Genomic DNA, 72,089 nt, shown 5'->3' with positions numbered 1-72,089 from the left:
GCAAACTTAAACTGTTTATAGTATTATGCATCAATAAAGTATCACAAAGGAAGCATAACTGTTGTGATGTAAAACAACTATTGCAAAACAACAGTTCAATGTAAGCAAAATTGCAGACAATCGAGAGCGCTGTCATGTTATCAGTTTTAACCAACCAGATGCAAGTGACTTCTATAACCCGAGGTTGCTGATGTTTCCATTTATGTCACCCAAACCCTGTTTTACCTTTAAACCAAATGACTGAGGGACATAAATTGTACGCTTATATGATAGCAGTTATTTATTTATTTATTTATTTGATAAGTAAATATCTCAAAAATATTTCACTTATATGATGGCGGCCAGCATTATGGTGGAAGGAAACCGGGCAGAGCCCGGTTAAAACCCACGACCAAATGCAGGTTGCTGGCAGGCCTTAACACGTATGGTGGGAGAATATGATGTCAGTTAGTTTTCTGGATGAAGGAAACTGGAGTGTCCTTGGTAAAACCACAAAACTTTGGCAAGTTATCAAATCTACAATCTATAAATTCCATGTCCAATGCTGGGTTTGAACCCACACTTCGAATATCCCAGCATTCTTACAGGCTGCACATTTAACCACTAGCTCACTGCCTGCTGCCTGAGTTTCGAAAAGTCAGGTAAATCTTACTGTTATGGGTACCTGAACAGTGCATGCATTACCTTGACAATTGCTGGGTCAGTCAAGACCTCGTTAAGAATGTACATGTCAGCTCTGAGCTCCAGGGCATCCACCAAATAGTCTCGAGTACGTGAGGACAGCTGGAGTAGACATGTGAACCCTTGGAATGTCCGATATGAATGATGCTGATTAAAGGGAAAAGAAGTAAAATAACTGATCCATTGAAATTCTTTGATTTATTCCGGTTCAATACCATACACTTGAATATTTGTCTTGTGCAATGAGGAGAACATTTTACTTTGGAAAATGTATATGTAGAATATAAAGAAGTACGCATATACAAAAAAGCTATGCTAATAAGTCAATAAATTACAATGATGTATAACAACCAAAAAATGTATAATATTACAGTATAATAAATAATCTGTATTTTTGTTTTCCTTTTATTGTTCCATCTGGTTCTTCATGCTCTTGTAAATTCATAATAATTAAACTTGAAGGAAATTGAAAAAGAAAAAAAAAAAAAAAAAACAGGGGAGATACTGTAAATCCATTTCTCAGCCGTAAAACATTGATATAAGGGAAAAAAAGAACTAAAGTCCATAATTATTTAGCTTAACTTTAGTGGTGCAGAAACATTAAAAAAAAATCACCTCCAGGTCAACAGCTATTTCTTTCTCTGTTTTTAAATAATCCACCATTTCTGCCAGCTCAGAGGCTGTTTGGACAAAAACAGGGGCTGTAAGTGACACTGGGTCTGGCATCTGTAAAACAACATGAGGAAAGCAATATTTATTTATTTAGCATTATTACCAGCATTATGGTGGGAGGAAACCAGGCAGACCGTAGGGGAAACCCACGACCACCCGCCAGTTGCTGGCAGACTTTCTCACGTATGGCTGGAGAGGAAGCCAGCATGAGCTGGATTTGAACTCACAGCAACCGCATCGGTGGGAGTCTCCTGGGTTATTGCGCAGTGTTGACGTCTTAACTCCCTTGGCCATGGCGGCCCCAGGAAAGCAACAACCATTAATCACAAGTCAGAGAAAATTCCAAATTTTTCTCATAGTGTGAGACCGGCCCGGATAGCACAGTTGGTAGAGCGTCCGCTTCGGGACCGGTAGATCCAGGATCAATCCTTGATCGAGTCACACCTAAGACTTTAAAAGAGGAAGTTGTAACTTCCTCGCTTGGCGTTCAGCATGAAAAGGATAGTGCAACGACTGGTTGACCCGTATCAGTATAATGGCTCAGGCGGGGCGGCTTGCTTGCCTTCGGTAAGTCGTCTCAGTGAGGCAGCACTAAATAAAAGAGCGGTGGAAATCCGTCCTGCAACAAGGAGGCACATTACACGTGCATGCACCCTAATGATTCCTTCGTCTTCATATGACTGAAAAATTGCTGAGAACGACGTTAAACCCCAAGCACTCACTCACTCATTGTGTGAGCCATGACAAATCTCCATCTCTGCCGCACAGCAGCTAAGCTACATGTAATAACATCACAATATTAGTATCCAGGTGTTCCCACTTCCGAAATAAAATCCTTTTCAAGGGCTTATATTAAAGAGCCTAATACACTATCTTTTCCATCACCTTCAAAGACATTTCATTTTAAGTCAATGGGGACGAAAAATACTATTTTAGTACTTTATGTATTGGTCAATTTAAAGGAGAAGGAAACTTAAAACAATGACACTATATAGGCTGAAAAGAGCACATTTCTTTCTATGTGGTGGTGCCTGTTGCATAATTTTGTGGTTTTTCCTCGCCATACACGTAAAACCTGAAAACGGCAAAGCTGGCATAAATCGTAATTTATGCTGAGGGTGTGTTGCCTCTCGGCCAACGAGAGTCTTTAAAACTGCGGGCTTGTTCGTGTAAACTCGGAACCTACGTCCAACATTCCGGTTTCCCCGATCGTCAAGTGGAAAACAAACTGTACTGTTCGCTACCTTCTGAGAAGAAGAGTTGTACCGGAAATGTATAAAATGCAATTCTCCTAACACAGAAGGCTTAAGGACTAGTTCTTAGGCAAAGTGGAGTCGCCCATAGCAGATTTTGGCGCTGACTTCATTTATAATTTATCAACTTGAGGTACATATTAGAATTGTTTTTATGGCATGCACCTGCGAGGAAATGCATACTCTTTTCAATGGCATTTGTTTGATATTTAAATTTTCATCTCCTTTCAAGGAGCCATTTTCAAGATCTTCCAAGGTTTTCACCAATTTCCAACAGATTTCAAGTACACTCAACAGCATTCGAGCACAGAGATTTAAAGTACTTTCAACTAAAATTCTAGCACTTTCAACGTAATTCAAGTACTTTCAGGGATTTAAAAAGCTAGTGAGAACCCTGGTATTACCTGATATCGTATGCTTGTTGTGACAAATCATTAGGCTTTGTCAAGTTCCACATGATAAGGCCAAGTAGGCATGTAGTTTTACTTATAAACATTTATTTACTTCACTCTTCTTGGCCTCATGCTCAAGAAATTTTGAATAAAATATTGACAGTCAGTTTTACAGGTGGAGGAAAATGGAGTCTGGGGTATACCAGCGACCCTGAGACATTTAATGAACAGATATGAACACCAATCTGGTGGGAGACATGAAAGTTTTCAACAAACACTGGACTACCACATTACCATCATCAACTACTTACTGTTGGCATGGCTCCACAAGAAGTGAGAGCGGTGGAATCCAAACATTTTGAGAATTCTAATCTCATGTGTCCCTTGCAACTGAAAAACAAGCTTCTTAACCCCTTTACCACAATATTTGTGAGGTTAGATGGACATCCTCATGTTAGCTTACCTGTGGCTCCACCTTTTCAAACTGTTCCGGCAAGGGAGAGAACTGGTCTAACTCATACTGGTATGGATGTGGATATCTAAAACAAGACAATTATACATATACTGATTCAACGGTTATTAGAAATAAATGTTTATCTTAATCAACTTTTTTTTTGAAAAGTTTCAATGAAACTTTTTGTTAAACATTTTCAATGAAGTACGTCAGAGAGAGCAAAAGACTATTATCATTATTATTTTTTTTTTTTTTACAAATTTAATACAGCTTTAAAGAATTAACATTTTAGAATTTCTTTTGAAAGATGTTCTAAAGTTCTAAATATTTGGGAATCATATTCTGTTGTGATATATATCTTGTCACTCTTAATCAACTGTCTTGAAATGTATACTATAGTTGCCAGTCAGTAGTTTAAAGTTTTTCTGTCTTTAAAATTTACAAGTACTTACAGAAATGAGGGGTGATTGGCATCTTGGGAGACGGGTATCATCAAACTGTCTGTAAGAAAATGTAACAAAATTACAACATACCTGGACAGGTACAGTACTTTACTAACCTTTATTCATTAGAGAAAAAAATCGGGTGAGAATGGTGCGCAAAATCATTCATTCATTAAAATTTTTTTCTATTTTTGACCACTGTTTTATGGATTACTCTTTAGGCAGCCATGTTGGATTAATGCTCCCGTTTAAGCTTACATTAATACTAGCCAAACATAGCTGACAAAACACCACCTCATCCAGACTGATGACACCTCACAAACAATAGCCAGCAGGTTTATGAATGAAGAAAATCAAGGGATTCAGCAGAAATAGCTGAAGATGCTGGAACTCAATGAATGAATGAATGATTATGCCTTAACGCCATATTGGCAATGTTTCACCCACATTGTGGAAAGCTGGATTTGAAGAGCGCTTTGTTATTTTTTCTAATAAACTACACTCTTACCTGCTAGTGACTGGAGAGCATTAGGCTTTGTCCTTATGATAGGAACAAACGGCTTGTTGGCGTTGTCTACCTTATCCCTGAATTTCAGCTGTGGCCTTTTGATGTTATGCGCTGCGAGCAGTCTGTAACTTTTCCCGGATGTACTGGGTGACTAGAGAAAACAAGGTTTGGAACTTCAAGATTTCCCCCAATGACAGCAGAGCGAATAATAGAAAATACCATTAGACATAGTGGTGACATTTAAAAACTGCAAATCACAAAAAGCGTCATAATTCTACAAATGTTAATGCAAGGTAACTGGTTTTTACAGGTTTTGCTGCCTTTATGGTGCACAAACAAAGTGAACAAATGTTATATTACTAAGATTATCAGTGATACTTACTGGCAGTATAGTGGTAATCCTAAAAGTTTATGGATGTACAGATGTATAAACAATGTCACACCCTAATATCACCCATCATGAAGAAAGGCATAGCAGAGTTAAGTGTTCTGTGTCCAATTGTCCCTAGGTTTTGTGTTTTCAAGATATACTTCCCAACACAAAAGGACTTGATTGAAATAAAACTTTGGCTTCCCATTATGTAAAATGTCACTATATTGCTGTGATTCAAGAGAAATGATCAAATTGTAAGTTATCATTTAAACTCCACCTTCTTGTTCCAGCTGGCCTGTGGAGTTGTCTGCCCCTTGATACTGGCCACCACCAGGGTCTGAGTTGCCGTCTTTACTCCAGATGCTTCATCCAAACTGCTACCCTGTTAAAATGAATGCATAGGCAATGAAAATATAAAGCAGCTCTATTTGCTTGATTGGTGCTTTATGCCATACTCAAGAATATTTCACTCATACAACGGTGGCCAGCATTATGGTGGGAAGAAACCAGGCAGAGCCCAGGGGAAACCCATAACCATCCACAGGTTCCTCATACAAGGGTTTAAACCAAATAGCTATTTACTGTGGGGGAATCAGCGCTCATCTGCAGAACAGGTCAAATGGGGGAGAAACAAAAGCACATGGTCATTTATGCCCACAGTACAGCATTAATGGAGACTTTGGGGACAGTCTAGAATTCAGATCTGGCCCTAGAATCACGAAGCTGTCTTCACACTAAATCAGAGTTAGTCTTAACTTCAAAACAGTTTACTGCACTAAAATTGTGACTTACCTTAGGAATTTCTATCTTAATACTTAGATCTGTCTCAGCCTTTCGTGACAATCTCTTGACAAAATCAATGATTAACTTCAAATATAAATTTGGGAATAATGTAAACAGGTTAAGACTAAGTCTGACTTAAGTGTAAGATAGATTTGTGATCTTGCGGCCAATTCCAGCTTTTTCTGTGTATTTTTTTGTTTTTGACTTTAAGCTATGCTCAAGCCCATATGAAACTTCGGGTGTCACAATCACTCCCATAAAATAAAAAAATTTGCTAAAATGCATGCCACACTGAGGTTCAGGGTTACAGTGCTTCAACACAGCGATCTGGGCTTGTTTGTCTTGCAGGAAAATAAAATCTGGTCTCGCACAATCAAAACTGATTAATTTATTTATGTGTTTGGTGTTTTATGCTGTACTCAAGAATATATTTACATGACGGCATCCATCATTATGGACGGAGGAAACTGGGTGGAGCCTGGAGGAAACCAACAACCATCTGCAGGTTACTGACAGACCTTCCTATGTACGCCCAGATATGAAGCCAGTCTGGCCTGGACTTGAACTCACAACGACTGTTGGTCAGAGGCTGCTGAGTCATTGCGCCATGCTGGCACGCTAGAAATCATATCGCCACTGAGGTCCCCCCCCCACCCCCCAGCGGAAACTGGTTTGTAAACGTCAACAAAAGAGAGACTAGCCAACAGAGAAGGGTAAGAGCAAGGAAGACAGTCTATAATAATAACAAAGCTTTACCACTCTCTCTAGTATATGGTCATTAGCATCTGCCAAAACATCAAATGTGTCTTCCGGGTCCAAGTGGTCTGTATGTTCTAGCGTTCCCTTCACTCCTTGATGACGCAAGATTCTTTTCATCCTGATAACACGAAACAAGAAAACAAAGGTACTGGACATGTACTGTTCTCACTAGAATTGTAACTACAAATGCCTTTCTCAGCTTTGAACCTCTGAATATTGGCAAGAAACTTCCACACTTATGACTTACAGATACGCACCCCAAATTTGTGGAAGATTTATTTATTTTATTTATTTGATTGATGTTTATCAACACACTCAAGAATACTTCACTTATACAACGACCGCCAGCGTTATGGTGGGAGAAAAATGGGCAAATCCCAAGGGGAAACCCATAACCATGTGCAGGTTGTTGTCAGACCTTCCCACGTACTGCTGGAGAGGAAGCCAGCAGGAGCTGGACTTGAACTCACAGCGACTGCATTGGTGAGAGGCTCATTTTGTCAATGCGTGCTAACCACCTCGGCCCCCTGTTTATGGAGGACAAGTGCTTCTCAACAAATGTCACCAGGCACATGCGTCCACACCTGTGTCATTGACAGCTTATTTTCACTCCAGCCACTACAATCTACAAAATTCTCTGCCCTACATCGGTTCTGAACCCACACCTTTCATGTCATAGCAACTGAAAGGTTGGCACCTTAAAACAATAAAGATCGTGTTCCAGTTCCACTACTTTTCATGTTATTTCCATCCAATTAAAATAAAAATCAGACTGTATTGGTGAAACACGGCAATAACAAAACCAAGGCTTCTGTTTTGTCAAGTGTAGACTCCAAAAGTACCAGTAATGATATTTAGGGGCCCAGCACTCTGTACTGAAACACTTATTGAAATCGATCAGATTTTTATTATTTTTCTTCCGTTTTCTTAAAAGCTTTTTGAGCTGTAAGAGGAAAAGTTTTCATTGGAAGTAGTTGAAATTTTGTGATTTCAGAAACAAGATTCTGAGGTAAAGTTTGGCTGTTTGTGGTTGACTTTGGTCATGTGACATGGTGGCCATGTTGGATTTTGAGCGAAACCTTTAAAAATCTTCTTCCCAAGAACCAACGAATGGATTCTTTTGACATATGATACACTTGTAGAGTGATCCTGGTTAGAACAAGTTTGAACAAGTGTTGGACATGCATTGAAAACTTTGGAAGCCCACAATTGGTCGAACCATTGACGTCAGAAAAGAAAAAATCAGCAAATCTTCCTCCTCTCCACACTTATCAACGGACAATTTTCAATGTTTGTGCGTAAAGCCAGCCCTGTTCGCAATGCATCATGGGTAATTCTCAACAATCCGAATGGTCTTCCCCTTTACCCCCCAGCTATCAGGAATATAAATCAAAAAAAACAAAAATATGTCTATCCAGGTACCTTGAGTAATGATGAGCCCAAAACATGTTACTCTTATTAGGCCAAATTCAAAGATTGAAGAAATACTGCGGTTTCCAGTTTCTATTCAGGTCTAGACCTTACAAGCCTGTAAGGTAGAGACAGATTTTAGGATACCGCACACCATGGCTTTGGACTGAGGATGTTTTCAAAAAAAAAGAACACACAACACCGCTTATTCCTTCCAACTATTTAGGCCAAAATTTCACATCTTTATAGTCTCCTAACATTTCCTGTCACCTGCATGCACCCTGCTTGTTAACAGCTTTAATATTAAATATTTTGCTGTGTCCATGGATATCCAGCTGTGTGAAATCTGCAATCCCTTGGCAAGTATTAAACTTACAAATTTCCCACCTCCTGATGTGTGGACAAACATTTTCATTCACAGTGTAAACACTACAAACAGCACAAATGTGTTTGCCATCTTGATGGAATGCCATTTTGGTGGACGCAATGAACATCATGCAACACGACATAAACAACCTTATAGTTGCTGCCAATCACTGTAATACTGTCAGCAAGACCCCCAAAACACACGAGAAATATGATAGTTTTAAATAAGACTGCAAAGGATGGACATGGAGAATGTTATCTTTAGTTAAGATTTATTTATTTATTTATTTGATTGGTGTTTTGCGCCATACTCAAGAATATTTTCACTTATACGATGGCAGCCAGCATTATGGTGGGTGGAAACCAGCAGAGCACAGGGGAAACCCACGACAATCCCACGTACGGCCTGAGAGGAAACCATCATGAGCAGGACTTGAACTCACAGCCACTGCATCTTTAGTTAAGAAAGTTTTCCCACAGCTTACAGATGAATGAGTCGCCGTCCCTCCACTTCCATGACGTTCCTGAACGAATCAAAACTGCTGTAGTAATCAAAATCATCTCCAGGAGCAGGCAAGTCATTGGATGATTTAGTGGCTCCAAGAACTGAGCGTAACCCTTGCTGTAATTAAAAACCAAAGTTTAAAGTAAGGTAAAAGTTGAACAGTTTTATCGAACGTTAGATAAATTAACCTTTTTATGTACTGTTTATTAATTCATTCAATTTCTTGCCTCTTAGTTTATTTTTATTTAACTCCTCTCACTTATATGAGCCTTGTTTACTAAAACAACATATCCAAAGCAATGGCGTATTCCACAGAAGTCATCTTGGTTATTCGTCCGCTTTGGGAGCGCGAGATCCAGGGTCAATCCTGGGTCGAGTCACACCTTTACAGATTCAAAGTGCTTTACAGATTTTCTGGATTCCTTGCTAGCAACTTTAACCATGTGAAGCTCCGATGTCCACTTGTCTAAAGGAAGAGCGACAGATAGGAAATGTAATTTGAAAAGATATGGTCATTTTGAAAATTATTTTTGAGACTTAATGGGAATCTGCTTGGATTCCCATAGTATATGTTTGCAAGAATCTTGACAAGAATTTGATTCCTGGTGAAATCCTGTGCAAAATCTGAATACAGATATTAAGATGAGTTATTCAGTGGCTGGGGTCATCACTATGGTCTGAAAACGCTCCTATGTAAGAACTGTATGCTGCTATCACTTCACCATGTGGCATTGGGTCATCATCTATGAAGGATGAAAATCCACATGTAAACACAGTTAACAAAATAAATCACCAATGACCACAGTCAACGGGTTACACATACATCCATCAATTTCCAATCACAACAGTGCCCTTTCTGAAGTCAGATGTTCACTTGATCAAAACTTACTGTCATGTGTATTTCACTTGAGACTTGAGCAGCTGGATGCATGGTACATCATTCAAATATTTTTATTTGTGCAGTCACAGAGGAGAAACTATTGTCCAAACAGCATGGAAATTAACCAAAACTTTGAGCTGTAGTTTTGATATTTCCTTCTAACAAGGTAGGCCAACAACCGAAAAATAAGTGGGTTTTCCAAAAACTACACGTGGGCATGCTGACCACATAGTTTTCAAGGAGCGCTACAAGTGCTTTCAGTGCGATTACACCTTACCATTCTGCCAGGTTAAAATCTTGCAACGTGGTAGGGCTAAACTGTCAAGGTTAGCCGTAGAATTGTGCCAACCAAAACTCTGCTTAACCGCAACATAAATCCAACACTATGCTTGAAAGTTCTTCACGACTTACAAATGCTGTGCAAATTATTCTGCTTTCTACCATACTTTAATTTTCAATTATTATCAAACATCATCCTCAGAATATGTTACAATGTTGTTCACTTCTCTGTACCTTCCCATGTTATCTTTCACCAAGTGAAGTGACCCCAAGTGTGCAGTTTTGAATGATCAGTACTGACCAAGTATGTGTTGGCTGTGTTCATATGTCTGCACCGATAAACAAAAGCTAGAATTTTATCTCTTTAGTCAGCTATCATTCTGCATTACAAAATTTCGTACTTGTACAAGTCTTGCCCAAGGTAATTACAGCTGATTTACAAGTCATGATGGGTGGAAGAACCGCCTGTTGTAGACTATGGCAGAATTTTGTCCACCCAAGGATGGCCCTCGCCCAATGTCAGAGAGCTTTCCAGGTTTTAAAAACCTGATGCAGTTGCCTTGGCAGTGTGTCTTGGCATTTGAAACAAAATTACCATTCAACACGTCTCCACGGCCTGAAATTTAGAGACACTTGTGTTCCTTATGTTTTCATCTGTCAATGTAAACACAATGTCCATCGGTCACTCCTAGGACGCATGGGCCAGAGATTCCTCGGTGATGTTCAAAGAGAGCGCTTGTACTGACAGCCTTGACATATAGAACCAGGGCAGGTAACTGCATCAGGTTTTTAAATGGGTTGCGCTTTGATGTTGGTTTGGGGCCATATTTGGCCAAAGAAAATTTTGCTCAACCTAACGTCTGATGTATCTTGGACTATCCCGTTTCATGTGAAAGAATTCCAATCATATAAATAAATTTTCATTAAGGTACACTATTGGCTTTTCTTGGTCTGACAAACCACGCGCCTCGCAAATTCCCGTTTACAACAATGCTCCAATATCACAAATCTCGCTTGATAATGCGTGAAAAACAGATAGTGCACCTCGCTCTAAATTTCACAAGTGACATCTGACAAGTGGGTCAGCGACCAACAAAAGCATCAGCCCAGTCCTTAAAACTCCCGAACAAGCAGTTCCACCAACACTTTAACCTTATTTAATGTGAACACATTACGTAAGCACATCTTCCCTGTAACTTGTAAGTTTACTAAACTAGCGGAAACTGAGCATCGCATAATGACATTCATTCCCTGAAAACACACCATTTGCAGACATTGTATAATTTTCATAAAATTGTTAGCTATTTTAGTTATGGTAGAGACCTGTACCTGAGTAAACTGATCAATGCTCTCGAAGCCTTGGATAGGTTGGTCTGATGTGGAGTCAGCACGTTCGACATTACTTGGCCCTGCTCCGGCAGACGAAGACACATGTTTGTCAGCCATATTGAATCGGTTACATCTAAGTTCATAACTTGAGGAGAAGGTAGACGTAAATGGAGGCTAAGAAACAAAAAAAAAAACAAAAAAAAAATTACATACTCGTCGAATAGAACTCAAATGGTAATCAAAGCACATCAGCTGAAACCTTACAAATACGGTTGATGTATTCAGTGTAAACTGTAGGCCTAGACCTAGGAATGACGTTGTGTGAAAAACTACCCCCGATCAGGCTAAGTAATAGAATGGTAAACATCAAAAACTACCGGTGCATCCAAAACTACCTCATTAAGGTTACGGGTACTCAATTCTGGCTGCTGTGCTTCTCTGACGGGACACATATTAGAATTGTTACATATTGGATAATTATTCTTTGCTCCTTTAAAGTTCCTCCACGTAGGCCTATCTCCCAAACTATAGGCCTACCGGGTACTAAAGATAGGGTAACCAAACTTGGCAAAACAGTGCTGATCGTATAAGAAAACTTTTGCTGTTTTAATTGTACTTCTTGACTGGTCACGTGGTTTGATCGTCACGTTGGATTTTATAGAAAACCTAAATATATTCTTCTCAAAAATCCAATGAAAAGATCATTCTGCAATGTGATATGCAATTACCAGGATTGTACGTGAGTTGGTGTCTTTTCAACTCGCCTGCTTTGCTTTTCGCATGTAGGCTACCGTACCTATTTCAAGGCAAGCGAAATGAGAATTAGAGGTCGGCATCGATTAAGACTATAACTTAACATGAGTCAAAGATACAATTAAGACCCAGGGATGATTTTTTTAAAAAAGGTTTCTTTTCGACTTCGATCAAGTTTCAAGAATACTTGGTGGCCCAACACCAAAAGTCAGTTATCTTGGTATTTTACACCCGCTATAGATGACTTTTTTATGAACATTTCAGCACTGTGTATAAAATATTAATTTTGTTTGTTACTTGCTGGTACTGCGATTAATTGATTGTATCATTTAACACATACAACTGAGTATTATACAGTTGCTTACACTGTTAAAATTGTCCCGTAATCGTTTACTGAAAAAGGTGAAGCTAGGCGGCATCCCATTCAGTGAAGTTCCACTTCATAAAAGTCTACCGGTACGTTTACGTTTGTAATGTAAAGGTTAACGCTTATATTGGTAAGTTTTTACCTGTCATGAGCAAATCTTTCCTGAAATATTCACTCAAATAAACTGACGGCCAAAAGAAACTTTACGACTTCATTAGTTAACTTTAACCAGTCTTTTCAGCAAATTAATACCAAATTATTGTAGGAAAACATTGTACGAAGCATATTTCCATGTGCGACAAGTGTCATATACGCCCACACGAATTTGTTTTGAGACAACGAAGGGAGTTGAAAAATTACGTGACCCATGGATGGTCGCAACTGCACATGTAATACGTGTATAAAACGTTACACACAGCGTGCTGGACTTGCACAATGACTAAAAACCACTACAGACTGACCCCAGAACAACGCGAGAGGGCACTGGGTATGGTGTCCTTGGGAGCCACCCATGCCCACATTGCAAGAACCTTCGGCGGCTCTCGTGTAACTGTGTCAAACTTGATTCAACGTTACAGACTGACAGGACAGGCATCGGACAGGCCAAGAACAGGCAGGCCTGGGGTAAATACGCCCACAGAAGACGGGTACCTGCGCACCTTACACCTGAGGAACCGCTTTCTGACAGTGACGTCATCGTCAATCAATGCCCTAGGTCACCGGGTCAGTCGGCAGACCGTGTCCAGCAGACTCACGCAATTAGGGCCTATCGACCATTCAGAGGGCAGTTGTTGACAGCCGAACATCGTCGCCAGAGGTTGCGATGGGCTCCAATTGTACGCCGTTTGTAGCGACGTGATTAGCAACGTGTTGTTTTCACGGATGAAAGCCGCTTTTGCCTGCTCCGAGCCGATGGCAAACAGCGATCTTACCGTCGAAGAGGCGAACGAACGGCTGTATCATGTGTCCATCAGGTTTTACCGTATGCTGGCGACAGCGTGATGGTGTGGGGTGAGATTTGTGGAGAGGAACGGATACCACTGGTCATCATCTACGGGAACCTAACAGCTCAACGTTACGTGGATGAAATTCTACGTCCAGCCATTCCCTCAACAGCAACCTGTACTAGCATGAAAACGCCAGACCCCGTACAGATCGAGTTGTGCAGAAGTTCTTGGACGCCAACGACGTCAGCGTCTTGCCGTGGCCTGCACTTTCCCCAGATATGTCCCCGATAGAACATCTTTGGGATATCATGGGTCGTCGAGTAAGACAACGGCCACACCTTGCAGCCAACCGACAAGAACTGGCGTTCGCTCTCCAAGATGAATGGCAACGAATCCCACGTCATCTCATCAGACGACTGACTTTTTCTATGCGTCGGAGAGTTTTTGTATGCATTGAAGCAAGGGGTGGCCACATGCGTCGGAGAGTTTTTGTATGCATTGAAGCACGGGGTGGCCACACGCGATATTGACTTATGTTAAAAATAATCAACTTTTTGTATACTCTGCCCATTGTTAACCAAGATGGAATGGCTATTTTTCTACCCTTGGTCTGTTTGTTCACTTGTAAAATGATTTGAGGGGGGCTTTGGCCGTTCTTACTCAAGACTTTCAGTATCTAAAGTCAGTGGTCTTTTCAATATATTAAACTTCAGTCGTCCTGTTTTTTGCTTTGGCAAAATAAATTGATTGAAACTCTTTGTAAAGTTTCTTTTCGCCGTCAGTTTAGATGCAGCCTAGATTTGTAGTCCTCGTTCATGCAAGCTACATTAGGTCCAGAGGCACATTTGCTTCCGGAAAGTAGTGATTTAATATAAATAGTTTAAAGAACATAAGCGTCATACATGGGTAAAATGCCCGCAGTAAGTACTAATACCATATAATGAATGCAATACATGGCATGCCTGCTTGTTTGAGGAAACTTCAAATTCCCTGACGAATCAGAAACTACGAAACTTATACTACGTATAGTAAGTCTGGTTGTCATATTTATTTGGAAATGTTTGATTACCGCGTTCTGCCTATAGAATTCTTACCGTAACGGTACTTCTATACAGAAGACGCCATGATGCAGGAATTATGCACACCGGTGTTTGGAGAAGGTACTGAACTCCTTCTGAGGCGTAACCAGATGTACACGTCATTTTACGAATTTTATGAGAGAAAATCTCCATGCTGTATCGATTTACATGTACTATCAGAAAAAAATATAATAATCTGCTAAGTTTTACAGAAAGTCTGTTTGTCTGAGTTATGCCAGAATGTATTCTGTTATTGCAGCAGATCGTTCTGTTAAATAAAACACATATTCTGTGAATTCAACATAACGGTTCTATTAGACTAACAGCATATTATGTTGAAATATGACAGAATATTGTATTATAATAACAGAATACATTCTCAGACAACACACTTTCTGTTAAACTAAACAGATTATTTTTGTTTTAATGTATATAAAATACATCGTACAAGCTCCATGTTATCGGACATTTTTCTGAGACATCTTGTAGGCGAAATGGAATTTCTGCTGAGCACGACTCTGGGGTACAGAAAGGTCGACATACTTGTACATTCCAGTGTATTTGAAAACTAAACTAAAAAGTGCCAAATATTGCAAAATTACATGTGGCTTTGAGCAGCGCTGTGCAAGAACAATAGTGGTCACGGTGAAGAATGCTGTAACATACATCATCATTTGAACTTTTGACCACTTTATGGGTACACAGGGATCTCACCGTGTTTTTAAGGTATACAGATCTACATGTATGGAGGCTATATATGTGCCAGAATGCCACAGTTTCTTCTTTAAGCCGGGAGTTGGAGGTCACGTGACCACCCTTTCGCGTCTAAAACAAACCGGCCGCCAAAGGTTAAGGCATTGAGAAAAAGGTCACTTTTTACCATTTTACTGGCGACCAGTAAGGCCTAGTTGTACAGTATACCGTCACGAAAGCTCTGCAGAAATACTCAGACATTCTGGAAAGCTGACAATTATACAAATCCAACGGCTACCAGATCGCTGACAGCAATTCAAAAATAGACATTTTCGTATGCGGTAACGGTGAGAGGACAGTTTTCTTCACAAACGCCGTTTGTTACCAAGGAGATCATGTGGTCTCTAGCTTCCGATCCATCTTACCGAATAATCAAGTGACAACTTGAGCACCCATGCACCCATCCCTCACTATACTGATGATGCTTCGGAAACCAGCACAGTTCTGTAACTATACAGGGCCTATCTGTGCCTTGGTGGTAATATACTTCTTTATGTCTATGTGTCTTACATGAAGTTCGTGGAAGATCCATTGCTGGCCTCCCATAATGCAATTTGAAATACAGTACGTATTGAGACCATCCAGCGAATGAAGCTCTGAGAGCAAATGTGGGAAAGTTGCTTATGGCATCTAAATAGGCCTATACTTATTGCCAAATCCAAGGTTTCCACAGGCACTGTCGTTTCCTACGCCCGTAAAACTGCCCACCATCGCTTACCCTAAATATTATACAATTATTGGACAATGAATAATTAGACGACATCTCGACAGCTGACTTGACACTGACATCACGTGCCTCGAGCCGACAAATCACGGTGCTTCACTCTGAAACATGCAATAATTGTTTCATTATACTGGATAACCCATCACTCGCGAGTTTATTTACGTTTCCATATGTGAATGGGTTAGAGAAGGGAAGTAGGAACTGTCAAAACAGCGGCTCTCAACAGACGGCAGATGGGACGTAATACAACCCAAGGGGAGATTACCTAAGACCTGATCAAAAATAAATGTGATGTAGCACACATTGCATTTGTTTCTTTAATGACGTCACAGCGTGCAACGTCACGAAATGTGACGTGATGTTATCCAATGGGGGAAAGATACATTTACGTAAGGTATAATAATCTAGAGCATGGCATTTTATACCCAAATCAAAGAAATAAACAACTGAAAGGTGAGCATATGATATAGTAGCCTACATAGTAATATGCACTCTTGTATCTGTATGACAGTGCGTAAAGCTGGCCGCCGTTTTATAAGTGAAATATTTTTCACTACCCGTAAAACACCTGTCAAATAAATATTCAATCAATCAATCATTTAATCAATCCTGAAGGAGAAAATTAATTTTTTGCAAAACAAATCTGAACGGTTTTGGTGCGGGATATTGATGCTCTCTGCAAACCAAATGATGCCAGAGTGAGTAAGTTCCATTTCACAACATGGAAAACAAGAAACAGATATATGTACATGTATAGTGTCCAAAATCATGTGGGGTTGGGTGAGGTATAGGGGGTCGACGCTCTGGTTTTACTCTTCATCCTGTGAATCTTTTATATTGAATTCTGCTGGTACATTAAGCAGACCTGGTTCCTTTACATTGTTTTCACGTTATTGTCTATTAAATGTGTTGACATCACAAACCTTTGGGTGATTCTAAACCGGGGACGTCTAATGAATTAGACCGGCCCGGATATCACAGTTGGTAGAGCGTCCGCTTCGGGACCGGTAGATCCAGGATCAATCCTGGGTAGAGTCACACCTAAGACTTTAAAAGAGGAAGTTGAAACTTCCTCGCTTGGCGTTCAGCATGAAGGGGATAGTGCAACGACTGGTTGACCCATATCAGTATAATGGCTCGGGCGGGGCGGCTTACTTGCCTTCGATAAGTCGTCTCAGTGAAGCAGCACTAAATAAAAGAGCGGTGGAAATCCGTCCTGGAACAAGGAGGCACATTACACGTACATGCACCCTAAGGATTCCTTCGTCGTCATATGACTGAAAAATTGTTGAGTACGACGTTAAACCCCAAGCACTCACTCACTCACTCTAATGAATTAGCCCTATAAGGAACACTACTGCATTTTCTTTACCCAGTTCTGCTTCAACCATGGTGGTAGGGTGCGTTTAACGATTTACATGAAGAGTTACAATAAGACCGTAGCTAAGGTAAATTGACATTAGGCCGTACTTCACCGAGGTGCAATTCTGTAGAATCCTTCGCCAGAAGGTATATGCCTCATTGGCTTCGATTTGAATAAGAGCCCATGGTTGTACAAATTGCCTTTAACAGTGTCATTCTCTGGCAGAAAGTGGTATTGTTAAAGAGATAAAAAAGACTATTACAAGCATGAAATGTATATGAACGACATTAGTTTAATTGGCCTACTCCATCAAGAGCTTTACGCTGATAAACTTTACGCACCTAAAAAGGATTTTTTCCTTCATCCATGAAACTGATCGCCCTCGTATACAAAATTAAATATTCTTAACTGGATTATACGGCATTAAATATCTATATTCAATCATTTTCTCTCTTCGAAAATAATGGTGCGATAATGGTTGACTCCGTTGCAAAGAAATTGTCACCACGGTAACCAGTTTTGATTTCATAACTTGCAAACAGAAAACAGCTCTGAGGCAATATTACGTGTAGGCCTATATGGGGGTGCCTGGGATATTTGAGGTTATATAATTTTGCATTACTTCCAATGGTGTTACAACCGTTGGATTCTACCTGTTATATATCAAAACACATTTGCACGTCATACGTCGAGATATACAACGTTATCATTTCTTTACACAGATGTATATTACAGTTATTTTCATGACCGACGTGGCAGGTGAAATACACATTATAAAATAAGGGTACCCCACGAGCATGCATTGATGGCTTCGGTACACACTGTTTAGCTATACATGTACAGAGAAATAAGCTTAGAGGCAAAGCGTTATATTCCATCTTGCCTGCTGGGAATGAAACTGTATATTCAATTTGCTCTTTGGTTAACTTATTTTTGGACCATGTTATCTTAACTTCTTGTTTTTTTTTTCGCCAAAAACCCAGAGCCGCCTCCTTAGATTCAGACCGTGACATTTCGAAGCGTAAAGCTAATTTTCGGGATGTACACAGGGGCACAGACAGTGAGTTTGGCCATCTGCTTGTACGCGAATCTAGGCCAGTGACTGTTGTGAGAGTTATCTTGGAAAAGCTCGGGAAAAGTCGTTTAGCAGGCAGACTGGTAATTCTGTGGTATGTGTAAAGGTCTTCTTGGACAGTACTCCAGCACTTGCGTGTTATTCAGTGAAAACAATTTCTTTGGGAAGTCAGGTCGTTCGCGAAATATCACTTCCTGATACCGCCGTGGAAATAATTCGAGATCGGTCAGTGGAGCATAGTTGACGGATGTACACTCTGGCTTATATTGTTACCAGTCTCTTTAATTAGCTGAGTTAAGATGGAATCGGCAAGGAGAAGTAATGACGGATGCTTTGTGAGTGCCACGACGGGCTTCATTCTGACGTTTTTAGCCATTTTGTTGGCGGTTGCAGCAGGAGTTTCGGTATATCTGATACGGCAACCAAGTCACGTGACCTGTCATTGTAACTGTTCAAACGATCACCACCGAAAGGTGGTCAAAGCTGGAGAAAATGTGCCCCACACCGCTGAAACCCAAGAGAATGCCACGCTGACATATAAAGTCGAATGTGAGTATACCGTTATGATGATTGTTATATTCGATTTGGGGTCAACAGATCAACAGATCCCGTAGAGAAGCACACGCATAAAAGCAATCAAATATTTATTTATTTATTTATTTGGATGATGTTTTACGCCGTACTCAAAAGTATTTCATTTATACGACGGCGGCCAGTATTATTTATTTCATTGGTATTTTACGTTGCACTCAATAATATTTCACTTATACCACATTTGCCATGCAGCATTATGTTGGGAGAAAAAACGGTCAGACCCTGGGTGAAAACTCGCTACAATCCGCAGGTTACTGGAAAATCTTTTCACGTACGACCGGGGAGGCAGCCATTCAGCAAGAGCTGGACTGGAACTCACAGCGACCACATTGCATAATGAGAAGTATGCCGCGGAGGCTCATAAAGTGTTTAAATGGAGAAACATGTATAAAGTGATCAGCATAATTAAGCGGTGTGACATAATATATGTAGACTATATGCTTTGCTTCATTTTCAGATCCTCATTAGAAATTTTTTCTTCGAAGTACATTGTAGATGTATATTTGTTTGATTGGTGTTTTTCGCCGTCCTCAAGTACATTTCACTTATACGACGGCGGCCAGTATTATGGTGGTAGGAAACCGGCCAGAGCCCGAGGGAAACCCACGACCATCCGCAGGTCGTTACCAGACCTTCGTATGGCCTGAAAGGTTCGCAACGACCGCTTTGGTGGGAGGTTCCTGGGTCATTGCGCATTACTGGCTTGCTAACCCCTTTTTCACCACGGAGGTACCCTTCGTAGATATATGTATATAGATCATACCAATATATGCAAACGTTTCGGCATATAGGCCCTGCCATTTTCATGCCGGCTTTTATTTGTATTGCCAAACATCAATCAGTTTTGTTGGTGTCTGGATTTGAATCCGGATTCCGGAAATTTTAATGTGATTCCTCACTATTCTAAAATGTCTGTCAACAACAATATAAGGAAACATGAGGCAAAGTTTTTGATAGAATTTGTGCGCCTTTTGTGTGCGGCAAGCATAGACTATACCAAGAGTGATGGAACTATTTTTTAAACGATAGTTCACTGTTGCGAGGTACTACACAAATACATATAATATTGTCCCTTCGTCTGTGTATACATTTAGCTGTGGCGGAAGTTTGGAAAATCGGTGAGCCTTCTGTTTTATTTAAATACTACAGTACACGTTAGAAACTAGACATTAGACATTACAGACCAGGCATTAGATACTAGATATTGTACACCAGACACTGGACACCAGGCATTGGATTAGAATGTAGACATCAGCCAAAAAAAAAAAAAACAAAAAAAAAAAAAGAACAAAAAACAAATTGCCGTTAAATCCGCTCCATGAATGCTCACGCCGTGATTACATTTTCTTCCATCTAATGCATTAATCCGTTCCCGATTTAGGATGAATTGTTTATATGAATAGGAACGAAAATAATCCATTACATCGACGAAAACGCAATCCGTCATCACTCAGGGGAAAGATTTAACTGAAGATTTTAAACACTAGACATTAGACACTAGACATTGCCAATACAGACATTACCACTACTGACATGGCCACACTCAGCAAACACAAACCACAGAGACATATCAACATAACGTTAAATTTCCGGCATTGAAATAATACTGCATGGCCGCTATCATATACGTAAAGAATTCATGTGTGCATGAGTCACAAAGCAAAATCTAATTTATAATATTTATTATAATTATTATCATTAAAATATAATAATCATATTAATATTGTTTGATATCACTTATCGGAAAAGGAGTTTTACCTTTTGGATAAGTTTCTAGAAGTAGAAGAAATCTTAAAAATAAGTATATTTTTTGTTTCGGGTGAATGATTATAAATTCTCTTCCTATGCTGGTGGTGACTTCAATTTTTATCCAGTGCTTTCGCACAGAGAAAGGGGTATGAATTTCGCTGTGTCCATCTGTTTCCGCTATATATCTTTTGTATTATTTGTACTTTAGCTGTGCAATGTTTGCTAAACTCGCAGGTGCTACACAAAACTGCTCCACACGAAACAACTCACAATCTGCGACTACAACAACGGGGCGGGAAATGAACAACTCTTATCGTCTGCCGAAATCTTTGTCTCCGGTTTTTTATAACTTGGAGATTAAGCCGAACATTTACGAGGAAGACCCAAAGAATTTCACCTTCGAAGGACAAGTGAAGATTATGATGAACTGTTCCAAGGAAACGACCAATGTGACTTTGCATATTAATCAGCTAAAACTACTCAATGATTCCATCGACATAAAGGGAGGTTCTGATTGCCTGCACCCGCGGATTGGCGTGATGAATTACGAGCGAGATCTCGAGAGACAATTCGTGATTTTTCACCTGAGCGAAGCTCTGAAGCCCGGATGTCAGTACAATCTTACATTGAACTTCACGGCTCCACTGACGGACAGCTTGTCTGGCCTCTTCTACAGTTCTTATCAACATTCAGGATCAAACAGGTGAGTGTGGGCACAAGTGTAAAATACGACGTCCATTAAAGTGAACAAAGTCTACCAATATATACATTGAAAAAAAATGATATAAGACCCACTTATCACAGAAAAATATATAAAAATGTCTATAGAGTTTTGAAAGCGGAGAAAATGAAGTTCAGCATTGGGGACACGGCGCTGACGGACACTCAGTTCACTCAGTTGCCATGTTGTAGAAGCCCCTATGAACTTGGCCAATAACTAATACTGAAAACGTCACGTGACGTCACGTCAAAAAACTTACAAGCTCTCCATGACAGTGTGGTTTATTGTAGTGGATAGACAGATTTTGCGATTAGCTTAAGTGTTAAACTGGTGCACTAGTGTCACAATGCGTACGTACTGGGATACAGCAGTAACTTGTCAGGGTGACAAACCGCCTCGGTGGAGTCAACGCTTGAAGAAAAAAATTGTGACTTTGTATTATTTTTCCTTAGCAAAGTCAGATTTATTGCGAAAATATCTTCCGAAAGTCTGAATGAAAGGATCTGTTATCAATCAGGAGGTTCTGCTATGTTCGGTAAATTCCCTGTAATCGGTACAGAAAGCTAGGCCAAATATTTACACCCATGCAGGACGAGGACGAGCAGGGCCGCGAATACACGACGCTTGTGTCCACGGACATCGCACAAACCGAGGAGCAAACCAAAAGAAAGATCAGCCCTTTGAACATGGAACAGAGCTGATACTCTTTGGTCGGGTATCAGGCGTTTTTGTTTGTATTTTCTCATTGTCACATTGTTTATTACCGATGGTACGGCAGAGCTCCTATGTTTTGTGACGTCGCTCTAGATAGCTTATCTATTTATTTATTTATTTGATTGGTGTTTTACGCCGTTCTCAATAATATTTCACTTATACGACGGCGGCCAGCATTATGGTGGGTGGAAACCGGGCACAGCCCGGGGGAAACCCACGTCCATCCGCAGGTTGCTGGCAGGCCTTCCCACTTACGACCGGAGAGGAAGCCAGCATGAGCTGGACTTGAACTCACAGCGATCGCATTGGTGAGAGGCTCCTGGGTCATTACGCTGCGCTAGCGCGCTAACCGACTGAGCCACGGAGGCCCCCTCTAGATAGCTATAACATGGCAAAATGGCGTCACCAAATGAGTGACTACATATTAAAGATTGTTTGATATTTACCTTGTTGATAAACAATGTAGAATTTTTAAAAATATTTTTAGAACATTTCTGAAATACTACTTCATAAATTAATTAAGCTTTAGTGACAGACTTCATGTTCACTTTAAGTGTTACGGTACAAAAAATAATAAACTGCCATCGGTTATCTCCAGTTGTATAGCCTTTAATCCGTTTCATCAAATACGGATTGATAGTTCGTTGTTTTGCAGGCATTATTCATTACAATTTATCATTACAATTATACACAATTCGTATTTATTCATGGTAATTAGTAACTATATATTTGTATACATGAACTGTACACATACGGATTAGTAACACTTACCGTTGAAGGTTCCCCGGGCTCTCCCAGGTTTCCTCCCGCCATAATTCTGGCCACCGAATACAAGTGAAATATTCTTGAGTACGATGTAAAACACCAATCAAATAAATAAATAAATAAATCATTATGATAGATTATATAATTTGTTAGATACAGATTATGTTAATCGCGATTTCTGCACGTGGACAAGCCTTAACCGCATACATGACAAGTACTTTTCTCTTATGGGTCCTTGGAGTCCACCAAAATGGCGTCCCACGTTGATAAGCTTGTCATTAGTTTGCCACAGGTCAGTGGTTTATCCCGCGCATTCCGGTGTTCTTCACCCATGAAACTGACTGTCATCGTGTATAGTTGAAAAATTTTTCAAATAAACAATCAGTCAATTACCATACCATCTCCGGTCACTCTTGGCTCGTTATATGTCTAAGAAGTTAACCACAGTACATGTCATATTTTAGCTTTTGTAATTAGCTTTCTTTGTTTACTTCAGATATTTAGCCGCCACATTATTTTCTCCGGTATATGCGCGAACTGCTTTTCCGTGTTTCGATGAACCGCAGCTGAAAGCCCGGTTTGCAGTCACCATAGTAAGAAAGCCCAACTTTACCAGCCTCTCCAACATGGACATAATAGGCACCACTGACAGGTAGGTGCTATATTCAGAATTCTAACACGCCTGTCTTTAACCTATAGAAAAGCATAGGACAGAAAGACACCATCTAACATGTCATTTTATGCCAGTTGGCATCTTGCCATGACCTACATTTGCAACACCTGGCCAGGTTTGATTCAGTCAAAAAAAGGCGTAAATAACGATGCATGATAACTGTCTGCTTCAATCACAATTAACCTCGTAATATAAGTGGAAAAGGTTTCAAGTTTCATGGACAACTACATTTCTAATATTTAAGTAAAACATTCTCAGTAGATGAATGCTTGCCTTTCTTGTCTAAACATTAGAACCGCTCACTTTCAAACTCTCGACTGGAATTTTTGTGGAATGTCGATGTGTTAGAATAGAGGTAAAGGTATGGGAGTAAAATGAAATAAGATATATGTCAAAAGAGAAAAAAAGAAGAAAAAAAGAAAAGAAAAGAAAAGAAACAAGCAGCTGATGTGCACACTGAGGACTTGGCTGTGGCATCGTCATTAAAGTGTAGGCACACCCGTTTTTGCGGCATATATTTGTCACATTATACCGCCAAAATAAAACCTTTACCTCCTAAAGTAGTGACAATGTACTTGTAGTGATACCTCACCTGAACAACATTCCAACAACTCCAGATGACACCTTAGCTAATCACAGCATGTGGACACAATGGAGGCAGTCAAGTGCTTGACTTTCTTATAGTATCATAGGCCCATAGCTGCCCTATGTCTTTTGTCATTCGATTCTGAAACATTTTCTCTTCGCACGATTTTTTATCGGGGCAGAGTAGAAATGCAAATTATGATGGCACGTCAGACACGAAACCAGTTATCACCCACACGACCCCTTTGTACCTTCAGTATATATACTCTTACATGTTTCTATGTTCAGACCAGATGGATATGTGGCCGATGAATACAACGTGTCTCCGCTGATGTCGACCTACCTGGTAGCATTGGTGGTTTCCGATTACCATCAAATGACTAAATACACCAAAGATGGCACCAAGGTACGGATTTCTCTCCCACTTCCCCCACGGTGGCTTTACGTTAGGACATTTGTCACTTAGTAACCTTACCAGGGCGGAGCTTTCATCAGAACCTGGTTTTCTATCGCATATATATGTAAACCTGATTTCCAAGGGTTCTTAAATCAAGCAATAAATACACCTGCAACTACATCGAATGACTATAAATGATATTCTCACGCAAGGTATATTTGTTGATGGTTTCACTTGTATTTAAAGGACAGATGACACCCTTGTCCCCCCCCCCCCCCCCCGCCCGTTATACGGAGAATGGGATGTCGCCTAACAATGCTTTAAACTACAGTTTTCTTAATGCCCCAGGTTCCAGTCCCGAAATTAAGTAGGCTTGTACAGTGACGTCAACTATGATAGCGGCGAAAGCAACTTTATTGGAAGGAAGGGCACTGTTTGTGGGCGCTAAGTGAGGCCAGCGTTCTCAATATCTTCATCCATGACGTAATTTCCGTTTTCAACCACTATCGGAAAGTAAAATATGCCCCAAGAATGACTTTTTTTTGTCTCATTTTTGGGGTGTATTTTTCTTCATTTCCCTTAAACCTATACTCTTCGTTTTACAGTATTCCTTTTCATGTGTCCTTAAAGGTTCGCCTGTGGGCTCCACGAGGATCTTTACCCCACGGAGAACTAGCCCTGGACGTCGCTGTCAAACTTATGGAGTTCTATGCGGATCACTTTGAGATTCCCTACCCATTGCCTAAACTTGGTACGTATGTGTGTGGATTGAAGAGTCTCATGAATGAACTGAATTCGACTGAACTGCTTTTATTAACTGAAGGACAAAATTTTCAAGAGAGTGGACCATGGTCTGCTGTGTGTGGCTGGAACACACGTACACAGAGAGATGTTTGAGTCGACTGACTCATGTATCCTTAAAGGCTAATTCAACTCAGAAATATGACCTGACTCGAACAGGAGTCGTATGACTAGAACAGGAGTCATGAAAGACCCCTGTCAGCTATCATTAATATAACCGCATGAGTTTTTAATTGCTTGGCTGATCTGGTCACATGACTCAGTTTTCTGACTTGAATTAGCTAAGTTGTATAATTCAAATTTTTCAGTCAGTTACCAAAACTTTTCTATCATCATAATTCTCGTCATGGAGAGTTCTTGAAACTGGGGACGCGTTGTATTCAGTGGCATTAAGAAAATTGCTGGCGTAAAGAAATGCAAATATAATGTCATATATACAGTAATATCCAATGAAATACCAAGTTTGAGGTATACAAAAACACGTTTTTAAACTCGAGAAATTATATTTACCTCCTTTCGTACCAATGGCCTGCTGTGGATTATTTTTGGATTTTACACAAAATTAATAACTTTGAGACATAATGAGAAACGATTTTCTCATATCATTATTTATTTATTTATTATTTATTTGATTATTGTTCTACGCCGTACTCAAGAATATTTCACTTATACGATGGTGGCCAGCATTATGGTGGGAGGAAACCGGGCGGAGCCCGAGGGAAACCCACGACCATCCGCAGATTGCTGGCAGACCTTCCCACGTACGGCTGGAGAGGGAGCCAGCATGAGCTGGACTTGAACTCACAGTGACCGCATTGGTGAGAGACTCCTGGGTCATTACGTTGCGCTAGCGCTCTAACCGTCTCATATCAGTTTAGACAGATTGCCATGCTGTGTCTATCAGCTTATCCACTAATGATCAATATGATCACCTGCAGTTTATTTCCATAACTGCCTTACTTCTATTAATTTCTTCCCTCGATCTCACTTGTTATTGGACCTTGGTGGCAGCGCTCGTGTGGCAGTTATCGCAGTCTGACATTTATTGCCTCCCGCCAACATAGGGTGCATGTCCCGCGGTATGCCACATTTTCCTTAGTGACTTGCCAAAGGTCAGTCGCTTTTCGCGGGCACTCCGGTTTCCTCCATCGATAAACCCGGCGTCAATTGTATACGTGAAGTATGGCGTTCAAAACAATCAGAATCAAAATCAAATCAAATCTATTAATTTATCTAAAGATCGATAGTACTACACAAATCAGATAAACAAATAGATCACTCTCAGTTTCTGTATAGTAAACGTGTATTAAGTTTGTTCCAGCAAACGCACGTAGATCTGTTTGTGAGTTTTTCTCATTCCAGATTTCGTCTCGATCCCGGACTACATCGTGCTGGGTATGGAGAACTGGGGACTAATCACATTCAAGGAGACCTACCTTCTGTATGACCCACTGTACAACTCAGCCAGGAACAAGAAGCAAATCGTTACTGTTATAGCCCACGAGATAGCACATTTGGTAAGAATTGCCCTCAGGCGGCCCGCTTGTTTCTGTAAAGGTGGAAAATACATAAAAATTACATAAAGTTCAGAGTTTGAAATGTTTGTTGTAAATACAGTTTTCTGCGCCTCCGTTGCCGAAGGAGTTAGCATGGCAGCGCAGTGCTATGACCCAGGAGCCTCTCACCAATGCGGTCGCTATGAGTTTAAGTCCTCTTCCGGTTTCCTCCGCACCATAGTGCTGATCACCGTCGTAAAAAATGAAATATTCTTGAGTACGGCGTAAAACACCAATGAAATAAATAAATACGTTTTTTTCATAAGAAACAGAAGTTTAAAAATAATTTTGGGGTATTTTGGATCACCTCATGGTGACGCATGTTCAAGGATCATATTTGTTAATATGTAAACAAATAGAAGTTAATCTTAATAGAAGTTGAGCCTGTATTGTAATCATATTTTTAATATATTCATAAATACTATCATAATTAAGATTAAATATATGTGTTTGGACACACACAATAAAGTTATATTAAAGTATATTTATTAGACATGCATCACGTTGTTTTTAAGATCATTATTATGCAAAGACGAAAATATACCAAGCGGTCCCAAGTACTTACAATACAAAATCTTTTCAAATACACTTTTCTCGTCAATGAAAAAAAATGAAGACATATTACAACCCATTTAATGTTTTGATCACTTTTTTATGTTTTCTTCCTCTTTAATTGTTTTCATAATTAACATAATAAACTGCGTGTTTGAGTAATTTTCGTTTTGTCCAGATTCGTTTTTCTTTCAGTGTTATGTAATTATGTTTCAGCGTTTTTATCAGCGTATTGGGGGCAGTATTTTTGGACTACATCACTGATTATAAACGCCTGGAAAATTCACATATATCGACTGTCTACTAATGTGATATTTTTGTTTTGGTTGTCAGTGGTTCGGCGACTTAGTAACGATGTGCTGGTGGTCAGAACTGTGGCTCAAGGAAGGGTTCGCTTCATACCTCGAATATATTGGTGTACATCACTTGTTCAAAGAATGGAGGGTTGTAAGTAATTAGCTTTAATAACATGCGCCATATTTCTACAAGAGTTTCGTGTATGCATAGATGCTCGTTCAACCTGATGGCGAATCAAACTAGTGGCCAATATTTATTACTGTCTTAAAAATTTAGGTGTCTGTCTAATTTGTTAATGGATTATAAATATAAGTATTTTTTTCTTTGTCTCAAATTTAATACAGGTGTTTTGCAATGGCTAGTTCTGTTTGGTCATCTACTCACACAAAGAGAGATAATGATCAATGTATTGCCAGCATGCGTCACAGTGATTTGTATCAAGCTAGATGCACTAAAAACTTCTGGGGACAACTAATCAGATATATTCACTTTATGATTTACCCAGTCTATCGAATTAATGAGAAAAGACAACAGATCAATAAATCTAAGGCTTGCCCTAAATCAGCAGTTCAGTTTCATCATGCAGATTAAACATTCACCGAATTCTCAATCGATCAGTAAGTCAATAAATCACATTGTCCTTCATTCACCAATTCATATTCATCTCTCGGATTATATTCACTTAATTCATTACTGATTGCTCATTCACTCAATAAATCATATGCTTGTCCTCAGTAAAAGCAGCAATTCAAATTCATCATACAGATCAATTTGTTAGTTAATCCATCCATTTATTGATTGTTCAGTTGGTGTTGTTTTAGTGGGATTATTTCGTGCTCTTCGACCTTCATCTGGTGCTGTTACCCGACAGTTTGGGGAACACCTCACCCATCGTCACACAAGCCGAGTCTCCAACGGAGATTCAGATGGCTTTCAGCGCAATACCTTACTCAAAGGCCAGTATGAACATCTCACTTATTCTCTAGGGTCAAGTCACAAGCTCCCCTATTGCTGTTGGTAGGTCTGATGACAATTTGAAAGCTAAATCACATATCTTGCCTACTTTTTAAATCGGAATCATATATTCATTTATTTATTTGATTGGTTTTACGCTGTACTCAAGAAAATTTCATATGACAGCGACCAACATTGCGGTGGAAGGAAACCGAGTAGAGCTCACGAGAAATTCTCAGGTTGCTGGCAGGCCATCCAACGTGCGGAGAGAAGCCCAAATTAAGCTGGACTTAAACTCACAGCAACAGTATTAGTGAGAGTCCCCTGGTTCCTTGCGCCGTATGCTCAACAAGCGTTATGTCGTGGTTCCGAAGATGGATCTTGTACAGGCAACTACTTTAATCAGTGCCCTCCCTAACTCGCTGTCATAGTCAGGCCCTCGACCACTCTGTCAGGTGGGCCTACGGTATTGGACAAAGAGCGGTGGTTTTACTCCTGTCCTTTACCCTTAAACCGTACTGCTACCATATAAGTGCAAAAATTCTTGAGAACAGCATCGAGCATTAATCAAGTAAATAAATAAGTTTAAGAAAATGACTTAACAACTTTGTTTTTAATGTTCACTTATAACAAGGATCAATTTGAAACTTCTTTCCATGTTTTATCTAACAGGGGAGCTCTGTGATGCGAATGATGGTGTTTATCTTCGGCGAGACAGCCTTCAGATCTGCTCTTCGTGTAGGTTCTTCTCGAATTATGAATAACCTTAGCTGTTTGTGAAAAATGTTAACACATTCTGAAAACGGCAAATAATGAAGCATCTACCACACCTTTTGAAAAGCGTTTTAACGGGAAAGCATTGAGTTGTGTCTGTATGGAAGTCTTGGGAATTCATCAACTGGGGCCCTGCACATGGGGAGTTTTATTCCTTTGGTTCCAGTGAAGCAACTCTGATGGAAAGGGTCTTTTGAAAGAATAAGCTGCCGCCGAGGAAAAAAAAAATGTGCTGTTATTTTAGACGTCATCTACATAAAGTTGAGACTTCCAGATAATTACTGACGCGTATTTGAGTTTGAGTGAACAGTCGAGTGTTCACTTTTATCCGGGGTTTCTCTCCGACCATCAACTCACTCAAGTCGCTGTACTGAGAAAGTCTGGTTTTTGAGTCAGTTACCTCCCCTTGTTGTCCAGACGACGGGAGATATTCAGCGAACTTTGAACAAAATTTGAAATTGAGTTCAAATCTCAAGTGAAGAAGTTAGCCAGCATTCCACTGTGTTTATCCCCAAAAACATTCGCATTTTCGCAGGAAAGCGATGTATAGACAGACATATTTATAATCTACAGTAAGCAAACATTGCCGTTTTAAAGCATATTGGTGAGTATTTCACATAGGCCTATAGTTGTGAATCTACTTGTTACAGACAAGGCAGTGTCTTTATATTTAGATTGTTCTAGTAACAGAAACGAGATATAGTATAGTAGTAATAAAATGAGATGAGTGTAATAAATTATCATGACCGATGTGTACTGTAATATACTGAGGAGAAAAGGAAACTATACACATGTTATATTCGATTATTTACATACTGTTTCATCTTTCCAAACATTTGCGCATGTATAATGAGACTGATACCGTTTTCGTGCATTTGCGCATGCGGATGAAAATTGAAAGTGTCTCATTAAAATATGATTAGTCATACAGAATCCATGTATAGCCTAAAACGGCCTTTGTGTTTAATGAAACATTATTATGTCATTCGGCATAGATATGATCGTATTTAACATTAGTTTCTTTGCTGTGTGTGCTTGTATACCACAAGGATAATCTAATAACTATATATATGTTCTTCACTGTAGATTTACCTCAAGTCAAAGGCGTTTGGGTGTTCTACACGTTTTGATTTCTGGTCAGCCGTTCAGCAGGTAAAGCTCTGTCAGTGAATTCCGCATTAATCATATGCCCTACTAATTGTGGAGAGGATCAAAATATTCAAATCATGTTCCCAGGTTGAGACGTTGGTATTTATTATTTATAATTATATTTATTTGAATGGTGTTTAATCGGTCAGGTTCATGAGTAAAGGAAAAGGGGGTACCACGTGTAAACTATGCAAGTACCCGACAAACATCAGACAAAAACAATAGTGATAGCTGGATTCGAACACACCACCTCATAGGTCAAGGGGTTAATGGTACTAGTGCTCCGGCTGTACGTGGGAAGATCTGGCAACAACCTGCGGATTTTCGTGGGTTTCCTCCGGTCCCTGCCCGGTTTCCTCCCATCATTATGCTGGCCGCCGTCCTATAAGGGAAATATTATTGAGTACGCCTTAAAACACCAATCAGATAAATAAATAAATAAATAAATAAATAAATAAATAAATAAATAAATAATGGTCCTAGTGAGCGAGTAATTTTGTCATCTGTTTTGTAAGGACTCATATTGTGGTTGTAGAGTCTATCGGCCAACCACAACCTGAATGTGACTGACATAATGGAGACATGGGTACTACAGAAGTACTATCCCGTGGTCACCATGAAAAGAAATGGAACGGCCATTATCGTTACTCAGGATAAGTTTCGATTGGATGCTCAGCTGAAACCAGAGACGTCCATTTTCGGGTGAGGGGTTCAATTTGATGTCAACGGAGTTTTTAATGTCTACGCGGTGAGAACAAAATACGTCGGCTTTATAATGTTTAGCTGCAACAAGCAGCTCTATCAGACTTTGAAAAGTCTAGCCCTAGAATTGTGGTAATGCATATAAAAGCCTTAATGTACGGCATCGTTCATGCAAAAATGCTTCTGACGGCGATGGCATGGTGGCACGAAGCGATGACACGATGCTACGAAATGGTGGACATTGTATCATCGTGCCATTATTCTGTCTCTTTGGCTTTGTGCCAGCATCGTTCCATCACTACGTTCCATCATGCCATTGGGTCTTATCATCGTCGAGCGTTACTACAATGGAATGATGGTACCGTGATGACCTCGTCCGAGTTTCTTGCTCACTACTTCATCTGCATTTAAAATATAATGTCAGTAGATTTGTTAGAATATAGAATCCATCCATTTCACCCACGGTAATTTGTCTGGAAGCTTGTAGTGATGCAACGTGTTTGTTACGATGTCAGGAAGTTTGTGAGGCGGGATTCCTGTTCATGCATGACATCGCACAGTGGCTAATTACACTGTGACCTCAGCGACTCAGCGGAGGTAGCAGCTTGGTTAAAACCGGAACCTTCATGCCCGGAGGGCGCTGAGGGTCCACGGGATCCACTGAGTACGAAGGTTGCGGATGGCGCGGTTCAAACAAATTCGCGCTTTCCGCGCCTACCGCGGCATACATGTCTTCCACGAGGGGGACGAATGTGGTTTTTTTTTTTTTATAAATACCTCACCCTCCGCTGAGCCGCGAAGGTTCCGGTCAAAAATGGAATCTATTAGCCACCATTACAGCACGTCTGTTACTATACTACGCGTAACGTTAATCTGGAAATGTGCCTAATTTCTTACGAGATGTATCATTGAAGTCATTTAATGAAGTTATATAAACCTAACAGTGAGCTGACGGTATTTCTGTCCTTTCTCGACACCGGTACAGGTACAGATGGGAGATTCCACTGACGTACACGACCAGCGACGAGCGAGACTTTCAGAACAGGCGTATAATATACATCAACAGAAACGAAACTGAAAGTATGTTTATACAACTTTTGAACTACAAAATTAATGCGTTTTCTTGTATGTGCACATATAGCCCATTTTAATCGGCATTTGTATATTATTAAACAGGATAAAATCCAATCCAAAACATCAACATTTGAAAAATTTACTTTCCTGTAGAAAACTTTTTATTCATGTATTTTATGTAATACATATATATTGCCGAACATTGAAAGGAGTCTCTGCATCACTAGTGATGAGTAGTGGTATATATATATGGACAAGTCCATGCCAGTACTTTCCCCCTTTTAAAATGTCCCTTCGATGTTATTGTTCTTTGTCTCTACACATACCAACCTTACATGGATGTCCATTGGGCTACAAATGTCTTCCGTCTACGCAACATCTTTTGAAACGCAATCGGATATATTTTGTGTACTAAGCTTATTTGATGAAAAGTGTTTAACAAATGATAGTTCATCCGTCATTTTGTAACACCATAATGCTGGCCGCCGTCGTATAAGTGAAATATTCTTGAGTACGGCGTAAAACACGAATCAAATAAATAAATAAATAAACCTATCATTTTGTTTCTTCCCTTTTTCGTTACTAGCTTTGATTGCAGACGTACTTCAACCTCCAAGGAAGGATTTAAACAGTTGGGTCATCGGCAATATTCAACAATATGGCTATTACCGCGTTAACTATGACATCACAAATTGGAATCTTCTCATTGGACAGCTCAAGCATGATCACACGGTGATTGGCTGTATACATTTCATTATTTCGTTTGTAGATTCAGTCATTGCGTTAAACCGGCCGTCGTGGCATGAGAACAAAAAAAAATGATATCGTTAAAAAAGAACCAGTAACCGTCTCATAGGCCTAATACTTCTTAGTGCTGCATGTTGCCAAACGTCCGAAGAACTAGTTGATCGGGTAAAATGCATGTTTATAGATAGTTAATATGTTTAAATTCTGAAATTAAATCCTCCGGTGTGTTTTTTTATGTCACTGTATGACTGCACACAAGTATCGGTCTCACCGATGCGTATTGCAGCTCCACGAATCTTGTTTGTTTCATAAATCGAATAACCTGATGTAGATCAGTGAGATCTGTATTGAGAAATGGATTTTCAAGCATTGTCCATGATATATAGAGATCAACCAAGCGTGGATGTGCGAAGCTATCGCAATTCATATTACTTCAAAAATATATGCACAGTACAAGCATGGTATCTAGGTGTATAAATACTTTAAAAGGTAGTAAAAATAATAGAATGATATTTCGTGATCTCTGTGAACTTTCTTCATCGAAGGTTGTCACAAATTTCTTCGTTCTTATGTACAAATGCGCTCGTATTTGTCAAAGGACCTTATAGAATCTACTCAGTAAGACTTTTTATTTCGACTTTTTCAGGTTATCCCAATTGTCAACCGAGCACAACTCATCAACGACGCTTGGAATCTGGCCAAGTATAACCCCACGTTTTCCGTTCTCATAATTAGTGCTCTTATCAAAAGTTCCGCTTGATGTGTTATGGCCAAGGCATGTTGGAAGTGGGGACTCGTACAATAAGAGTCACAGTGCTGAATGCGTATTCCATTTTTTTTACTGGTTGAGACGCTGAATTTGAAAATTGATGTAACAGGAACATCATCTCGAATTCTCAAGGACAACACCCTCTTCTTCTTGTTACCTTTTCTCAGATGCAATGGCCATTTACACGTTTTGCTCGTTCTCATGTTTTCAGTTTTTAACGTTTTGCCGTTCTCATGTTTTGCTCGCTCTCACGTTTTTACTTTTTATTCTTTTGTCGTTCTCGTGTTTTGTTCGTTCTCACGTTTTTACTTTTTAACGTTTTGCCATTCTTATTTTTTGCTCGTTCTCACGTTTTTACTTTTTAACGTCTTGTCGCTCTCATGTTTTGTTGCTCATTCTGAGGTACTACCCGTTTTGAAGTCCCAAGTCTCACATACGTGCATATCGTATGTATGTAACATTGTCACATGTTATTCATGCTCAGATTCGGCTTATTTTCTTGTGTTATCCAACAGTTATATGTGATATTCATTCTTTGAAGCCATAAATTTTCCTTTGCCATCCACACTCCTGCGCCCCATACACTTATACGTTACCCATTCTCTCATCCTCCACACACTACATGTTACCCATTATTTTGCACTCCACACGCTTACACGTTGTCCGTACTCTTGCACTCCACACACCTACACGTTACCCGCACTCTTGCGCTCCACACACTTACACGCTACCCACACTCTTGCGCTCCACACACTTACACGTTACCCACACTTTTGTACTCCACACACTTACATGTTATCCACTCTCTTGTGTCGTCCGTTCTCTTGCGTTCTCCACACTTACACACGTTACACTTACACACGTGTGCTCCACACACTTACACGTTACTAACACTCTTGCGCACCACAAACTTACACGTTACCCACACTCTTACACTCCACACACTTACATGTTATTCACACTCTTGCGCTCCACACTCTTAGACGTTACTCACACTCTTGCACTCCACACACTTACATGTTACTCTCACTCTTAGACTCCACAAACTTACATGTAACTCACACTCTTGCGCTCCACACGTTTACACGTTACTCCCACTCTTGTCCTCTACACACTCAAACGTTACCCACTCCCTTATCCACCACACAGTCAAACATTACCCACTCTCTTGCGCTCCACACACTTACACGTTATCCACTCTCTTGTGTCATCCATTCACTTGCGCTCTCCACATATACACACGTTATCCACTCTCTTGTGTCATCCATTCTCTTGCGCTCTCCACACCTATACACGTTATCCACTCTCGTGTGGTACATTCTCTTGCGCTGCCTACACTTATACACATTATACACTCTTTTGTGTCGTCCATTCTCTTGCGCTCTCCACACTTATACACGTTTTCCACTCCCTAGCGCCCACCGCCGTCTAGCGCTCCACACACTTATTCGTGAACCACACCTTTGCTTGTGTTCTTCTCAGAGCTGGGGTTCTTGACCAGCGCGTGGCCCTAGGTACGGTAGAATATCTTGTGAAGGAGTGGGCATATCTGCCGTGGACTACAGCGTCAAATGAGCTTATAGCACTGGCTAAGATATTGGATCGCACGGCAGTATACAGTAAATTTAAGGTACGTTTCTGGACTAAGTTCGTCTTAAAGGCAAATAAAAACACCAACACGAATAATAAGTCGAAAGAAAGACCATTAAATAAGGAAAATAGAAAATTATTGGAAATTTATTATTATTTTTGTTTAAAAATTTTTTCAATCGATGGAAATTCAATTAAAACGTTGGATTCTTGGATGGTCTTCATGACCATATTGTAACAAGTGACATAATATGAGATCTTTGCCACTTAACACATGCACGGACTGGTAGACTTCAGCATTCAAAATGCGAATACAAATGGATTATGAGTGCATTCGACCAAGGCACCTTGAAACGACTTAGTATTCAAGCAAAAACACTGATATGGCGTGATTGATATTTAATGGATGTTAAAGCCCCCAAAAGACTACATATAATCAGATATTTTAAAAGTTTTGAGAAAAAGATCGATGCGTTTTCCAGAGCAGTATTTATACTGGTTTTCCAACCAATAAATACTTCATTTAATACTTTCTCTAATTACCTGTAAGAAAATCAGAAAAAAAGTCTACATAGGCCTCGTGGGTTCTATCATCTATCACTGACGGTTGAAAGTTAAACAATTGTACAGTCCAAGCGATTATAATTAGATGTTCAATGTTCTTAAAACCTTGTCGCTCTATTCAGAAACCGAAATTTCTCTCTCGGGAAAGTATGACAGCCGTACATTCCTGAAGCACATCTTGGCCATGTCCGCATACATAAAGATCAGGAATAAAACATAGCCCCCATATGCTGCCTACGCAATTCGTATCCCCACTTCCTTTCATTACTATACAGAAAACGTTTATTATGTAACACTTATGCAACCGTATAAGTGGGAGAAAGACCTTGTAACTGTGCATTCATACTTCGTTATCCAGTAATGCACAGTTTCTCGTCCTTTCTCCACACTGTATAAAAAAAAATTTCTGAGTTACATTTTGTTTCAAAGTAGAAAACCAATAAAAGTAATTTTGGCAACAACCAAAATCTTTTGTCATTTAAATGTTTCAGTCTCAGTAACGTTGTCTAAAATGAAAGCAGACGTAATATTTTGAAACGACATGGATTTAGAGAGATTTCTTCCATGTGTGTTAGTGCATTGTGAATAGGTTAATCACTCACTCATCCGTTATTCTCATTTCTAGGAATTTATGCGGCGCACTTTGAAGTCCCACTTCCTGCACGTGACTTGGGAAACTGGCAACTTGTCTCACGCTGATGAGTAAGTCAACCCGATTAATAAAGAATTACCTACCCAAAAACAAAACAAAAAAAAAATTGTGAAAAAATGTACACGGAGGCCTACTACATCCTCAACAACGACAACAATGCCGCTATAAACCATTAAGTGCTTGAAATCTGAATCCAAAGTCTTTCTCATTCAATTTACTTGTGGGAAGGCTTAATTCGTCTGCTGTATATAGGCCAGAATGTCTGGCCTATATACAGCAGACGAATTAAGCCTGCCCACAAGTCTTTCTCATTCAATTTACTTGTGGGAAGGCTTAATTCGTCTGCTGTATGTAGGCCAGAATGTCTGGCGCCTTGAAGAAAAATTAAAAACCGGAAATGTCAAACCAATAGGCCTAAATATATTTACCAAATATAGATATCTTAACCGTTCGAGCCTCTAACTGACCCTTAACTGTATCAACATGGAGGGGAAGGCGTGGAGGGAAGAGAGCACGGACACAAATGTGTGTAATGCGCAGGATGCAGTCTAAAGGAATGCCATATCGCGAGTTTGCAGGCTGAACTGACATTATAAGTCACTTCATACAGCCTTATAACCGGGCAGAAGTATTGGGATCATTTCGTTATTTTTTCTTTTAGATTGTTCAGAGTGGAGATCATTTCTCTTGCCTGTGAATTTGGATTGCCGGAATGCATTGAAAGATCTAGACGGTATTTTCATGAGTGGGTCAACAAAAACGGAACGATTCTTCACAGGTATAAAGGCTGAAAAGACTATGGCTTTAAATCTTTTCATATTTTTTTCTTGTTATCTCAATATTATGTATCATATTGGTTTAGGTTTAAGTTTTAATTACACCCTCTTTGTTTGAATTTTAGAAGATATATTTCAGGGAAAGATCGGTTGAGAAATATATGCTTAAAACAAATCAAGAAAAACGCATAAAAATGAAATGAAGAAGAGAAAGATCAATGTAGATCGGAAAATACTTGCATTTATGTTTTTAGATACTATTTACTGAATTAAATGCAGTTAGATATATGTTTGAATTATAAGATAAGGTAAGATAGGATCACATCGTAAGATAGGACCACATTGTAAGATAGGATCACATTGTCAGAAGGGATCACATAGTAAGGTAGGATCACATTGCCAGATAGGATCACATTGTAAGAAAGGATGACACAGACAATATAGGTCGCGTTGGCCTTGCTTCGTGTACTCCCTTCACTTTTACTGTTCAAATTTTAGCAAAATCTGGAACAGTCTGCAGCGTTTATTCCCTGTGATAGAAAAGCGCCCATATATGGAAAAACCTCTACTGTGTAATGACGGCCGATATAGAAACTCGCATGCACGGCAAATGATTGAGATATTTTGATTGAAGGACAAGACAGCACCTGGTTAAAACATATTTCAATCGAAAGCAGGATAGTCAAGCTTTCTAAAAAGTATCAATTTATTATTTTAATGGGATTTCGCCGAATAACATGTAGTACAAAGTGTCAAAACTCCAGAACTGGCTGATTTGAAGCGAGGTAAACATCTTGAGAATTTTATCCAATCAAACCTGTTGCTATCAGGTGGTGTGGCCTAAGCTGTGACGTACCCTCTACCTGTTCACTCCATGAAGTGATATATGCTAACACAGAACTACTGCAAAATAAAATCATTTTGAGATGGTTTACAACAATTCAGTTACGTATAGCCGAGAAGTCATATCACTCAGTGTTATGGTACAAGTCTGTATCATTTACGGACAACCACCGACGGAAAATTAGTTGATTTTCAAGCCGTGTGATATTCAACAACGGTGTCACAAATTATGTCAGACAGCAGCATACTCTTCCCAAACCGCATTCATCTCCCCAATAGACCCTAGGCCTACTTAGACACGCTGTTCACATTACACAAATACATATTTTGTCGTTCATTTTACCTTTTAGTCAGCAGTTTCTAAATAACAAATGTCAGAGTCAGTGAAAAATTCATAATTAGGGATGCCCAAGGTTGATGGGAATGAGAAGTGGGCATCTCACAGGACAATGTTTAAAATTGATTAAATCTCATGATATAGTTTTTTCTCTGAGTTTATGAGAATTTAAGAATTTAGATTTTGCTCCTTTGTCTTGTAGGCAGGATATTTTCTGTTTTCTTTTATAAAATACAATAAAATTATTGAAACGCCGTGTTCAAGCTGATGTCAGCACTGCTTTCAACTTATTCTAGAAGCCACTGCTACGAAACTGAAGCATAAAATCCAGCGACAGTTGATTGCTGAGATCAGCCTCAGTGGTGTTTAGATTTATTTCCATTTGTTTCAGAACTGAACATGAATCTAGTTGTACAATAATCCTGTTATAATTTGGTAAATATTTAATAGGGGTCAAAGTGACTAACACAACCCTCTCGAAGGCTACGACCTGAACCAGGAATATCCTTCCAGCAGATCAAATTTCCGAGAAAGCTATTAATCACTTTGACCTTCATTGCCGAAGTCCACAACTTTTATCTGCCCTTCGGCTACTGCTTTGACTATAATACGGAAAATACCTTCTACCTTAGAGAGCTAGAGTAAAACGTAACGTCACCTTCCTGTCGATAATGGAGACGCGATGAAGCTGTGTCAAGACGACGTTTCACAAATCTTTTACTGGGTTGAAGAAAATCTAAAAATTATTTAATGCCGACTTAAGATACTTTGAATGGTAAACTTTCAGTTGACATAAACATTAGTCAGGCGCTGTCTTTCACTTTAAACTATTTTGGGTGAATTGGTTGGTATAAAAGCTTCCTTATTTTTGTCTGCATAGCGTTGCGCCGGATCTTAGAAAGGTCATTTACAAAACCGCCATAAAATACGGTGACGACACCGAATGGGAGTTTGTGTATCGGAAGTACAAGACTGTGGAATCGGGTTCCGAGCGAAACAAGCTCCGAATGGCATTAGCTTGTTCCAGAGATATGTGGATCCTCAAGAGGTAAACTGAAAAACCTGTTTACATTTTTGTTATAATATTTTTAGGAATAAAATCGCGGGTAATCGCTCTCTTTCATGTTATTTAATTGTAACGGAGCTGGATTCGAACCCATAACCCTCTGATTTAACCAGGTATGCTATAGTGACGCCTTTATGACTGAGCTATCTGGCTATATCGTATCTTAGACGCTAGAATATTGAAACGAGCCTGATTTAAGTGACCACGCTGGCTCAGATGCTTAAATCGCTGCATGACTTGCCGCGGTCAACAGGTCCTTGACCAATGAGGTCGAAAGTTCGAACCCAGCTCTCGCGAATTTGTCTGTAGGCTTTTGTGGCACCTGACAAAGGTCGGTATAGTGTACTTCATGCACTCCTGTTGGCATATACATGAAAGGGAGGTTAGTTTTCAGTATATACTTCGTTAAAAATTAATCAAGCAATCAGTCACTCAGTCCGCTGACAAATGTCTGTGTCAGGTCGATCAGTTCGCAATGGCTTTAAGCCAAACTTTGTACCACGTGCATGACTGGCAAAATCGATGATTTACTCCACCGTGGTATCTCTGAAAGATAAATAACATTTTATGTGGCTATATTTTCACTCTGTCTGTGGGTCGGTTGATCAAGTTTTTGATATGCTGTCATTTACATGGGTGACTGGCATAAGGCTTTGATATAGCTGACGTTTCGCGGGACGTCTCATACATAAGCTAATACAGATATGCGCTTGCTTGCAGGTTTTTAGAGATGACCCTTGACCCGTCTGAAATCCGGAAACAAGACTCTTCAATGACGATTAGAGAAATATCTTCCAGTCTGCTGGGCCGCCAGTTGGTTTGGGATTTTATCCTCAAGCGCTGGGAAGACTTTACTAAGGTGTAAGTGTCACTAACCAAAGGAAACCTACCACTTTAGAGAGAGTATACTAGATATTTTTGGCAGCACAAAGACAACGCCAACACACGAAGAAAAAACCATTAACACAGTCCATAAATATCGTGTCTACCTATTTACACAATTTCATCTGAGCAAAAGATGCTCTTGTTTGATAGTATATACTTTAAATTATACAGAAACACGATTTATAGCTATATAAAGGATTCACTACTTGTACAAATACGTCAACAAAATCACCATGAATTGAACTATTTGAAGAAAAAATATGGCAGTGACGTCATAGACACACCCTTTGGTTCCAACAGACTAGAGTAGAATCGGATGTTTTAAAATGCATTTTTATCACCAGGTTGGAAAAAATTCCAGAAATTAAAGTAAATCAAACTATATTCCTGGACAACGTTTAGGGGTCTTTCATCTGATGTCTACTTAATTTTAGTGTTTGGTGTCTTTTGCTTTTACAAATTCTATTGGTGTAGTAGACTTAAATGGTTAAAAGTAACCCGAAACATCCAAACCTTGCGTACGTACCTTTCAATTAATATTCATACAAAGGCTTTTTTCTGTGAAAAAAAAAATGGATGATGCAAAACAAACAGTTAAATGGTTTACACAGGTAAATTTGGTATCTTCCCTCTGCATATAATATACACCTCTATTCACACTTAACTCTCAATGTAAAATGACGAATTTTGTTCCAGATACGGTTTCCGGATTCTCTCCCTTTCAAAACTCCTCATCGAAATAACGGATTCGTTCAGCACCATGGAGGATTACAACAAGGTAACATACAAATCATACAGTGAGGAGTGAGTGAGTGATTGGGGTTTAACGTCGTGCTCAACAATTTTTCAGTCGACGATATACAGTGAGGAAGAGGGTTAATTTCTCTACACATTCATGAGCATCCTCGTCTGGAATAGTTTAAACGCTGGCAAGATGAAACTATCATACATTGATCGATGAGATCACGTGTTTGAATCCAATTCTTGCTGCGTCGAAGGTCGCTTTAAGTCGGGGGGGGGGGGGTATTAGGTACCTAAACAGTTTTTACAGTATACGACGGCGGTCTGTAATTGGTGGAGGAAATCGTCCGCTATAAACCACAGACCTTTGGCAAATAAAGGATGGAATATATTGTCACCAAAGCTCCAAACAGTTACAACGCAGGAGTCTACAAATTACATGTGTACTAGTATAACGTGGGGCCTCCGTGGCCTAATTGTTAGCGTGCTAGTGCAGCACAGTGACCCAGGAGCCTGGGTGACGTTGCTGTGAGTTCAAGTGTAGCTCAAGCTGTCGTCCTCTTAGGCCGTATGTGGGAAGCTCTTCCTGCATCCTGTGGATGATTGAGGGATTCCCCAGACCTCATTATATTTACTCAAAATAAAGATTGTATCAGACCAATACGATAATCTGTTGATGCTATATAACATAGTATTATGCTATAACAACAGAATACATTGTACCATCATCCAGGCCACGGACTTTCTGTTTTAACAGATTTGTTTAACAGATTTTTGTTTCTAGTGTACCTCTCCGATAGCAATGACCTCTAATATGGTAACATGCCATACATAAACTAGCTTCCAATTTTTTTGTTCTTAATGTTTCAGTTGATCGACTTCATGACACAGTATCCGGAACAGGCAACCAAATCTCGCGCTATAGTACAATCCGTAGAGAAGACGTTAGCCAACATTCATTGGTTAAAAATGAATCTTCAAATCATTTCTGATTGGCTAGAGGAACAACTTGGCAACTCTTGAAATTAACAAGTATTGCTTGACCCACCAAATGTGCAGTAATGACATTGTCAAAATATTCTCAACCTCACAGGCAGCTCCGAATGCATTTAATTTTGTTGAACTCATCAAATTGTATTTCCCCCGATTGTGCAATTTGACAAAACCAGACGTATTTTCTCAGTTGCCATATTTGCGAGATTAGGTCGTATTTTTGTGCTGCCCGGTTTGGAATATAAAGCTGTACTGTTGGGGTTACTCGATCTGGAATATAAACACTCTGTACACTCTGGGATAGTCGATTTATGATAAAAAGACATATTTGGGGTTTGCTCTGTTCAAGGTCTTAAGGTGTCAGAAGGCTGTAAAAATAACATCAGTGGACTGATTTTCAATGGCGTTGATGACAATACAACAATTCCAGATTGGCGAGGTCTATGCAATTTACATCTCTGCACATATTTTTTACCTATTTCTGCTTAAGCCATGGTTCCAAAGAGCGTGTAATTTGCTACTGTCTTAAGCATATACATGAACAGTTAGAATAAAACCCTGACTGAGGTAAATTCACAAGGGACCGTATCTCGCCGGGTACGTGTTACCGTTTGCCAGCTATTACACGGTCTCGCTGCTCTGGTTTTACTCTCTGTGCTGTACATTTTTTATATTTTACCATTACACACAGTGAGTTATCCACTTTTTCGAAGGCTTTAAGGTTTATGGGAGGAGAGATTCTGGTGTAATCCACAGCCCTGTGCCAAGTACATTTGTCATACGGTCAGTCGTGAGAATATCGCATCTACAGTTGGTGGGAAGGGAAAGACCATAATCTTTTTTTGTACATCTTTGATGCACATGTATTTTTACATCTTACCATAGCAAATTTCATCTGACGTATCATTTTCTACCGTGTTCATGGATCTGATATTTCGAAAAGCATGGAATTTATGTTAATTTTTTTTTTGTGCTTTAGATCTGAAGTTTTTGTGTACATATTTATAACAATGAGCGAGTAAGTAGATATCATACCCCAGTTAGTCACATTATATTGACACCGGGCCAACCAGTCCCGTTTCCTTGCTCTAACCTCTCAATGCTGAACACCAAACGAAGCAGCAACGAATTTTTACAGTCTCTGGTGTGACCCGACCCGGTTTTGATCCTTAGTCTCTTGACATCGAGATGGACACTCTGATCGCAAGGCCAGTTACATGAATAAGCCAATGTACATTTATAGTAAATTTTTTTTACATCATATGCGCACAGCTGAATAATATACATGTACATGTACATTCATGTAGGTCTATGTTATGCAAATTTCAGATACGTACGTCAATAAACGAGCTGTTTTTAAAATAAACATTTGAGTTGGGTTAGTAGGTTACTTTACCAGGTTTTGTTAATGTATAACGCATTCGACTGCGCTGAGTTAAGTACAGGCTTTACCTATGTAGTCGCGGTTACTCTGGCTAAAAGTTGCTGTATCGAGGCCGGCCCGAACGTTAAAACTATTGAAAAACTCTAACCTAAACTAAACCGGCTCCATTTAAATTCTGGTGGCCTAAATTAGAACGGCACGGAAATGCGAGTCCATGCCGCCAAAGTGAAAAGAAACCAGACTTAACACCCCACCCAGTTACATTTTACTTACACCGGGCCATCCCGACATGTTTCCTTGCTCGAACCTTTGTGGTGAACGCCAAGCGAGGCAGCAGCAAGTACCATTTTTAGTCTTGGTATGGCCCCACACGGGTTTGATCCTAGGTCTCGCGACATCGGAAGATCAATCACAATGCCATCGAAGCGGTCACAAGCAGATAGAGACGAAGTATATTTCTACTTAGCCATGTGTTTTTGCAGCATTGTTTCTCTAAACCAAAGAACGTTATAGCGCCAGAAAAGCACAACCTAGATGTCCAACTTCCTCTACACTCATGACTAGTATTAATTATTCTATCGTCTCATTTCCACGCCACGTCACGAGTAATATATACAGTTATAGTGTGCGGCTGTAGTTAACGCGCCTATAGTGGAAATCTGCCTTAACATACATGTAGGTCGCCTCCAAAAACGGAATCAATGGTTAATGCATTAACCAGCGATCATTTGCAAGTCACTTTCCCAACATCAGACGAACAACGAACATATTGGTGGAAGACAATTGCAGTGGTCTTCAACAATCAGTCACAGGGGAGTATTGATCCGTTTATTGTTACGAAGGCCTCACAAGTAGTGAAGACTGAAGTCCGAGGTTACTTTGACTTTCAGGTTTGGCAAAATTGTGTTCTGCCAAGGGTGGCCCCAGACCAACTTCAGAACGCGCTCCATTTACAAACCTGATGCAGTTGCAGTGTCACGGCGTTTAAGATAAACATTGTCTATCAAATACGTCTTCACGGCCTTAAGTTTGCAGACACTTATGTTCCATATCTTTTCGTCTGTCGATTTATCGTAAGCACAGTTATTCCCTAGTCCGAGATTCTTTGGTGATGCTCTATTCGAACGGCTGTACAAACAGCCTCGAAATATTTGACAAGGGCAGGTAACTGCGTCAGGTTTTTAAATGGTGCGCGTTCTGACGTTGGCTTGGGGCCATCCACGGCCGAACAAAATGTTCAAACGTCTGAGCAATCTCGGACTATGAAGTTTTAACGGTTTTAAACAACAATGAAATAAATAAAAATAAAAGTAAATTAACAAAGCATCGACAAACAATGCAGAGAAGAACGAACTCGTGAAAACAAATTAAAGGAGATGAATCATTTATTATATTGAATAAATAATTTTGAAATGCGATTTTCCCATACATCACCGTTACTTTTAGGTTTTAGACATTGGCCCAATGCTCAGTCTAAGGCCAAGAAACAAGACCAGAGGGTCAAGAACGCTGAAACCCGGGAACCAGACTTTCATGTACAGCTTGACAATTCTACCCTCAGCCCCCCACGACCCACTCCCGTCCCACCGCAAAACCATTTCGCGGCCCTCTTCCCTGCATTTTACCAACTACATGTATGGAGTTTTTCACGTTTGTACTGCATGTACGAAGTTTTCCGCGTTAGAATAGCATGATTAAATTACTGACAGTCACAAAGATGTCCAAATGTTCTAAAATTTAACCACCAACGCATTCAATACAAGTACTGATTTCACAGATACTAATTTTCTTTTTCAGCACACTTGGTTTTAACATCCAAGACCAATTTTCAAAGCCTTTTCTCAATCAAGCAAAAAATCAAAAACTTGTCACAGTGTTTAATTTTGGTACTGGAAAACAACACTGATGAGGTGGACGAAATTTTAATTTCTATGGCCCAAAAATAAGGTGTAAAATTATATTTCAAATTTTAGCTTTAATTTCACAAATGGTTCAGTATAAAAGCATGATACCAGAAGTTTCATCATTCAGTTGCATTACTGCTTGTTATGTGCTTTAATAACAAACTGTATTCCCTGTTGGAAAGTTGTCAGTAGTAATAGTGACCAATGGTGAAGAAGGTATCTGTGACATGCTTTAATTATCAGACATCAGGAAAATAATCTCAACATAATCCAGGATGATTATTTATTGGGTTTTCATTTCATCAACGTCCTCATCAATTTCTCTCCCTTCTCGTTTCTTGCAGAAATACTGGACCTTTTTGAAGAACAAAACTGAGATGTTTTTTTTAAAACTTTCATTCAAACCCGTCATGTTCAGAACGACAAAGGACCGATTTTTTGTTAGATTTTGAAGCAAAGGCTCAAAAGCAGAGATTTGCTAACAGCAGTTAAAGGAAATCCTGCAGGATTAACCAGTTAACAGTTGATTACAATGTTGAGAAATCTGCGAGAAATTTTCCAGGTTTTAAACAGAGAGAGTGAGAGACAGAGTGTCCTTACATTCACACTAAAATAACCATGATTGGTTTGTCCTAAAACCAACACCCAAAATATATCAAAGTCGCACATTTGATACCTCTGTACAGATAGTTTAGGAATCAACTCCCTTCACTCCACCAGCAGCCGATAGTCTCTTTTAACCCAACATACAACTGTGGGAAAGTTGATGTCTATGTTGTGTGGAAAAAATTCGACAGTCTCTTAAAACCCCACATAACAATGTACAACAGTTAATGTGTTCGCTATGTGGAGTTACTTCCCCTTGACGGTCTCCCCCAATGCAACATGAAACTGTGAGGAAAGTGGCTGTCTTCCCTGTGTGTAGTTATTTTCCTCTGTTAGTCTCCCACATAAAACTGTGGGGAAATTGCTGTACTGGTTATACAGACTTATTTCCTTTGAAAGTCTCCGACAATCACTCCGCATACAACTGTAGGAAAACTGCTGTATTTGTTCTATGGAGCCATTTCCCTTGACAGTCTGTGACAACCCCACATACAACTTTGGGAAAGCTTTCACTAGGACCAGCCAGTGGTTATCTAGACTGCAGTTCCAGTTCTTCTTCCACGCTCTTTTTGTACTCGTCAAATCCTCCCTCAAGGCTCCTGACGGTGCCGCCCCGCACCACCCACATCTCTGTACACACCATGCGGATCAGCCGCTCGTCGTGGGAAACAAGCACGACTCCACCCTGTAAAACAAACACCAGAAACATTTGCATTTATTTATCTGATACAAGTTTTACACTGTACTCAACAGTATTTCACTTGGATGACTGCAGCCAGTAGTATGGGTGGGAGGAAACCAGGCACAGTCCGGAGAAAACCCACGACATTCGTAGGTTGTTCACAGACTTTCCTACATATAAATGGGGAGGAAGCCAGCATAATCTGGACTTAAACTCACAGCAACCAAATACGTATTATATGTTTATACAGAAATATACGATGACTGTAAGGCTTAAAAGACGGAATCCTGAAAAGGCTAAACATAACTATGGAAATGTTTAACTGAATCCTAGAAAAAGCTAAACTGAACCAAGCTAAATGTAAACATAACCATGGAAATGCTTAACAGAACTTTGCTGAAAGCTAAACTGAAACATGTTACAGCTAACCAGAACCCTGGTAAAAACTAAACTGAAACATATTATAGCTAAACAGAGCCATGGTAAAACATAACTGAAATCAAGTTAAAGCTAGAATTCTTTTTGAAGCTGAACCCTAGTAAGGCAAAACTGAATTCCACTACAGCTAACCAGAACCCTAGTAAGGCAAAACTGAATTCCAGTACAGCTAACCAGAACCCTAGTAAGGCAAAACTGAATTCCACTACAGCTAACCAGAACCCTAGTAAAGCAAAACTGAATTCCACTACAGCTAACCAGAACCCTAGTAAGGCAAAACTGAATTCCAGTACAGCTAACCAGAACCCTAGTAAGGCTAAACTGAATTCCAGTACAGCTAACCAGAACCCTAGTAAGGCTAAACTGAATTCCAGTACAGCTAACCGGAACCCTAGTACGGCAAAACTGAATTCCAGTACAGCTAGCATCAAAATGCCTCCAGCAAATGTTAACACCAGGGCTGTTCTGTCATACTGGTAAACTCAATAGCATCAAAATGCCTCCAGCAAATACTGTCACCAGGGCTGTTCTGTCATACTGGTAAACTCAACAGCATCAAAATGCCTCCAGCAAATGTTGCCACCAGTGCTGTTCTGAGTCATACATGTAAATTCAACAGCATGCCTCCAGCACACCAGACACAGATTAATGTAACTACCCACCTGAAATTTCTCCAGAGCTTTGCCCAAAGCTTCAATTGTCTCCATATCCAGGTGATTAGTGGGTTCATCAAGAATGAGGAAGTTAGGCCTGAAAATCATCGCCAAAGTAACACTTAGGAAATTCACCATTCCTCTTTCTCTTCACACATTTCAAAAATTATTTCATTAAAAAGAAATCTTGCTTGAAACAAATATGATGGAATGTGTGTCCTTTTACTGGTCAACATCACACAGATTACGGTGACTATTAGTCATGCACACAAAACTGAACTTCTCTTGCTTTCAATTTCTAAACATCTTGTCTTTTATTACTTCAGCAAAGCAGAAATACACGAGGAATCAAGAACTCTGGAAGAACATTTCACAAAAGCATGAGGGATCAGAGACTCTGCAAGGACATTTCACAATAAATACACCAGGCACAAGAGTACATGACACTATTGCCTTTTGAAGCAGAAAACTTCTTAGTAAGATTGTTCCTTAATCCTAATCTAATGCAAACTATGATTCCCGTTCATTTTACAGGCAGAGTAGAGTTAACTCACATTGTCATGCTCATGGTTGCCAGGGCAACACGGCTCTTCTGGCCTCCTGACAAAGTCCCCACAGGACGTGTGGCTAACTCTCCCGTCACCCCGAAAGAGCCCAAGAATGACCGGTACACTTCCACAGGTTTACCTTGGAGAAAAACAGGAAATACAAAAACGGTAATTCAGAGGTTCATGAAACATGCAAACACCCAGAAGAGAGGCCATAAATGTAGGTCATATCTCCCGTCACCCCGAAAGAGCCCAAGAATGACCGGTACACTTCCACAGGTTTACCTTGGAGAAAAACAGGAAATACAAAAACGGTAATTCAGAGGTTCATGAAACATGCAAACACCCAGAAGAGAGGCCATAAATGTAGTTCTACAAAGAATGAATGAATGACTGATGGTGGCCACTTCAGCAGTATTGCAGCAATATTGTGGCGAGAAGATGCTTAAACCAGGGAACGGCAGTGATATAACGTATAAAAAATGAAGCTGAGAGCATCCATGATTCTTGAAATGAATCAATTCATCAAGCAAAGAATTTCCCTAGTTAAATTATTATGTGTTGAAACTTGCAGGTTTGCTATGAAACCATTCAAAATGCATGAGTATTACAGCTCAGCAAACAGTCTGAGTTGAAATCTTCCAAACACATTGTTCACCACATCAAGCAAAGCATGGTCTACATTTGATATATATTATACTGTATATGTTATACTTGATTGATAGTCGCTTCCTCAAATACCTTCCTCATAAGTGTAAAGGTGGAAGGATTTCACTACGTGGGTCACACAAGGATTCGAACTCAGGTCCAAAGTCCAGCCCTATACCAACTGAGCTAAAGGAAAATTCCCCCTAGCTACTGCTAGTATAAGCACTGGAAAACTGCTCCCGTTACAGTAAGAAGGCTATTTCCAAAGAAAGCCCATGACTTTCAAGTCCCAAAAGAAGTACATCAGCCATGTAGCCACAGTAATAGTTTAAATTCAAAGACAGGACCATGCCCTACTAATTTTGTTAAAGTGAAGTCCTTACAACAATTGTATGACAGATTTATTGCATTTAGTTGATTGGTGTTTTACGCTATACTCAAAAATAGTTCACTTTTATGACAATGACCAGCATAATGGTGAGAGGAAACCGGCCTCTCACAAGGCAATTCACAAGCCCAAATAAATACCAAGGCTGAACTAGGCTCTTCTTATGAAAGAAGACAACTCTGTGATTAGCTTGTTGTATGATGTCAAGTGATGCACAACATGCCTTCAAATGACTAGGGTCACATGATCTGTAAATTACTTTCTATTGGCTGTGGAATGTACATACTAAGAAAATTAATTTGCTCCCCCCTCCCCCACCAGAAATAATTGACTCAACAGAGGAATGCTTGATAATTTTCATATTCTTTCTGAAAAGCAAACCAAGATTGGCATGGCCTAACCCAATACCTGGATTCTGTCTTTCCCAATTTTTTACCCAAAATGCTTTTTGTCAGCACAAATAAGCCAAAAATGACTAAAATTAGGCCATTCAGCCTGACAACGTGCACTCTTGAATTTAAAATGGTACCTTCCCTTCAACACCTGGATTGGGGCCTTGTCTGACTAATTAATTATGTCTACGTGTACCTGGAAATCGTGTTGCGAGAAGCTCCACTGATGAGGCACCCATGTCGAGCTGGTCGACATGATGCTGACTGAAGTAGCCAATCCGCAGGCTTCTGTGAACATGTCGAATCCCTCGCACAGGGTCCAAACTCCCCAGCAGAAGTTTTAATAACGTTGTTTTACCTGCACCATTCTCACCCACCTAGAGAACAGAAAAGGTCAAAGATTTTAGGTATTTATTAACGACCTTCCTGTAGATAAGTGAAAATTCACATCTGCATATTCCTTTCCACTGCTAAATGACGCTGACCATGCAAGGGAGATAAATGATTAATGCTCTGGATTTGTCGCTATGCACATATGTTATAATGAAAACCACTCTGTAACACCTTTGTAAAATTTCTTCTCAGCTTGGCAGGTCCAAAAGAAAAAAACAACTGCAAATATTTCAACAAATAAATACATGTACATACTATACAGATTCTCGATCCCATGTTGGCGTTGACACAGATGTTTGAGAATATGACATGGTCTTTGTTATAATAGAACTCCACCTCATCCAGCTGTAGTATAGGGGGAGACAACTTATCACAATCCTGAAACCTGAAAGACAATACATACATAAGGACTCTGGGCAGAGATATCTTTATATAAGACATGTATAAAGATATCATAACCTACACGTACCTGAATATTTTGGCACTTAACACAGCAACAAATAAAAAAAATAAATAAATTCATGTTTTTTGTCAATAACATTTTGATATGAACAAGAATGCAAAAACATCATTAGAATTTGGAAAAAAATGTCAGACAGCTCACTGTGGACATAGTGGCAAGTCGCTATTTTTTGTGCACATTCTGAAGTTAAACTGATGAAAATTAAACAATTTTTTGACAATTAGAAAAGACATATCAAGCCTGTGGGTTTTCCTCTCCTTTTATAAATGGCCTTTAAAATCTGCCCTTTCATATGCTAAAAGAGTATGTGTTAAACACAATCACACTGTGCCAATTCTGAATAAATTTAGTCATTCTTTAAAAGATTTTCTTGATTTGACGGCATAACTGGCCTGATTGTCTTAAATTGGAATTCCCGCACTTCACACACATTTGCCCACTTGTATAAAACCTTCTTAAGACTTTGATTATGACCACATTTATCTCCATTTTAACAAGGGTTTGACTGTAATAGGTTCTAAGAAAGTTTCAAACTAACTGTTTTCCTGAAACACACAATAAAAAATATAGGTTCACATTTGTAAAGGGTTTAACTCTCCAGCAGAACTTTTCTCATTACCGTAAACCTTGAAATTCAGGGATTTACATACATTTTTACATGTGTAATGAATACACATCATAGTCACCATTATTTCTGTCAAGAAATAAAACAAGACTTACTTTAATATCACTTCACTTTCTTTTTCTACAGGTTTCAATTCTGGTCTGGAAGAAGAATACAAAACTGTCAATACTTTTCAATACTGGTAGAAATGTACTCACAGATCATATTCCTCAGAAATACACATAACTATTAACCAAACCACAGTCGTTCAGCTGACCCCGGATATATCAATAGTACCATAACTTTCTTCAAGATCCAGTTTTGGTTTAATTTATTTATTTGATTGGTGTTTTATGCTGTACTCAAGAATATTTCACTTATACGACGGCGGTCAGCATTATGGTGGGTGGAAACCAGGCAGAGCCCGGGGAAAACCCACGACCATCCGCAGGTTGCTGGTAGACCTTCCCACTTACGGCAGGAGAGGAAGCCAGCATGAGCTGGACTTGAACTCACAGCGACCCCATTGGTGAGAGACTCCTGGGTCATTATGCAACGCTAGCGCGCCAACCAACTGAGCCACGGAGGGCCCCAGTTTTGGTTTAAGATGAAGGGATTTATCTGTACTAGCTAAAGCATGAGTAATGTTGAGGTTGAGTGTACACACAAAACACATTATAGCTGAATGCTCTTCAGTTTTTTCAGTAAAAAACATAAAATCAAGAGATTCATTTGATGTATGTGGATACTTACAATTTTTCCAGCAACTTTAACTTGCTTTGAACTTGTGAGGCTCTGTTGGCATTGTACCTAAACCTATCGATGAAAACCTGAAATAGACCAGAGACAGAAATGATTGACAGAATGACTGGCCACATGTCAATTGAGGTATTTTGTTTGGCGTTTGACACAATACTTAAGAAATTTTCATTTATATGGTTGGTGGGAAACACGAATGCCAGGAGTAAGCCACAAGCCTTTGATAAACAACTGACAAACTTTGCCATGTTAAACAAATATTTTCGCCCTCAGGGCAAACTCAATACGCATGTGATCTCCAAGGTATATGTATATGATGTTAGACCACATGAGTGACAGTAAAAGCACTGTTAACAATATATGGCACCAAAATCACTGAGAACACGGGTGGGGGATACTGATGATCCAGTGTCAAGGGCCTGAATTTCGCAAGTAGTTTATTTTTCATATTCCTTCACAGCATTGCTAAATATGGCCCATTTCAAATGTTAAGGTAATCTCATGAAAAAAAAAAATCATTCCCAGGCTTTCTGTTGTTGAAATATCACAACCTTTAGTGCCGTCTCTCCTTCAATGAAATCAAAGCCATTTTTCAAGCTTTGCTCAAACATCATTAGAGTCTTTTTAGAGAAAGATTCTTTAGCCACTGATGGAGATGCAACTGCAAACTTAAAAGGAAAGGGAGCTACTATTGGCTGGAAGCTTAGCATTGTATCCAATCAGTGTTCAGAACTCATACTGTGAAGACATAATGTATCAAAAGACAGAAGAGCAACAGGCAGTAACGTATATGTCATTGTTGTAAAACGTCACATATCAATTACGGATGTCCAGAGCCAATGAAGAGCCTTTCAACCATATTTTAAGTTGGGAATTTACAATATTTTCAATACCGACACATGAGAATCAAGTTAGATTCTCGTAAATAGAGAGTGGCACGAACTTTTAAGGGAAATCAATTCGCCCTGTGTCCAAGACTGAGATTAACCCAACAGTTCATGTCCTAGTGATTGTAGACAGACATTTTTACCACTTGGCTGTGACCGGCTTCCAATATTTCCAACACTTACCTGTATATGATCTCTGTACTGTTTCTGAGCCTCAAACTCTCTCTGCTGGTTTTTCAGCTTCTCATCTCGGGTTTTGTGAAAGACTTCATAGTTGCCCCTGTACGTGTCAATCCTCTGTGAGTGTATGTGCAGAATATCTGTGGCCACTGCGTCCAGGAACGAACGGTCATGGGAAACAACCAGGATTGTTGTGGGCCATGTCTGGTGAAAAAAAAAACAAAATTCTATTTCGTGATATTTTGTAGTTTTGGATATTTCACTCATACAATGGTTGTCAGGTTATGGGTGGAGAAAACTGGCAGAGCAGAGGGAGAAATGCTGAACCTAACTAGCCAGGTACCTGACAAGTCATCTATTTTCAAAGCTGCAACAGCTGGATTTGAACCTGGGACCTTACGATGCACTTTACCAGTCCATTCTTGTATTGTATAACTCTCTGCCTCAATAATATGATGTAGTTAAAAAACAAGATATGAATGTGGATTTCAAACTTTAGCTAAAGCTTGTGTTATTTTACATGGCTTGAATAACATTCGCAGGTTAATCATATGATTTTAGAGGAGTTCATTATCGCAACAAAAATTATTTACTGATTCCTGATTTAAACATGCTCTTGCCCTGATATGACTGCCATATTGCCAAACTGGTTATAAGCCATAGTCATTCCTTCATTCATTTATTAAAAATGCACTTGACCAAGATGTTACGGATATAGATTGTATTTCCTTGTTCGGTGCTTAACAGGAGGTACATGTAGTCTTAGTACTGGTCTGTTTGCTGTCAGTACAATGTCACTGAATGAAGTCATTTTCAGCATGGCATTTTCATGAAGCAGCACATTAACATTGAATGATCTACATATACTTCTGGCGGCCATATTGGAGTACTGTGGCCATGCTAATGTTAATACGGCTGACTGACTACTGTTCTATCAGGGTGTTGATGTTGTGTAACTCCTCTATGCTGGGGAATGGGTGTCTTGTCTCCCACAATTCTCAGCCCACATCAGCACTTGCTATACCCAGAATGTTTAAATACGCCCCCCCCCCCCCCCCAAAAAAAATGTTAATACTTCTTATACTGAATGCTACTTATTAAAGCAAAAAGCCAGAAATGTAATGTACTCTACAGTAATTCTTCAACCTTTTCATATGTTTGCAAGGTTCAAGCATACTTTGAAGGCATTATTCTGTGCACAGTGACAAAATTATACTTTTTGTGAGGCCCTGAAATTGGTCATTCCAACCACTGTGTTTTTGTCTCCAAACTCAAATAAAAAATGCGCATAAATTGCACTGAAAGTTCCTCTATCATATGCGAAAAGGTTGACGAATTAGGGTATATTTATTTTTACGTATTTTCTACGAGGGACATAAACTGACCTGTAAATAATTCTCCAGCCAGATAATGGCCTTCATGTCCAACATGTTTGTAGGTTCTGGAAAAAAAAAAAAAATCCCAAGTAAAATCCCATTCAGATTTTGTATTAATGTTCATGACTATCATAAACAATTTGCCTTTATACTTCACAAACTTCTTTTTAAGCCAACTTCTCAGTTCTGTCGGTGTAGCTAAATCGAATCAGGAGTGACCGGATAGCCGGGTACGAACTATCACGATGATGTATTGAAACATTTTGATCTGACTGATTGGTGTTTTACGCCGTACTCAGGAATATTTCACTTATACAACGGCGACCAGCATTATGGTGGGAGGAAACCAGACAGAGCCCGGGGAAAACACATGACCATCCACAGGTTGCAGACAGACCTTCCCACGTACAGCAGGAGAGGAAGCCAGCATGGTGGACTTGAACTCACAGCGGCTGCATGTGAAACATTTTGACACTAATTGCATGCATCATCATCATGTTATTTAAAATGAAATATTAAGAATCTCATCAGTTTGAAAAAAAATTAATGTGCAATAAACTGTTCAGTAAATCTGTAAGAATAAGAAGTAACTTACCATCTAACAAGAGCAAATCAGGTCTGAAATGAAGCATACAAGACTTGAGAACACAGCAAATATGATTTATTTATTTTTGACTGAGGATTAATACCATTCTCAAGAATAGGCGAGTTCGAGTTCAAACTCTTTCATCAGTAAATGTTAAAACAAGAGAGTGAGTGCTTTGGATTTAACGCCGTTAGGGTTTAATAATTTAAACACATGACGATGAAGGGACCCTTAGAGTGCATGTAATGTGTCTCCTTGTTGAAGGATGGATTTCCGCCTCTCTTTTTCCTACTTAGACTTACGGAAGCTGACCCACCCAAGCCATTATATTGATACGTGTCAAACATTCGTTGCACTTCCCCTTAATGCTGGACGCCAAGCCAAGCCAGGAAGCTCCAACTGCCTCTTTTAAAGCCTTAGGTGTGACTCGACCCAGGATTGAACCTGGATCTCAAGCCCCCGAAACAGACGCTAACCAACTGAGCCATGTCAAAACAGTCCTATTGTATCACATACACATACATTGTGAAAAATTTCATGCCAGTCTTGTTGACAATAATTTACGGATTATTTTTCTTATTGGGTTCTGGAGGCATAAATGGTACATCTTTCCTTCAGGCACATTCAGAAAAGTTTCAGAAGCGTTCAGCTTCTCAATTTTCTCCTTTATTCATCTTGCTTTCATATCATATTATTATATTTACATGTGTGATTCACAAGTGAATGCTGCCATGTGGGAATTTTCATGCTGCCTCATTTGCATGTTATCTCGTTGGGCGGACAGTTTAGCCCAGTGATGCACTTCCCCTTATAATTCTCTTAATTGACATTTTTCGGAAAACACAAGCCCAGGAGGTTTAGTCTGGACACGAACCCATTTTTGGTATTTAGCTGTGCCAACTCAAAAATGTTGAATTTCTCTCAGTGGTATATCCCTTTAAAACTGACAAGAAACAGCTAAAATGTAAGTCACATTGTTAGAAGGCCAGAAAAATTCAGAAAAGTTTCCTGTGAACATACGGGGTTGAGGAACCAAAACATCTGGCCTTGGTATTTATTTATTTATTTGATTGGCTTCCTCTCCAGCTGTAAGTGGGAAGGTCCACCAGCAATCTGCGGATGGTCGTGGGTTAAATTCATTTCTTTATTTGATTGGTGTTTTACGCCACACTCAAGAATATTTCACTTATACGACGGCGGCCAGCATTATGGTGGGAGGAAACCGGGCAGAGCCCGGGGGAAACCCACGACCATCCGCAGATTGCTGAAAGACCTTCCTACTTATTAGCCAGCTGGGCTTGAACTCACAGCGACTGCATTGGTGAGAGACTCCTGGGTCATTACGCTGCACTAACGCACTAACCATCTGAGTTACGGAGGCCCCCACTTTGGTATTTAATCAATACCTCAACACTGAGGCTTAAAACACAATTATTTCTTTGAAGAGTGTTCAATGTCCTGCTTAAGAATTTTTCTCTCACACGACAGTGGTCAAGTTAATGTGATCAGGAAACGGAGTTCTTGGGATAAGCCACCGATCTGAACCAGGCACCTGACAAATCTTGGAAATTTACAGCCGCATCAAAAACACAAAGACCTGCATTTCTACACACGACCTCATTGGTAACAAACTAATGGCCAATGAATAAATGAATCTTCATCAAAATGAAATGAAATTATTTATTAAAACTGAGTACCTTCTTTCACTGTATTTCTTGATAACTGCACACACACACACACACAATTGAGACATAGTTATCTTTTTTCTTGACTTACTTTGTGAAAAGTGCTCGAGCTAGTGCCAGTCTCATTCTCCAGCCTCCAGAAAACTCTCTTTGGAAAGAAAAGAAAGAAAACAATCACTCAGATTGCCTTTAATTATTAATTCATTTGCTCAGAGTTCTACATTCTGAAGGCACATGTATGTTTCATTTCCTACAGTATGCATACTCAATGGAATGTAGGACAGTTTTAGATCTAAGAGCAATATTTTCTCAAGTTGTGTAAAATGTCATTTCACCTTAAATGCTTGTAATGTATCAACCAAAGTCACTGAATGCGTAATCTGTCTTCCTCACACACAAAACTGACTTTATTTATGTATGCTATTCCACATACTTTTATGTCGTACTCAAGAATATTTCACTTATATGACTGCAGCCAGCATTATGGTGGGAGGAAACCAGGCAGAGCTCGAGGGAAACCCACAATCATCCGCAGGTTGCTGGCAGAAACTTCAAAATAGTTTACTGCTCTAAAAATTGATGCTTACCTTTAACAGAAATTTTATTTTAATACCTAGAGTTGTCCTAGGCTTATATGACTGATAATTATCCCTAAAGTTTGAAAATTCTCTCAGGAATTATACCATGGGTTAAAACAAAGTCTGACCTGAGTCTTAAGGCTACTTCGTGATTCGCAGGCCTGAAAATTTCAACAAAATAAAGCACAACTGGGACTGACTATTAAAGAAAGACAAAACATCACAAAGCTTTTTCATAAATTTGTAAATTAACTATAGATGTATTACAAATTCCCAGATCTCTCCCTTACTTGGTCATTTTCTGCTGCATTTCTGTAGTAAATCCCAGGCCACAGAGAATGACTGCTGCCTTAGCCGGGGCTTTGTCTGCTTCCATGGCCTCCAGTTCATGGTAAATCTCGTTCAGACGACCAGATATGGCAGCGTCAGCCTTTCCTGCTTCACTGAAAAGGAAAACATATTTCATAAATTCAATATGTGAAATAGAATTTTATGGAGATTATTTTTATATTTTGAATCTGTTAATTTATTGATTCATTTAAGAATTTATTGATTTATTTAAGAGCGAGTGAGTGAGTGCTTGGGGTTTAACATCGTGCTCAACAATTTTTCAGTCATATGACGACGAAGGAATCCTTAGGGTGTATGGAATGTACCTCCTTGTTGCAGGACGGATTTCCACTGCTCTTTTATCTAGTGCTGCTTCACCGAGACGACTTACCAAAGGTAAGGAAGCCGCCCCACCCAAGCCATTATACCGATACAGGTCAACCAGTCGTTGCACTATCCCCTTCATGCTGAACGCCAAGCTAGGAAGTTACAACTTCCTCTTTTGCAGTCTTACGTGTGACTCGACCCAGGACTGATTCTGGTTCTACCGCTCCCGAAGCGGATCCTCTACCAACTGTGCAATCAGGGCCGTTGATTTATTTAAGAATTCATTTGATTGGCATTTTATGCAGTACTCTGTGGTTTATGACACACATCCTAATTTGCATACACACGACTCACTTAAAGGTCAGATGATCAGTTTCAGACATTCAAGGAATGAAAAGAACAACACTAGTTTTTCACAAGACAAAAGCTCTGCTTTGATCAATACATGGATGATATGACTGTCGCTTTTGTATTATGAATATTTATCAAAATTATGTGTGACATTGGTGAAGTGATCTGATTGGTGAGAGACTTCTGGGTTATTGCGCTGTGCTAGCATGCTAAGTCATGGAGACCCCAGTGGAATTCAGTACTTGCCTTGATTTTGCCAGCTGAGCATTTATCTGTTTCTCCTCCTGGAGAAGGCTGTGGCGTTTCTCGTCACACTCCAGTACGCTGTCCAGCGCCAATGTGTCATCCCCTACCACTTCCTGCTCCACGTGCAAGATGGAGATGTGAGATGGGATCTTCAACTGTCGGCTGTAAAAGAATGAAATCCTTACAGGGCTTGCTTCTTTATGTCATGTTAAACTCACTAATGCCAATCTTCAACCTATTCAAGCACTTAAGCACATTTCTCAGTTGAAATTAAGCATACAACTATTATCAAAATGATGCTAAAATGATTTGTTCATGTCCCTATGAAAGATCTGAGCTTCATAAAGCTGAGCAAATTAGTTTTCTACACTTTGTAGTTCTCTCAGAATGTACAAAAATATTCGTTGAAAAGGCGGTCGAAAAGGCCGAAGAACTAGAGTATACCTTTATTTTGGCACATCTTCATTATGATATTCATGTTAATTAATAATTACAAGAAAACAACAGCAAAAAAAAATTTAGAAGAAGGGATACAGTCAAGTCAAAATTAAAATAGGCCGAAAATGGGGGACAAAATAACTAGAAGATGGAAATGAATATATAACATTTTTATGAACAGACTCAAGCGTTTCTGTATTTCACCTACACTTCAGTAGCCGATATGTAAAATTTATTTTCAGAGGCACGAAGCCTTTTAAAATGACATTTTGATGCCACTACGTTCTTCTGTTAAGACATTAATCAAAATACACAAGAGACTTATATTGTGGCCCTATAATATGGATGAATCAAACAGATTCCACCAAAATGTGTCACATGAAAAAAGCCTTAACTTTATGCGAAACACTGTATACCCCGTTCACTCAGTCAAAATTTAATCCAATTCAAAGCCAGTTGTGGAAATGACAAATCTACAAATCTAGACGTTTAATTTCCCTGTTTAAGGCCAGGTTTGAACCACTAGCTACCTCCTGTGTCCTAGAGATTGAAAGACCATGAGTCCATAGCCTCCTCCCTAATCAAAGCATTCAGTTTTACTTTTACATCAGTCTTTCATACTACATGTACAAACCAAAAGTTTTTTGACCAGATATGAATGTTGATAATTAACATATAAGAAGTCCACATTAAAAATTTTAAGTACATTGTATAAATACTGCATCAAAATGGACTTCATCCATTTCTGAGAGGCATTTTAGCTGTAAGCCTTTTCAAGACCTCAAAAATATGTTAGTTTTGGCTGTAGACTTACCTGGATATCATTTTTAACAGAGTTGTTTTTCCCAGCCCATTTCTCCCAACAAATCCGTAGCGTCGACCAAATATGAGATGAACGTCTGCTCCTGTGATTAATGTTCTATGAGGGAATGAGAGACAGAAAACAATACAGTTTGTAAATTAAATACAGTGACTTATGTCAGAAGTTATCAGTTCACCTGTTAACTCGTAGAAACAATACTGTAAATGAGTACAAGTTAAAAAAAAAACAAAACAAAAAGGATTTTTTGGAGTCAAATAAATGTTATGAAATATTACTGAAACTTAAATTTGTATTTTATCACTGTGATATCATTCTTGACACGACCTTCGAAACTTCAAATCACCTTTCAAAGATCAACGAAACTCTGAAATCAGGTAAAATGTGTAACTTAACCAAGTGATAAATTTTAGGTAATTTTATACTGCATAGCATAAACATATCTTTATAGGGACACAAAATCGAGCGAGTGAGTGAGTGCTAGGGGTTTACATCGTACTTAACAATTTTTCAGTCATTTGATGACAAGCATGTAATGTGCCTCCTTGTTGCAGGTTGGATTTCCATCCCTCTTTTCTCTAGTGCTGCTTCACTGAGATGACTTACGGAAGGCAAGTAAGCCGACGCGACTGAGCCATTCTACTGATACAGGTCAACCAGTCGTTGCACTCTTCCCTTAATGCTGAACGCCAAACGACACATTTTAAGGTCTTAGGTCAAGGTGTGACCTGACCCAGGAACTACTGCCTTCTGAAGCAGATGTTTTATCAGCTGTGCTATCGGGGCCAGTCGATACAGTATCGAAGCTGATTGGCTGAAAGTGGAGACAGGATTTCCTTGGTTAAATCATACAGCCCTGGTCATGCTTGAATGATCTGCCATACTTAAAAATCAGTTTGGGCTAGGTATAGCCTCTACATGCTATCCCTCACACCAGCCAATCAGAATCGATTCTTAGTCCCTTTATGGGAATTTTTTGAAATGATACACTATTACCTGTTACCAAAGGAAACATCAAACTGTTCAATGCGAATATCACATGATCTGTTGTTTCCTGATGCGTCCAGACGCTCATCTTTACGATTGATTTGTTGACTTGCTGTGGCAACATCTGACATACTGTCAACATGAAAACAAATCTTCAATTATAACATCTGACATACTGTCAACATGAAAACAAATTATTGTCAATATCGAATCTGAATGAATGCTCACAAAAGAAGATTTTCTTTCTCGCAGTTCAGTAACTCTCCATCATCTAAATGAATTCTTTCATTTACAGTTTACACAGTGATCTATTCTAATCAAATTTACATGTAACCATGGTAGAGTAGTACATGTATGACACTTTTGAGAAAAAAAACAAGACTAAGAAAATACTAGAAACATTGCAGAATTTTCAAGCATGTTCTAAAACTTTATAAAAATAAAAAAAATAAAAATCACACTATCTTTCTTACAAGAGCTTAGTGGCGGCTAGGGAATATAAAGGACAACAGCCTAGAGCAGAAAACAAGTGAAATACATCCTCTTGTAAGTTTACCTCAGTTAGGGTTTCATTCTGTTTATGTAAATGAAATACTTATATAAATACATGTACAAGAATTTCTCCGCACCTTGGAGCTTCTGGTCTAGATGAAATCTCTGGCTGAGACCTTTTCTCTAGTTTCTTCTGGATCTTAGCTTCTGCTTTGTCAAGTTTTCTCTGGTCAACTTGCTGAAATTATATTGAGCACTTTAAAAAAAAAAAACAAAACAAAAAAACAAAAAAAATCCAGACACACACAAAATTTAAACAAAGCTCGGAAAGAAAAAAAAAAACAAAACACACACAAAGAAAATCAAAAGCTAAAACATGATAATGATGGCCTTATGAGATACGAAACTGATCTAAAAAATTCTGATGGTAATGATGTCCTATAGATCAATCAGGTATAAATTTAAGTTATGGAAACTTGAAAAAAAAGAAATTCGAAATTTTTCACCAGCTGATCAGCTGGCTGTATAGACCGTAATACAGATCTTTTCCAAAAACCATATGAAAATATGCGATTCGCTGTAAACCCTATAAACTTTCAGGTAGATTTTTCATCGACTTAGAGAACCATGTTTATTAATTGGTCACAGGTTAAAAATTCAATGAAATTATAGGGCATAACTGAACATAATACCCTGAGGCAATCTTATATCTTTTTTCTTTGGATGATGTTTAACATACTATCATAATTCAGACATCTTAACTTCAGCAAAACAGTGTATGATCTTCACCTTAGTGGCACATTAGTACAGTCTGATATTTTTGAGCAAACGATTCATTTATTTATTTGATTTTTTTACACCGCACTCAGGAATATTTTGACAGCGGCCAGCATTATGGTGGGTGGAAACCGGGCACATCCCGGCGGGGAACCCACGACCATCCGCAGGTTGCTGACAGAACATCCCACTCACGGCCGGAGAGGAAGCCAGCATAAGTTGGACTTTAACTCACAGCGACCGCATTGGTGAGAGGCTCCTGGGTCATTACAATACCCTGGCGCGCTAACCAACTTAGCCCTGAGAAAATGAGTCATGAGCAAGGCATTGATTTTCTTACTGTGACATTTTCTTTCTTAGCTATCCATATAGAGCCTCCTTCTTCTTTCTCCTCCACTGCTTGACCTAAAAACACTGGAGCATCTAGTCGTCTGTGATCACCATTTGATTTCTCTAAAGATCTGCAAAAATTCAAACAATGCAACAGTATTTTGTCTCCTATGTACATTTGAATTTATCTGTCAAGGTCCACATTCAAAATAATTTTTTCTGAGTTCCTGTATTAGAGCTTCGTATCTTAAGGTGATGTAAAGAGGGGAAACTTACAGCCATCTGAAGATTGCTGGCAGACTTTCCCACAAATGACTGGAGAGGAAGCTAGCAATGAGCTGGACTTAAACTCATTGACAGAGAGTGACTGCATTGCTCAGAGGCTTCTGAGTCAGTGCTCCCTATTTTGAAGCCCTATTTTGGATCCCCCTATTGGATGTACTGAAGATTCGTTATCACCACTGGTTTGGATATCCAAATCAGCCATACCATAATCCTATATATAACAAATGGGGTTGAAAATTGGCCTTGATTTATTTATTTATTTATTTATTTGACTGGTATTTTAAATTTAAAAGTGTCATTTAAATTTATGCTCAAAGGCCCAGGTGGATTTTACATGAAATGTTTAAGTGTACTAATTACCTTTTTGTTTCACTCTTTTTAAAATACATTTGCTATAAATGTGCATGTACATTTTATACATACATTTTATACTACATAAAGTGCCTTACCCTTTCATCATGTTATAAAGTCGGGAGCAGATTTTCTGTATATCTTGTTCTGTCTTGGTCTCGTCCACTTGCTGCAAAATCCCCCCAATAGCGTCGTGGAGGTCATCGGCTGTGTCAATCTCATCTGAGCCATCTTCCAATATGCCTGAAAACATCACAAAATGTGCATTGATCAGAGCTGCAGGTACGTACAGATTAGTATGAAAAAACAGACCCACCATATAGTACTGCATTTAACTAATCTCAAGACTGTATTCAGCTTGATTCTAACCAGTACTTCATGTTCTCTTTCAAACTTACCCCTCTGAATCTCTTCGACAGGCATGAGACTACAACGTCACTTGATTATAATCCCAACTACCACACAGATATGTGTACGTTTATTTATTTGACTGGTGTTTTACGCCAAACTCAAGAACATTTCACTTATATGATGGCAGCCGACTTTGTGGTGGGAGGAAGCAAACAGATATGATGTATATACTGTGAATGGTTGCGGAATGTACCTCTCTGCATAGATCAGCACAAAGTGCTGGTAGAGTTACGGGGAATAACTGCTTCTAATGTGTCACACCGATGGTAAGCAAAAATTACCGCATCTTCACACACGCATTAAGTCTTCCCTAGCATAAATCGATGTCAACCGAGTGGCCCCCATAATCAACCAACCTGTTCAAAGCCACACCGAACCAATAACGATCCATGACAACTGCACAAATTCACAAAATAAATACATTTTCACACGCTATACCCACTGTAGCGGTAAGTGAACGAGGTGAAAGCTATTAGCGCCCCTTGAGGACTGGGGGAGTGAACCAGCCAAATGGACGACTAGACTTGCCTTGTGTTACTATAATGATTGCCTTATTACCATAAGTATTATCTCCCATTAACAACCTTATTTTTTTCAGTCCTCTATCGATCATGTGACTTGTATGTGTGACTATCAGAACGATATGGCGGTCACAGTGGGTGTGGTATTTCTTTTGTGAATTTGCGAGGTTGTCATGGATCACTTTTGGCTAAAAAAAACTCTTAACAGGTTTGTTGATTATCAGGACCACCCACATTGATTTATGGTAGTGAAGATTTAATGTGCGTGTGAAGATGTGGTAAATGTGGCGTACCACTGATCTGACACATTAGCAGCAGTTATTCCCCGTAATTCTCCCAATGCTTTGTGCTGCATGACACAGAGAGTTACACTCTGCAACTAATAATACAAATAAAGTGTGAAAGGTGTAAACAGTACCCCACAAAGCATTTGCTCCTCAGAAAAATTATATTGCAATGACAATTTGGTAGAAAATGAACTGAATGCATATACTGTATCAGATTCAAAAGTACCTTAACAGCATAACATGTTTACGGAAGTGGGGGAGTTCAAAACGGCAGCTGTGTCAGTATCTGATGATTGTGCCAATATTTGACTCTGTGTTATCTGACATCCATGTCGATGTGATATAACGGTAGGATGTATATTTGTGACAAAAATCTGGTCAAAATTAAAACCCAACAGACTGCATATGTAGAACGGCGCACTGCAAGAAGAGCCTTTTTTGAAGTAAAGAACTTTTTGAGGAAGTGGTTACGCGTTTCGAAAATTATTTTACTTTCCAGTGCCGTGATTGGGCATGTATGGCATTATCCAGGAGTGGTTTCAGATTAAATGGTAAATGGTAAAAAAAAGATCACCAACAACAGTTGTTGCAGCATGTTAAACAAGATGATTCTATTCTGAATAACACTACCGATGTTTCATGAGAGAAACAAACCATATATTAGATAACCAGCGACAACAAAGAAAAAGATCACATGGCCAGGTACAGGTAAAGCCTTTGGCACCTGGCCTCAGACGCAGGTGGGGCTAGGTGGGATAAGCGTATAACAGATCATCAAATATCGCCACAATTCATGTTTATCTGCAGAGCATAGGAAATGAGGAAATGTCACTTTCTTCTTTTGTTGAGAGATTCTTTTGTTTTTTGGTAGGTATGTGGAAATGCAATGTCAATCTACGATAATTAGGTATCATTAAGCGACAAAGAAAAAAAAACAAACAAAAAAATAGAAAAGGCGATTATTGCACACACACAGTGAAAGCAGTTTCGTTTCTTTGAATAGTTGACGATGTCATTTGTAATCCGTGAAGTGCTTTTCTCTGTATCTGTTACTAGTACGATGTATAATTATATCTGTCGGATTAAAGTGTGACCATTTTTATACCAGAATAATGAAGTCAACCCACTTTCTTCCATAAAATTCCTCACTATGAATCAATAAATTTACCGCCATTTACCGGCACGTAATCCAATAATGACCAAGTGAAAATGGCCTAAACCGTTCGAAGATTACACAAACAAGTAGTTCGGTGGTCTGTTTTGTATTCCTACAGCATGTACGAGTTATCAGGGAATATAACAACCTTACCATTAACATAAGAATACAGATCTGGGTCCAAATTAGGAAAGGAGTTCTGCAACACTTCACCGAAGGCTGCCATCTTTAGATCGCTGACGATTGCATGTCACATCCGCTGTTCACCACGTGTACCAAATCCCTTCGACGATAGGAACGGATGTCGGCGTCTGCAACGCCTAGGATGAATATAAATCTAAAACCTGCATCAGACTCGAAAACGGCTTTTGCCGGCTGAACTTTGCATTCGTTTGTACAGCTGTAATATCTCACATATTACCGAGTGTCAGATAGAAAGAAACACTCTGTTCAGGCGCAAGTGACATGGTTCAAAGGGGGGAAAGAAGAAATTAACTTTATACATGGTTCTAATTTTCTAGTAGTGTGAAGAAATCGGGATGGGGGAGGGGGATGAGGGATGCGGGTGGGGGATTAGTTAACACATAAATTACGGTACGCAACAAATTCTCACTTTGTCAATAGATAAAATTCAAGAAATCGGATAACCACGTTTTACTTTGTTTAACAATGCTCAGTAGCCTCTGGCAGGAATATATTTCATATGGCTCTGAAAGAAAAGAACCGTGCGGTAAACGTAAAAATGAAGTTTTCCCAACCTGAGAATACACATTAGTCTCCTCTGTGACGCTATGATCACATCCCATCTCAAGCTGAGAACGCACATTGCTCTTCTCCGTGACGCTAAAATAAGGCCCTAATCTAAGTTGAGAATACACATTGGTCTTCACCGTGACGCTATAATCCCATCCCATTCCAAGCTGAGAATGCACATTGGTCTCCTTTCAACTATTATACAACTATAATAGCATCTCGTTCAAAGCTGAGAATACACAGAGTTCTGCTCTTTGACGCTGTAATAACATCACATCCCAAGCTGAAAATACACATTGGTTTCCTCCGTGACGCTGTAACAACATCCCATCTCAAGCTGAAAATACACACTGGTTTCCTCCGTGACGCTATGATAACATCCCATCCCAAACTGTGAATTCACACTGGTTTCCTCTCTAACGCTATAATAACATCCTGTCCAAGGCTGAGAATGCACATTGCTCTCTAGTGTGACGCTATAATCATATCCCATCCCAAGCTGACAATACACACTTCATACAAACTACACACATTGGCTTCCGTCGTAAAGTTGTAAATGAAATATCACCTCAAACTGAGAAATCACCTGGTATACACACTGGTTTCCTCCATGGGGCTATAATAACAACCTACTCCAAACTGAGAGAACACATTGCTTTCCTTCGTGATGAAGCTTTTCTTTGTAATAACGTACAATCTCAAGCAAAAAAGACACACTGGCTCCATCGGTAAAACTACATTAACATTTATCTCAAACCTCAGCATACACATTTGTCTTATCCGTGACGCTATAATAACATCTCATCTCAAGCGGAGAATGCGTAATGGTCTTCACCACGACGCTAAAATAACATCCCATCCCTAGCTGAGAAGACACATTGCCCTCCTCCACGACGCTACAATCACATCCCATCTCATTATGAGTCTCCTCCGTGACGCTACAGTAACATCCCATCCCAAGCTGAGAATACATATTAGTCTCCCTCGTGACGATATCAAAACATCCTGCTTTAAACTGAGAATACACATTGGTTTCCTCTGTAACGCTATAATAACATCCCATCTCAAGCCGAGAATACACATTGGTTTCATCCGTGACGCTATAATAACATCCCATCCCAAGTTGAGAATATACATTGGTCTCCTCTGTGACGCCATGATAACATCCCACTCCAAACTGACAATACACATTGGTTTCCTCTGTATTTCTATAATAACGTCCCATCTCAAGCTGAGAATACACATTGGTCTCCTCTGTGACGCTACGATAACATCCCACTCCAAACTGAGAATACACACTGACCTTCTTAATGCTACTATAACAGCGTCCCGTCCTAAGCTGAGAAATACGCACTGTTCTCCTCTGTGAAGCTATAATAACGTCCCATCCCAACCTGAGAATACACATTAGTCTCCTCTGTGACGCTATGATAACATCCCACTCCAAACTGACAATACACATTGGTTTCCTCTGTATTTCTATAATAACATCCCATCTCAAGCTGAGAATACACATTGGTCTCCTCTGTGACGCTACGATAACATCCCACTCCAAACTGAGAATACACACTGACCTTCTTAATGCTACTATGACAGCGTCCCGTCCTAAGCTGAGAAATACGCACTGTTCTCCTCTGTGAAGCTATAATAACGTCCCATCCCAACCTGAGAATACACATTAGTCTCCTCTGTGACGCTATGATAACATCCCACTCCAAACTGACAATACACATTGGTTTCCTCTGTATTTCTATAATAACATCCCATCTCAAGCTGAGAATACACATTGGTCTCCTCTGTGACGCTACGATAACATCCCACTCCAAACTGAGAATACACACTGACCTTCTTAATGCTACTATAACAGCGTCCCGTCCTAAGCTGAGAAATACGCACTGTTCTCCTCTGTGAAGCTATAATAACGTCCCATCCCAACCTGAGAATACACATTAGTCTCCTCTGTGACGCTATGATAACATCCCACTCCAAACTGACAATACACATTGGTTTCCTCTGTATTTCTATAATAACATCCCATCTCAAGCTGAGAATACACACTGGTCTCCTCTGTGACGCTACGATAACATCCCACTCCAAACTGAGAATACACACTGACCTTCTTAATGCTACTATGACAGCGTCCCGTCCTAAGCTGAGAAATACGCACTGTTCTCCTCTGTGAAGCTATAATAACGTCCCATCCCAACCTGAGAATACACATTAGTCTCCTCTGTGACGCTATAACATCCCACTCCAAACTGACAATACACATTGGTTTCCTCTGTATTTCTATAATAACATCCCATCTCAAGCTGAGAATACACATTGGTCTCCTCTGTGACGCTACGATAACATCCCACTCCAAACTGAGAATACACACTGACCTTCTTAATGCTACTATAACAGCGTCCCGTCCTAAGCTGAGAAATACGCACTGTTCTCCTCTGTGAAGCTATAATAACGTCCCATCCCAACCTGAGAATACACATTAGTCTCCTCTGTGACGCTATGATAACATCCCACTCCAAACTGACAATACACATTGGTTTCCTCTGTATTTCTATAATAACGTCCCATCCCAACCTGAGAATACACATTAGTCTCCTCTGTGACGATACGATAACATCCCACTCCAAACTGAGAATACACACTGACCTCCTTCTTAATGCTACTATGACAGCGTCCCGTCCTAAGCTGAGAATACGCATTGTACTCCTCCGTGAAGCTATAATAACATCCCATCCCAAGCTGAGAATACACATTAGTCTCCTCTGTGACGCTATAATAACATCCCGTCCTAAGCTGAGAATACGCATTGTACTCCTCCGTGCAGCTATAATAACATCCCATCCCAAGCTGAGAATACACATTAGTCTCCTCTGTGACGCTATAATAACATCCCGTCCTAAGCTGAGAATACGCATTGTACTCCTCCGTGAAGCTATAATAACATCCCATCCCAAGCTGAGAATACATTGCTGTCCTCCGTGACGATATCATAAGATCACACCCAATGCTGAAAATACACATTGCTCTCCAGTGTGACGCTATAATAACATCTCACTCCAAACTGAGAATGCAGAAAAGAACACCCCACCCCAAGATAAGAAAACACACTGGTTTTCTTTGCAATGTTGTAACTACATACCACCCCAACCTGAGAAATCACCTGGTATACACATTCGTTTCCTCCCTGGCGCAATAATAATACATGCTCGAAACTGAGACCACACATTGCTCTCCTCCATGACGCTAAAATAAGACCTCACTCTAGGCTGAGAATACACATTGTTCTCCTATGTGATGCTATATTAAGGCCTGACTGAAAGGTGAGAATGCAAAATGTTCTCCTCCGTGACGATATAATAACAACCCATGTAAAGCTGTGAATACACATGGGTTTCTTCGTAAAGCTAAATAACACCCCAATCCCAGCTGAGAATATAAACTAATCTCCTCCATGACGCTATAATAACACTCTACCCCAAGCTGAGAATGCATATTGCTCTCTTCCGTGACGCAATAATAACATCCCATCCAAAGATCTGAATACACACTGGTTTGTGCGTGACGCAATAGCAACACCTCACTCCAAGCTGAGAATACACCCTGTCCTCCTCCATGACGCTATAATAACATCCCACTCCAAGCTGAGAATGCATATTGCTCTCTTCCGTGACGCAATAATAACATCACATCCAAAGATCTGAATACACACTGGTTTGTTCGTGACGCTATAGCAACACCTCACTCCAAGCTGAGAATACACCCTGTCCTCCTCCATGACGCTATAATAACATCCCACTCCAAACTGAAAATATACACTGGTTTCCTTCGTGACGATTTAATAACGTTCAGTCTCAAGCAGAAAATACACACTGGCTCGATCGGTAAAACTACATTAGCATTTATCTCAAAGTTGAGAATACACACTTATCTTATCCGTGACGCTGAAATAAGATAGCATCTCAAGTTGATAATACACATTGCATGGTTTCCTCCGTGAGGCTATAATAACATCCCATCCCTAGCTGAGAATACAAATTGCTCTCTTCCACGACGCTACAATCACATCACATCCCATCTCAAGCTGAGAATACACATTGGTCTCCTCTGTGACGTATAGTAACACCCTATTCCAAGTAGAGAATACACATTGGTCCCCCCCCCCATGACACAATAACATCCTACCCCAAGCTGAGAATGTAAACTGTTCTACTGTGTGCCGCTATAATAACATCCCATTCTTAGCCACGAATACACACTGGTCTTCTCTGTGACGAAACAATAACATCCCACTCCAAACAGAGAAAGCACATTGGTCTCCTTCTTATTGCTGCTATAATAGCATCCTGTTCAAAGCTGAAAATACACCTTAGTTTCCTGTCTTGTGAGATGTCAACAAAACATCTCACCTCAAAACTATGAATAAAAGATAGTCCTCCGTGACGCCTACTCCAAACTGAGAATACACATGCCTTTCCTCCATACGCTGTAATAAGCCCCATGCCAAGCTGAGAATACACACACACACACGCTATACTAACATCCCATCCCAAGCTGAGAATACACATTGGTTTCCTTCGTGGCGATATAAAAACATCCTACTTTAAGCTGAGAATACACACTGGTTTCCTCTGTGACGCTGTATTAACATTACATCTCAAGCTGAGAATACACATTGGTCTCCTCCGTTCCCCTGTGTAATGACATTCCACTCCGATCTGAGAAAACGCATCGTCCGTGACATCCCACCGAAGCAGATTCGATACGTGATTAAAAGGAATACTGGTACAAGTAAATTAGGCTTCGTCAAACATTAAATTTAACTTCTCTTGTTTGACGCTCAGCGCTGAGGGGAAGAGCAAAGAAACAGGACTGGTTGACCCGGTGTCATTATAATGTGACTGAATCGTGGTGTTATGTCTGGTGTCTTCGGCCTCAGTGATACTTCAGTGGCGGCATGTACCCTGCCACAAAAACGGAGCAGTATATGAACACACACCTCATACGGTGGCCCGTCAGTGCCATTCGATATTCTCAACGTTTTTTCTACTGATTTATGCAATAATTCTGAGGACAGATGAAACTTATCATTATTAATTTCAGAATTTGAAGTATATGCAAGAGGAAACTAACGTAGCCAGAAAAACATTTAACACAACATTGATAAATTCTACTATTAACTCGAAAATCAGCGGAAAACCTTTTCTTCTCGGTAGAACCTTTTCTCCGCGGTGGAAACCCAAGTCACACTTAGCCTCGATCCGAGATATCAGACTCAGCATCCCAGGAAGCGTATGTTCGTCACATCAAAGATTTCGAATATCTCTGATCGAGGCTAAGTGTCACGTGGGTTTCCACCGCGGGGAAAAGGTTTACACTGCCGGGGAAAACCTTTCCGCTGCGGAGAAACTCTTTCCACTGCGGAGAAAATATTCACACCGCGGAGAAATGGTTTACAGCGCGGAGGAAAGGTTTACAGCGCAAAGAAAAGGTTTATCCCTCGGAGAAAACATTTACACCGCGAGGGAAACCTTTTGACCGCGTAGAAAATGTTTACACCGAGGAAAACGGTTTTCACTGGTTTTCGAAGTTTATAGCTGAATTTATCAATTTTGTCCAAAATATGTTTGTGTTTGCGTTAATTCTCGTTTCCATATACTTTAAATTCTTTAACTGGTTCTAATATAATGAGCTTTATGTATGAAGTATGACATTAAACCCAAAGCACCCATTCATTCATTCTCCAGATAGCGCGATCGGCTATAGCTGCCGGGATTTATCCAGGGAGACAACTTCGGAAGGAATATGACCGAAGTATATTACATTGCAGGGGACGTTAAAACCCTGTCTATTTAACTCACAGCTGATGCCCCTGAATAAAGATCTACAAAACTTATCT

The 72,089-nt window shown here is 39.6% G+C and overlaps 4 protein-coding genes across 4 annotated transcripts in view; 2 read left to right on the top strand and 2 right to left on the bottom strand.

Annotated features, from left to right (window-relative positions):
• Nucleotides 1-11,210, bottom strand: part of LOC135465977 (exosome complex component 10-like) — a 24,785-nt gene extending 13,575 nt beyond the window's left edge. Inside the window, exons 1-9 of the mRNA XM_064743359.1 lie at nt 11,088-11,210; nt 8,580-8,716; nt 6,316-6,436; nt 5,054-5,158; nt 4,404-4,554; nt 3,905-3,953; nt 3,462-3,537; nt 1,297-1,407; nt 685-828 (exon numbers count right to left, since the gene is read on the bottom strand). Coding sequence (XP_064599429.1) covers nt 685-828; nt 1,297-1,407; nt 3,462-3,537; nt 3,905-3,953; nt 4,404-4,554; nt 5,054-5,158; nt 6,316-6,436; nt 8,580-8,716; nt 11,088-11,204 — 1,011 coding nt within the window. The 5' untranslated portion in view covers nt 11,205-11,210. The remainder of the gene's footprint in view (nt 1-684; nt 829-1,296; nt 1,408-3,461; nt 3,538-3,904; nt 3,954-4,403; nt 4,555-5,053; nt 5,159-6,315; nt 6,437-8,579; nt 8,717-11,087) is intronic.
• Nucleotides 11,211-18,356: 7,146 nt separating this feature from the next.
• Nucleotides 18,357-28,538, top strand: LOC135465976 (aminopeptidase N-like). Its single transcript, XM_064743358.1, has 8 exons — nt 18,357-18,697; nt 20,726-21,194; nt 23,188-23,343; nt 24,238-24,355; nt 24,977-25,097; nt 26,510-26,664; nt 27,589-27,702; nt 28,374-28,538. Exons 1-8 carry the CDS (start codon nt 18,448-18,450, stop codon nt 28,536-28,538), a joined length of 1,548 nt encoding a protein of 515 aa, XP_064599428.1. The 5' UTR covers nt 18,357-18,447.
• Nucleotides 28,539-29,187: 649 nt separating this feature from the next.
• LOC135465949 (aminopeptidase N-like) lies at nt 29,188-43,390 on the top strand. Its single transcript, XM_064743332.1, has 13 exons — nt 29,188-29,244; nt 30,367-30,432; nt 30,965-31,131; nt 32,117-32,211; nt 32,792-32,937; nt 33,599-33,654; nt 35,204-35,351; nt 36,501-36,577; nt 37,189-37,305; nt 39,364-39,531; nt 40,270-40,410; nt 41,131-41,212; nt 42,046-43,390. Exons 1-13 carry the CDS (start codon nt 29,191-29,193, stop codon nt 42,196-42,198), a joined length of 1,470 nt encoding a protein of 489 aa, XP_064599402.1. The 5' UTR covers nt 29,188-29,190; the 3' UTR covers nt 42,199-43,390.
• A 1,599-nt stretch (nt 43,391-44,989) lies between these two features.
• LOC135465678 (ATP-binding cassette sub-family F member 3-like) lies at nt 44,990-65,657 on the bottom strand. The gene is made up of 19 exons (XM_064742984.1): nt 65,585-65,657; nt 63,155-63,299; nt 62,431-62,551; nt 61,451-61,551; nt 60,831-60,953; nt 59,829-59,933; nt 58,577-58,738; nt 57,613-57,765; nt 56,836-56,892; nt 55,069-55,091; nt 54,483-54,538; nt 53,101-53,301; nt 52,025-52,101; nt 51,388-51,432; nt 50,460-50,589; nt 50,008-50,188; nt 48,390-48,522; nt 47,845-47,932; nt 44,990-46,747 (listed from the first exon to the last, which is right to left on the bottom strand). Exons 1-19 carry the CDS (start codon nt 65,655-65,657, stop codon nt 46,592-46,594), a joined length of 2,130 nt encoding a protein of 709 aa, XP_064599054.1. The 3' UTR covers nt 44,990-46,591.
• Nucleotides 65,658-72,089: the final 6,432 nt, after the last annotated feature.

This window comes from Liolophura sinensis, chromosome 5, assembly GCF_032854445.1.
Source record: "Liolophura sinensis isolate JHLJ2023 chromosome 5, CUHK_Ljap_v2, whole genome shotgun sequence".
Lineage (NCBI taxonomy): Eukaryota > Metazoa > Mollusca > Polyplacophora > Chitonida > Chitonidae > Liolophura > Liolophura sinensis.
The sequence above is the reverse complement of the archived record's forward strand: the minus strand, read 5'-3'. Positions and strand labels throughout refer to the sequence as shown.

Coding starts and splice junctions, on each gene's coding strand:
- LOC135465976 (XM_064743358.1), top strand. CDS start 18,448: ATGGAATCGGCAAGGAGAAGTAATGACGGATGCTTTGTGAGTGCCACG. Junction 21,195..23,187: donor CAACATTCAGGATCAAACAG/GTGAGTGTGGGC, acceptor TGTTTACTTCAG/ATATTTAGCCGCCACATTAT. Junction 26,665..27,588: donor CCCACGAGATAGCACATTTG/GTAAGAATTGCC, acceptor TTTGGTTGTCAG/TGGTTCGGCGACTTAGTAAC.
- LOC135465949 (XM_064743332.1), top strand. CDS start 29,191: ATGCGAATGATGGTGTTTATCTTCGGCGAGACAGCCTTCAGATCTGCT. Junction 31,132..32,116: donor CCAGAGACGTCCATTTTCGG/GTGAGGGGTTCA, acceptor ACACCGGTACAG/GTACAGATGGGAGATTCCAC. Junction 40,411..41,130: donor TGGGAAGACTTTACTAAGGT/GTAAGTGTCACT, acceptor ATTTTGTTCCAG/ATACGGTTTCCGGATTCTCT.
- LOC135465678 (XM_064742984.1), bottom strand. CDS start 65,657: ATGGCAGCCTTCGGTGAAGTGTTGCAGAACTCCTTTCCTAATTTGGAC. Junction 58,739..59,828: donor CTGTTAAAAATGATATCCAG/GTAAGTCTACAG, acceptor ATTCTTTTACAG/CCGACAGTTGAAGATCCCAT. Junction 51,433..52,024: donor TTAAAGTTGCTGGAAAAATT/GTAAGTATCCAC, acceptor TTCTTCTTCCAG/ACCAGAATTGAAACCTGTAG.